Source organism: Trachemys scripta, chromosome 3 (genome assembly GCF_013100865.1).
Source record: "Trachemys scripta elegans isolate TJP31775 chromosome 3, CAS_Tse_1.0, whole genome shotgun sequence".
NCBI lineage: Eukaryota > Metazoa > Chordata > Testudines > Emydidae > Trachemys > Trachemys scripta.
In genome coordinates this window covers 76902248-76967402 of record NC_048300.1, presented here as the reverse complement: position 1 = coordinate 76967402, position 65155 = coordinate 76902248, and the positions used below count along the sequence as shown (strand labels likewise).

At 42.5% G+C, this 65155-nt stretch overlaps 1 protein-coding gene across 1 annotated transcript; it reads left to right on the top strand.

Moving 5' to 3' along the window:
* The first annotated feature begins 4755 nt into the window (after positions 1–4755).
* TSNAX (translin associated factor X) lies at positions 4756–44599 on the top strand. The gene is made up of 6 exons (XM_034765115.1): positions 4756–4920; positions 8919–9026; positions 12181–12295; positions 14779–14909; positions 39033–39160; positions 42754–44599. The coding sequence occupies exons 1-6, from the start codon at positions 4905–4907 to the stop codon at positions 43129–43131; spliced, it is 876 nt and encodes a 291-aa protein (XP_034621006.1). The 5' UTR covers positions 4756–4904; the 3' UTR covers positions 43132–44599.
* Positions 44600–65155: the final 20556 nt, after the last annotated feature.

Here is a 65155-nt window from a genome sequence, read left to right as displayed (position 1 = left end):
TCCCAAGGTTTTGAGAGCTTTGACTGCTAATCAGAAGGAGCTCCTGAACTTAAGGCAGCATGTCAGAGGGTTTTGGAGATCTTCATAGATGGGCAAGTCCGGGTTCATTATTGGGTGGTCATATTCTCATATTATTGCTGCTTCTCTTCAGAGGAATGGTGGTAAAATATGTAAAAATGACAGGGAGACAGATTATCAGTGCTGACTTCAGTACTCCAGTGAAAATTCTCATAGCAGTATTCAACTGCACATCAACAAGTTTTCTACTTGCCCATACTAGCCTGCAATATTCAGCTACTGAGAAGACAAGGGTGAAGGTAGCTATCCCCAAGATGTCAGCACTTGCTCTCCAACTGGTCCTGGCAAGTTACATAAGAACATACGAATGACCATACTGTGTCAGACCAATGGTCTGTGTAGCCCAATATCCTGTCTTCTGACTGTGTCCAGTGACAGATGGTTCAGAGGGGATGAGCAGACCAGGGCAATTACTGTGTGATCCATGACGTTGTCCAGTCCTAGCTTCTGGCAGTCAGAAGTTTATGGACACCCAGAGCATGGTGTTGCATCCCTGACCATCTTGGCTAATAGCCATTGATAGACTTATCCTCCATGAACTTAGCTAATTTTTTTTAACCCAGTTATACTTTTGGCCTTCACAACGTTCCCTAGCAACGAGTTCCGCAGGTTGACTGTGTACTGTGTGAAGAAGTTTATCCTTAGGCAGCAGATTTAAAACAAACATATTAATTTCATTGGGTGATCTCTGGTTCTTGTGTTATGTGAAGGGGTAACTAACACTTTTCTATTCACTTTCTCCACACCATTCATGATTTTATAGACCTTTATCATATCGCCCCTTTAGTAGTCTCTATTCTAAGATGAAGAGTCCTAGTCTTTTTAATCTGTCCTCATATGGAAGCTGTTCCAATCATTTTAGTTGCCCTTTTCTGTACTTTTTCCAATTCGAATATATTTTTGTATTAGATGGGGTGACCAGAACTGCATGCAGTGTTAAAGCTGTAGGGTGTACCGTGAATTTATATAGTGGTATTATAATATTATTTGTCTTATTTGTTGACTATATTATTGGTAGCCTTTAACTTGGCAGCAGTCTTTGCCAGATGTACATAAAAAAAACATAAGAATGGCCATATTGAGTCAGACCAAAGGTTCATCTAGCCCAGTATCCTGTCTTCCGACAGTGGGCAATGCCAGGTGCCTCAGAGAATGAACAGAACAAGCAATCATCCAGTGATCCATCTCCTGTCACCCATTCCAAGCTTCTGGCAAACAGAGGTTGGGGACGCCTCTGAGCGTTCGTTCTCTGTGAGGCTGTGATCTAGAACCACTCTAAGATAATTTGGAAAATTCTCATGTCTGAGTTTGGTATCACAGATGATATTCAGGCCAGGAGCGGCGAGTTGTATGGGCCCGTGGTGCCTGGGCTCCAGCAATATTCAGGGCCCGGGGACCCAGCTTCACCAATATTTGGGGCTGGGTCTCTCCCCCGGCCCTGTCTGCTGCCCCCACACGCCTTCCCTGCGTGTCCCCCGGCCCCCACTTGCTGTCCCCTTGCACCTCCCCCAGGCCCAGAGGTGTCCCTGCCTCTCCCCTGCAGCTCCCCACAACTCCGCTCTGCTGGTTCCCGGCATCAACTGCCGCCGCAGGGTCCTAGTGCCCCCCAACTAATAGTAGCAGGGCAGGCTGCCCTCATCCTGCCCTTCCACCTCGGCCCCTTCCCTTTTCCAGCAGGAGCCTCCACCAGCACAGGGCCCCCCCGCCCGCAGTCACCGCTCATGCCCCACTCTAGGTCAGGGGCAGCCCCATCCCCCACCCCCAGTGAGGCTACAGGGAGGCGCAGCAGCAGGGGAGGAGGTGCACATGTGATGGTAGCCCCCCCCCAGCATCCACCAGAGGGGAGGCGAGGGGGCTTCCTGGACCTGAGAGGGGCCCTAGGAGCACGTGCAGTGACAGTAGTGCAAGGTGAGTGTGCTTCTGGGGGAAGAGCGGGGTCCCTCCCCAGAGCTCACTGCTGCCAACGGGGAGAGTCCTCCTCTCTGGCCCCAGCCCCGGGGCAGCCTGTCTGCACCCCAAACTCCTCATCCCCAGCCCTGCCCTACCCCAGAGCCCACACCCCCAGCCAAAGCCCTCACCCCACCTGCACCCCAACCCTCTGCCCTAGCCCTGAGCCCCTCTCACACCCCAAACCCCTTATCCCTGGCCTCAGCCAGAGCCCTCATCCCCTGGCACCCTAACCCTCTGCCCCAGCTCTGAGCCCCCTCCTGCCTCATGAACCCCACAGCCCCACCCCACAGCCCTCACCCCAAACCTCGCCCTAGCCCTGAGCCCCCTCCCAAACCCGTCATCCCTAGCCACACCCCACAGCCCTCACCCCTGCACCCCCTCCCACACCCAACTCCCTCCCAGAGCTTGCACCCCCTTCCTCTGCACCCCTTCCAACCCCAAACTCCCTCCCAGAGCCTGCACCCCTCACCCCCTCATACACCCCCACCCAGAGCCTGCACCCAAACTCCATCCCAGAGTCTGCACCCCAGCCCTCTGCATTCCCTCCCAGAGCCTGCACCCAAACTCTCTCACAGAGCCTGCACTCCTCACCCCCTTCTGCAACCCCACCCCCGCCCCATCCCAGAGCCTGCACCCAAACTCTGTTCCAGAGCCTGCACTAGGGTTACCATACGTCTGTATTTTCCCGGACATGTCCGTCTTTTTAGTTCTTAAATTGCAGTCCAGGAGGAATTTTTAAATATCTAAAAACGTATGGGAAAATATGGACATATGGTAACCCTAGATGGGAGCTGTCGGAACCGCGGAGCGGGGCTTGCAGGCGCTGGCAGTGCACAGAAAGCCCTCCACCCCCCCCCCCGACCCCGAGAGACCTGCCAGGGGGTGAGGTGCGGAGTCCCGGCGGTGCTTACCTGGGGCGGCTCCCAGGAAGCATTCGGCAGGTCCCTCTGGCTCCTAGGGTAGGGTCGGGTCGGGTCAGGTGGGAGGGAGGGCTCTCTGCCCGTTGCTGGTGCCTGCAAGCCCCGCCCCTGCAGCTCTGATTGGGCAGGAGGGAGCTGCTGCAGCATGTGGAGACCCCCTCCGCCTCTGTGCCTAGGGGCCGCCCCACTGCAGGCTCCTGCTCTGCGGCTCCGGCAGCTCCCATTGGTGCTTTTCTCGGCCAATGGGAGCCACAGAGCTCACGCTTGTGGCGGGCGCAGCACATGGAGATCCCTTGGCTGCCCCTGATCCTAGGAGCCGAGGGACCTGTGGCAGGAGCGGTGAGTAGGCGAGCGGGGCGGGGTGAAGAGGTGAGCAGTGAGCCAGCAGCGGGTGGGAGGGGTGAGTAGGCGAGCGGGGGGTGGTGGTGGTGAAGAGGCGAGTGGCGAGGGAGCCAGTGGCTGGCTTGGCTGTCTGTGTAATGGGCGGGCAAGGAGGCAAGCGGCAGGCGGGGAGGGTGAAGAGGGGAGCGTCGAGCCAGTGGCAGATGGGGGGCGGTGAAGAGGTGAGCAGCGAGGGAGCCAGCAGCGGGCGGGAGGGTGAGGAGGCAGGCGGCTGGTGGGAAGGGTGAGAGGCGGGTGGCGAGCCAGCGGCAGGTGCGGGGGTGTGTGAAAAGGCCAGTGGCGGGCAGCGGGGGTTCAAGAGGCAAGCGGCGAAGGAGCCGGCAGCAGGTGGGTGGGTGGGGGTGAGGAGGCAAGTGGCGAGCAGGGGCAAGTGGGGGTTCTCGGGGCACGCATGGGGATTTCTGGCAGTGGAGTGAGGAGGTGAGTGGCAGGTGGGAGGAGGTGAGCGGTGGGTGAGGGACTGAGGAGGGACGCAGCAAGCCAGTGGCGGGCCAAGGGGTGAGGAGGGGTGCGATGGCAGGGCCGAGTGAGGAGGGGATGGGACCTGGTACAGAGTAGGGGCACAGTGTGGGAGAACCGGGGGTGGACTCTGGGTGGGGCCGACAACCCCCATGGAGTGTCCTCTTTTCTTGAGAAGTTGATCACTGGGGTCGCCTGCGGACGGGAGGTGCTGGGAGGGGGAGGAGAATCTTGGCTGTCAGTGGGTGCTAAGCACCCACTAATTTTTTTCAACTCGGGGCCTATGGGTTGGAGTAACCATGATCAATGGTACTCCAGTTTTCCAGATCTTCTGTGAGGATGTGATGCGTTTTACAACTCATGCATTTTCACTCTCACTTTCCCCTTTGTTTTTATATTTTTTTAGTCTGGTGGCACCTCTGAAAAAAAGAAAAGTATTTTTTGCAAAAGCAGATGAAAGGTTTTTAAAAAGGTGATTTAAAAAAATTTGGTAAAAGTGAAACATTTTAAAATTCGTGGGATTTTTTTTTAAGAACTAAAAGGTTGCAAAGGCGACAGGGCTGTCTTTATCCTGGAAGGAAAGACTTCCTGAGCTAGTTTCTGCTTAGAAAGGAAAATGCGAGGCTTGAATTTTGCGCTGCTGGCGTTTTGTCCAGGTAGTTCACCACGTTCACAGCAGAGAACTACATTTCCCATCATACACCGCTTTCATCGGGCCTTAGAGAGGGTCCTGCACGTGGGACTACTTTAGCCACCAACTGAGTGCCTGTTTGGAAACATGACTAGTTTCCATGGCCTAACCCTTTCGCAGACAGTAAGGCCGATTCTTTCCCTCTGCGACGACGTCTCCGCTCTGACCACTTCCCGCTTTATGACAGCACTTTGGGGTTGGCTCTCGCAAGTGGGGGCATGGTGTCAGGCGCCTGCGTTAGAGACCTGGCTGGGGGGTCCTGACGGAGCGGGGCTCACGGCGCGGCTAAGGTTGGGGCTAGCCTGGCAGCTCTCGAGACTCCCGGCGGCGACACGACAGCGGCGGCCCGGGCGCGCGCGTGAGAGAGGGGCGGGGCGTCGCCTCCCCCGTGGGCCGCAGGAAATATGAGCAGCAAAGAAGGTGACGCCGGGGTCGCGCTTGGCGGTAGCGCCAGAGGTTCCCCCGCCCCCGGGGTCACGCCGTAGCTGCTGTTCCCGGGGATGGGAAGGCCCCGGCGGGCCCCTCCCTTCCCCCGCTGCGCTGTGACTCCCTCCCGCGGGGCAGGCAACAGCCTGCGCCCCCCTCTGCTCCCCGGCCCGCGAAGGTCTCGCCCCCACCCCCCGGGTTCGCGCTGGCGGGAGGCGGGCGGCCAGTGTTTAGCAAAGGCCTCTTCCCGCTCAGCCCCTGCGGGCGTCTGGTTTCAGCAGAGCTGCACGGGAGAGAGCTAAGCGCTGTGGCCAGTGCCCGGAGCCCCGGGTCCCCATCCCGGCGCCTGGGCAGCCCACCAGGGCACAGCGCGGTGCGGGGCACCGGGCTGCCTCCCGCGAAAAAGAAGCGGCGAAACAGCTTGTTAAAGGGAGGAAACCTTCAGAGAGCGCAAAGAAGCAACTCGGGGGTACGAACACCTCCCCTGCCCTTTGCACTCACCTGCGCTGCTGCTGTGTAGACGCTTCCGCTCGGCCCGTCGCCTTTTGGTCTCTTTCATTCCCCAAGCTGAGGCCCCAGGGCTTGTCTGCCCGCGCCTGGCGCTGCTCTCCTGGTAGAGTTATAGCGGTGCAGCTCCCCAGCTGTGGCCACAGTTGTAAATGTGCTTATCCTATTAAAGCTAATGGGGGCACTAACCTAGAGTGGTGCATCTGCATCATGCCTAGGGGCCATACCTGCATAAATATGTCAGGAAAAAAATCCCACCCCCTAACTGTCGTAGTTATACCAATACAAAATCTGTGTTTAGACCAGGGCTTAGAAGAGGGTGGTGTTTGTGCTGGTGACTTAATTTTTCATAGTGCTGTGTGTCAGTATGCTTCCTGCCAGCTCCATTTTGGGCCAGGTATCCATACAAACCACTTCCATCACCTCCCTTCAACTGTGGAATGGAGTTAGAAGCTAAAAAAAACCCTTAAAATTCAATGAAATGTAATTTTTTAAAAAATATTCAGGTTGTGGGTTTACTTTGTGTGGTAGGTAGATTTAACCATCCCTTTTATGGATTGCCTGTGGTTTTCCTGTAGCTGGTGGTGGGTGATGTATCTGACATTCAGAGTAGAGCAGAGAGCTTCGATCCCTGTGTAACGGGTTTAGTCACAGAGACCTCCTTGGGACTGTCACCTGATGTGCGGAAATTACCTCTGAGCCCGTTTTCTCTGCCAGCTTGGGACTTCCAGAACCCTGTCTTGTTGAGACAGACACGCTAGCCTGCTGCAACACAGACCCAGGGTCTGGACCACACCCTCAAAACTGCAGGCTTTAAGTGAAAACTACTTAGCAGGTTACCTGCCTCCAGCATCCAGCTCCCAGTGGCATCCAAGCCCCAGATAAATCCGTTTTACTCTGTATAAAGCTTATGCAGGGTAAATTCATAAATTGTATGCCCTCTATAACACTGATCGAGAGATGCACAGCTGTTTGCTCCTCCAGGTATTAATCACTTACTCTGAGTTTATTAATAAACAAAATCAATTTTATTAAGTATAAAAAGTAGGATTTAAGTGGTTTCAAGTAAAAGCAGACAGAACAAAGTAAGTCACCAAGCAAAATAAAACAAAACACGCAAGTCTAAGCCTAATACATTAAGAAACTGATTACAGGTAATATCTCACCCTCAGATGTTCCAATAAGCTCCTTTCACAGACTAGACTTCTTCCTAGTCTGGGCCCAATCCTTTCCCCTGGTACAGTCCTTGTTAGTTGGGTGGTAAGCAGGAGCTTTCTCATGACTGGCAGCCTTTGTCCTGCCCCACCCCCTTTTATAGCATTGGCCCAAGGCGGGCATCTTTTGTCTCTCTGGGTCCCCACTCCTTCTCCTAAATGGAAAAGTACCAGATTTAAGATGGATTCCAGTATCATGTGACTTGGTCACATGTCCTGTGAGACCCCAGCCTCCATTCTTCCTGGGCTGGCCCACACGTACACAGGAAGGTTTGCAAGTAAAACAGAGCCATTTACAGTTCATTGATTCTGAAGCACCCTTAATAGCTTCCACTTAATATGTTTACATCAGTAATACAAGTTTATATCTTATTCTCCTAACTCCAAACATAGAAATAATACATGCAAACAAATAGGATGAACACACTCAATAGATTATAAGCTTTGTAATGCTACCTTACAAGAGACCTTTTGCATAAAGAATATTCCAGTTACATCATAATCACATTCATAAGCATATTTTCATAAAGCATATGGAGTGCAACCTCACACCCTGCACTGTTGTAAAGGTCATATATGTGATCTTTTCAACTGTTGGAGAAAAAACAGAACCCTGAATTAATTTTCTGACAGGGATGTGAAGAAAATATTGATTTTCAATTTCCTTGTTTTGAAAATAACTATGTCCACATTCTGGTTTTGGTTTGGGATAATAAACAGTTAACTGAAACATTTAAAATCCTGTGTGTAACTTAAAATTGCTTTCTTTTTGAAAAATGAAAATTAACAAGACTAGACGCATGTATAAAGTTAAGTAGGTATATAAGTGTTTGTAGGATCTGGGCCTCAATCATTTAAATATAAAAATGAATATTTCTTACAAAAAGGAGGTAGGGAAAAGGAGGTACAAGTTAAAATGAAGATCTAGCAATGTGTGTTGTGCAGTAAGTGAATCCTAAATTGTGCTTTGTCTAAAGCATAGATGGTGGGAAGACAAGAGGAGCACATAGCACAGGAGTGGAAGTTAGTAGGAAAATACAAGTTAGAAGAATGGGTTTTGAGGAGGGATTTGAAAGAGAAGAATGAGGACATTTGGTGTGTTGGAAGAGGTATGTGGGTCCAGCTCTAGGGAGCAGCCCATGGGAAAACATCACATAGATAAGTGAGAGGGGAGACAATAAGAGTGGCTAGAGTACAGGGAGCTGATATGGGAAGCAACAGATGAAATTAATACACTGAACAATAATTGCCTTCTTAAATTGCTCCTTCTATTCTCCAAAGACCAAAGTTCTGTGGTGAAAGAGGTACAGTGAGACAGTGGTAATAATTTTACAATGATATGGTTCCACTCATTCTAAAGGATTTCAAAACACTTTACAAGGTATGGAATCAATCCTGCAACCTGCTCAGTCTCATCATATTTAGTGGGTTAAAGGTTTCCGGGATCAGGCCTTATATATATGTGTGTGTATATCTATATCTAGCTCTAGCTCTATGTCTCTATATAATATATATACGGACGCTCCTCGAATTTTGCGTAAGTCGGTAACGTATACCCGACAGTTATGCCAAAAAAAACCCCAAAACCCCACCTCCTATTTCTAGCTTCCGGAACTTTTTCCATAAGTGCGGATTTGCGTAAATCGGGTTTGCGTAATCCCGGGGGGGCATCTGTACATATATCTGTGTGTGTGTGCGCATGTGCGTGCCTAATTTTATTTATATAGAGGGAGAGAGAGAGAGATCTCTAAAAGTGACGGGGATCTTTTGGTGCCCCATCATGCTTCAATTGAAATCAAGAGCAAGCTTGCTATTGATTTCAATGGAAGAATAATGGAGTCCATAATGTTTACACAAAGCAACCAAGACTTCAGTTTTTATGTCTCTTACAGTATTCTTTACAGTAAACTGGATAGAGTTGAATTATAGTTACCTTGGAAGGATGATGAATCCGGTGGCACCTTAAAGACTAACAGATTTATTTGGGCATAAGCTTTCATGGGTAAAAAGCCCCACTTCTTCAGATTAAAGCTTATGCCCAAATAAATCTGTTAGTCTTTAAGGTGCCACCGGACTCCTTGTTGTTTTTGTGGATACAGACTAACACGGCTACCCCTCTGATACTTGGAAGGATGGATATAAACTATTCAACATTGGATATGTTAAAAAACACTCCTGAAATGAATGCCATGACATCTGGTCAAGCTGTTATAAAACTGGTACTCAATAATATTTAAATCTCACATTTTTTTCTGTGTGTTCTATTTATAGGATCGGGTGGGTTCAGAAAACGAAAGCATGACAATTTCCCACATGGTCAAAGAAAAGATGAAAAAAACAATGTTAATTCGTCTTCATCTTTGATGGTGTCTTTTAAGTGTAAGTAAAAGTTGAAAGTCCAGATCATAGCAATGTATACAATAAAAGTTAGTGGAAATAAAATATTTAGTGATGGGGTAATATGGAGCTGTCTATAGGCAAAATTAAAATCAGTGAGACTCTCTAAATTTGGGATGTGATCTATCGCTTTCTAAGCCAGCAGAGTGCTGTGGTAGAGAAGATGGGGTCACTTTTTAGTTAGGGGAAGAGTGAGACAGAGCACTTCTTGCTGATCACTAGGAATATGATTCTGTCATGGATCTCCGTGACTTCTGAGGCAGTGCTGGAGCCTTGTCCACTGGAACACTGCTGCCGGAGCAGCTGGCCAGGCCCAGAGCAGTGGCCCCCAGAACAGCTCCTGCCACCCCCGTATTTTTAGTAGAAGTCAGGGACAGGTTGCAGGCTTCTGTGAATTTTTGTTTATTGCCTATGACCTATCCCTGACTTACTAAAAATACCCATGACAGAATCTTAACCTTGCTCATCACCTTTGAAAGGAGAGCTTTGCTGCTCACAACTGACAGTTGTAGTTATTTGAGACTAGGGCTTGTTTACACGCAGAAGTTTTTTAACTAGTTTAGTTGTTAAACTAGTGCAAACCCATGTGTAGACATTTATTTTGGTTTGAGTGTCTTATTTTGATTTAGCCTTAAACCTGTTCCTAATTTAAACTAAATCAAAATAAGCTTGGTTTAAACCAAAATAAACTATCCAACCTTTTTGTCATAATGATAGACTTAGAAATGCAACCCAATAATAGGGCTTGTACCTTTGTCACTGATTTTTCTTTATGACTCTTCTTTAAGTGATTACACAGCGCTTTGCACTAGTTCAACTGCTTTTAAAAAAATCACCTTAAATTCACCTTTCTTATGTAGACACACCTTAGTACACCTGCAAGGTGGGTTTTGTAGGGGAAACTGACTTGATTAAAGCACACTGATATGATCCAGACCCCTGGTTTAATATCTCAACAAGGTTGCTCCACTTTTCTTTTAAGGGTTGAGTACTGTGAAGAGGGAAGAATCCAAGGATAATTGTGTGGGGTCGGGGAGTCCTTGCAACATGAAAAAAAGCTAGGAAACAGAAATTGGTGTGTGTAAATAAAACAATGGAAAATAATTGATCTGATCAAAAAGTTAAACCCATATCTTGGCATGATTTAAAATTATCTATTGGTAGAAGACTAATATAACTAAGATAAATAAGCTTTTGTAAAGTGAAGACTTCATTATTTGGAGCACATAGCTGCTATTAGAAAAGGTTTCTACTGATTGTCAGTAATTGATATTGTTGTTTTTCCAAAACTAGATATTTTGTATGTCTGTAAACAAATAAAAATTAACTTTGTGGTGCAGCTGTAGCATGATTATTAATGGTATCCGGTGTTATATGAAAATGAGTGATTAGAATTCTTCAAAAATAAATTCACATGAATGAAACTTTATATTTTGTTAATCTTTGTGTGCACTGTTAATTGTCTGATATTAAGGACCTCTAGTTTATCATGCTTTAAACCGTTCCCTTCCCTGAGGCCCCTATAATACCACTATGCAGGCATTAGTATGAATCTATAAATAAGGCTATGGTGAGATTTGCATTTAAAGAAGAGCAACAATCCGATTTCACACTTTAATAATTGACTATAGGTCTTGTCTAGACTGGGAAAATGCATCCTGTTAGGAAATGTGTTGATTAACATTTTGTAACTAGCACAGTGTTCAAAATTATTTTTCTTTTAGTGTGAACAGAGACAGTTGTGTTTAGAAACATGCTAACTGGTCGAACCACAGAGTTGCATGTATGTTTACACCGCAGCTGGGAGTGTGCTTCCCAGCACGAGTCGGCACACATGCTCTTGGTCTACTCAAGCTAGCGTGTTAAAATAGTTGGGGTTGGCATAGGTGGCAGTTCAGACTCCCTCCCAGATCCCCCAGGGATGTACTCGGGTGACTAGCCTGAGCTGCTGACCATGCTACCACTGGCTACACTGCTATTTTTAGCACACTGATTTGAACAGAGCTAGCATATCTGTCTACTGCTGGGAGGCATGCTCCCAGCTGCATTGTAGATATACCCTTAATTAACTTGTTTTCTGATATGTTTTCTCAGTATAGACAAAAGCCTTCCTCTCCAAATTAGGCACAATAATATTCAGAGAACAATTGCATTTTCTGTGTAATATTTTTAGTAAAATATTTACTAACCCTTGCAGGGGGAACATTTAAAAATTCTCCCTTTTTTTAAAAAGATGCCCTGTTATCAGATTTCTATTACTTTGGAATTGATTAACTTTGCCCTTTTGTTGTCCATTATATTTAATAAACATTAATCCCAATGCTGACCCTACACTATCTAACTTCTCTCCAATCTGAAGAATAGCTGTTCATCATGAATTTGTTACATCGAAAGAGGCACATATATTAGTATGTTTGACTGCCCTCTGCGGGATTGAATGTATGTATATGGTGGCAAGTTAGAGAGAATGTAAGAGCCCTAATACAAATGAATTGAGGAGAACTGTCAGAAAAAAGAGAGAAAGTAGAAGGTAAGGAAGAACGAGCAACAAAAGAAAGAAAGTGAGAACTGTAAATTTTTTCTTGATCACAGTCAAAACATTTTGAATGTTTCACAGGTAACTAAAATCCTTTAGGAATCATCATTATTTCTAAACAAACTGTTCACATAGACTCATAATACAGACATAACATGTATTCCCGATGTGTCTACCCTCCAAAGAGTGAGCGTGACGGGAGGAGGTGTTGAGACATGAGTGGAAACAGAGATTAACTAGTACAAACCCATTATAAGGGAGTAGCAGCTAATTAGTCATATAAGTTATGATGAAGCTAAACCAAACAAAGTCCTCCATTGTGGCAGCAGGATCAGGCCATAAATTAGTATATTAGGAATAAAAATGACTTTCCTTACTGCTTTTAAAATGTATTATTTATTGTATTTTCCCTGCTGTAACCTATAGTAAAGCATTGTAATTGTGTGACCTTCTGTATATAAAAAAATCTAAAACAAATGTGAAATAATGGAAGATTAAATGTTTCTGTTACACAAATAGTGTAGGAATAGAATACTTAATATTATTGTACTAGACTACACATGAGAATTGTTTTTGTGATCATCTGCATTCTGTTCTTAGCATTTCAACTGGAGCTTGATACAAGACATGATAAATATGAGAGGCTTGTGAAACTTAGTCGTGATATAACTATTGAAAGTAAAAGGACTATATTCCTACTTCACAGGATTACTAGGTGAGTCACAATATTAATTCCCATTTCCATGCTGACCCAGAAACTTGCTATTGCCTTGCAGAGTTTTCTCTATCTATGAGTAACAGATGCAATATTCTGTTGAGCTAGACATCAAGGAAGATAAACATAGGCTCAGTTCATTTCCCACAAGCTGTTGTGTTTTATTTCCTCTAAAAGGATATGTAAGCCAGTTGGCGCGTGCACCAATCGGGAAATTAAAAGTAAGGACCAGTCTCTAATTCATGTCAAATCCATTTCCTTAGAGATGGCTTTATTAACATAAAGAATATTCCAAAACAAGGCCAGAGTAACACGGAACACTTGGTAACAGCCAACAGAGACCTTTCCAGCAAGCTGGGAGGGGAAAGAACACACCCTTCTAGGTAGCTGCCTTTGAAATAACTTGCCCATTTCTTTTATAGTCCCACCCCAGATCACCCATGTGATGAGCCAGGAACCTGGGTTCTACTCAGAACCCCATACATGCTGGAACTTAAGGAGTGTCTATATACATAGCTGTAGGGTGCCTTGCATTTTGTGCCCTGATCATTGGAAGCAGTAGGTGCTGTGGGAGAACAATGGAAAAAGTTGAGGCTTGCCACAGCCTATTGTATAAAAGATTTACCTGGAGAATTACATACGTAATTTCAGACACTGGGCTTTGTCTGTATTCGTCTTTTTTCCCTAAAATTTCCCACTGTTGTTATCACCAGTGCAGCTCCACAATGGTAGCAACAGTGTAAATGCCATTGTAGGTAAGATGCTGGCAGCTGCCGTTTTTTACCCTTGATGCTGTCCAGACTTGCTTGGAGCAGAGGTAAACAACATGGTGGTTTATCATTCTAGTGGCCACTAGAGCCTTTGCTGCACTAGCGCTGCCTCTGTTGCTGCACAAAGAATAGCAACGTTGGAACTTTCAGGGGGGGAGAAGGCTTGTGTGTGTAGACTCAGCATAAGCTTTTAGATTCCTTTGCATCATGGAATCCTGTTTTGTAGAAGTGTACTAATGGTGGTTTGCCATACTGTGTCTGTACTTCCCTTCCCCTCTCTGTCTTAACTATTCAGTACAGAGCCCAGTTTCAGAATTCTAACCATATTTAAACATTTGTTCATAACCAAACTACAGTAAAAGCTTTTTTTATCCGTCCTGTTGGGGGAATAGAGGGGTACTGGTAAGTGAAAAATTTCGGTTAACTGAGAGGGAGTTTGGGTGTGGGAGCGGTCTTGGGACAGGGGATTGGTGCGTGAGAAGGATTTTGGGGTTCTGGATCCAGGGGGTGCTCACCTCGGGCAGCTCCCTACAAGCGGTGACCTGTCCCTGCTGTTCCAAGGTGGAGACGCGACTGCCCCTGCCCCGCCCCAAGCGCTGGCTCTGCAGCTCCGATTGGCCAGGAACCGCGGCCATTGGGAGCTGCGGGGTTGGCGCCTGTGGGCAGAGGCTGTGTGCAGAGCTGCCTATCTGTGCCTCTGCCTAAAACAGCAGGGACAGGTCACCGCTTGTGGGGAGCTGCCTGAGGTGAGCACTCCCTGGATCCGGCAGCCCAAAACCCCTCTCGCGCCCCTGCCCCAAGCCCTCTCCTGCACCCAAACCCCCTCCCTGAGCCCACACCCCAACCACCAGCCCCGCACCCCTTCCCACACTCTGACCTCCTCATGGCCATTCTTCCGCCTAGAAGCAGCAGGGACATATCTCTGCTTCCGGGAGCCACGCGGAGCCAGGTAGGGAGCCTGCCAGCCCTGCATCAACCAGACTACAAACCAGACATTCTATGAAGATTAGAAATGCCAATTTATAGAGCTTTTTGGTTGGTAGAGGGCTGGATAACACAGCTTTTACTGTATCCGCTAAATCCACAAAATAGTAATTTAAAAAGAGATGTCGTAAACCTATAATACTGTGTACATCGTCCGGGCTTTTTAAGTATAATAGATGAACTGTCCTTTAAATGCTGTATATAAAATCTAATGTAACGATAGTTGTGGATCAGATACTGTAGAGGGTTCCTTAGTGGCATATTTCATAAATACTGCCTAAAAACATTTATAAAGTAGATCCTTGTGCTATGTTAATCTAATGTATTGCAAAATGCTGTGGATTTTGTGTATGGGAGAGAAATCTTCTGCAGATTTTTCTAGCTATTTTGCATATTTATTTTGAGCCTTGTCATGAGGTTCCTCATTACTTCTGCTTTAGTCATAGTTAAAGCTACAGCCTGAAATAAGCAGCATGCTATTCAGACTGGGTTTGAATGGTTGATTATCTTAAGGGCAATTCTTTTTTGAATCTGCAATGGAGAACAAAGGTACCTACTTACACTAGATCAGAAAGATTCATTTTAAATTTGGCTCATTCCAAAATATTTAATTTTGACTGCACTAATTAAACAGAGGGTGGTTAGTAGAAGATAAAGTATGTAATTGAACTTTTTTTGATGTTCTAACAGCTGTCACTTCGTAATTTTATTTGTATTTTGTGTTCACAGTGATCCCAATGGGGAGGAAATACTAAATGAATCTGAGGCCAAATTAGAAGCCGTCAGACAGAAAATTAAGCAAGTAGCACAAGAACTGATAGGAGAAGACATGTATCAGTTCCACAGAGCCATCTCTCCAGGTAAGTCTACATTCAAATAGGATGGGCGCACACATTAGGTGCAGGTCCATTACTTCAGCAGTAATGCATTTGCTTACACCAGGGCTGAATTTGGCTCACCCTTTGAACTTTAAAACATAGATTGTGATTTTCCTCCTTTTGAAGATTAAAAAACATGCTCTTGGTTATATTTCATAACACTCAAATATGTAAACACATTGTATAGATATGAATATCAAGCACAAACTGTACTGTGTGCAACCATTCTAACTCCCCTCCTCCCCAGTCTGTTTCAACTTCTCTGTGTAAATGACAGTCTTTTTATAAACAGTTTCAAAGGTCATCTTAACATTTCAGCTACACTGATGGAAGCAATATGTTGAGTTTCCCCACAGTATTTTTATATCCTCTCACATGCAAAACAACTGTATTTAGGCACTGTTTGTGGCAGTAGTGATCAACAGAAACTCTCCGGCTGTAAGCATCACTTGGTCTTTAGTAGATGCATCAGTACTGTTCCACTCCTGGGTTTCCAGTCAGTGCACTCAGTCTCTTTCTTTTCTGTTGTTCAGAGTGTCTGGCTCCTCCCTAGACTCAATTTCCCAAATATGTGTACCTTTTCTCAGGTGCTCTGCAGGCCTGCGGCCAATATGGAAGCACCTCACCACCAATCCAACCATCCTACATTTTTCCAACTGTATTTGGAACCTTTGGAATTCAGTGTCCTGCTGGCCTGCTAAAGAGGCCATTACCTCAAAGACTTTCTTTACCCCTCCCCCCCCCCCCCCCCCCCCCCCAAAAAAAAAAAAAAAAAAAAGAAAAGAAACTATTCCTGCTGTTTCAACCTGTCTATGGTTCGGCAAAAAACTGTGGACCCCCCATTTTTCATTTGGGTGCTTGTATTGGTACTCTTACTTGAAAGTGTTTTTTTGAGTACCTAAGTTCCAGTTTGCTCAACTAAATCAGCAGTTCTCAAACTTCAGCAACCCGAGGACTCCCATTTTGATTTAAAAGTTTTCAGGGACCCCAAGCCTCCCCGCTCAGCCCTAGGCCCCGCACACACTCTACCCCTTCCCCCAAGGCCCCACTTCACCTCTTCCTGCCCCCTGCTCACTCCATCCCCCCCTTCCTCTGTCGCTTGCTCTACCCTACCCTCACTCACTTTCACCAGGCTGGGGCAGGAGTTGGGGTGCAGGAAGGGGTGCGGGCTCCGGGAGGGAGTTTGGGTGCAGGAGGGGCTGAGGGGTGTGAGAAAGGGTGAGGGGTGTGGGCAGCGCTTACCTCAGGCAGCTCCCAAAAGCAATCAGCACATCTCTCTGGCAGCGGCTCCTAGGTAGGGGGTGGGGCAAAGGGTCTCTGCCCACTGCCCCTGCCTGCAGGCACCACCCCACAGCTCCCATTAGCCGCAATTCCCAGCGAATGGGAGCTGCAGAGTTGGTGCTTGGGGCGGGGGCAGCACGCAGAGACCCCCTGACACCTCCCCCACCCCTCTCCGGGCTGCGGGGATGTGCTGGCCGCTTCCAGGAGTGGTGCAGAGCCAGGGCAGGCAGGGAGCCTGATCAGCGGGGCCCGCGGACCACAGTTTGAGAAACACTAGTCTAAATCTATAATTGGGTATTCTAATTTAGGGACCCGGGTATCTACGTTTGCAAATTAGGCTCAGATTCTGCAGTTGGGGGTTACTTTGTGTTTTTTACTAAATCTATTGGGGATCATTGCACAAGTTAGAGTCCCTGACTACACCATTTTATATAACATGGGTAAACATGTTAATTGTGGCCTTGCCCAGCATCACACTCAACCGGCTCTGATGTTTCTCCAATTTCTAGGGCTAAAAAAACATTTCTCATTGTCATTAACACTTCCAGATATGTGCATTAGAAGAAATAACAGGCAGAAGTGGTAGAGAGAGAAGGAGAAATTTGCTGAGATTTATTTAAAAAAATAAAAAATCTGAGATACTAACTACCAGTGTATTTGCACAACCTGAATGTTACTAACATCAGTTGCAATGCCTATTTTATTGCATCTCACGAGAAAAATCAGCCATTATACTTCTGTCTCTAGGCTTCTTGCTTGACAAGCTTTTTTTAAAGAAAATCTTGAGTAATTAATCAATACGTCAGGGTTCCTGTTGTCATTCTTTACTCAGGCAAAACTCATCTTGACGTCAATGAGAATTTAGTTTGAGTAATGAGTGTTGAAAAGGTGCCCCTGAATGGCTATAGTAGTTAGCAAACAAAAATCCCTATAGTTATGGTTGTTATATTATTCCCCCAGTTTATGAAACTATCTATAAGGGATGTAACTTGCAGCATTCAAGTTAGGGCTGTGGATGCATACTTATTCATGAATTTACAGCTCATTTGTCAATGTAATTCCAAACTATGGTTACACTTAAAATTCGTCCTTAACTTGGATCATCTGCACTGTGACAGCCAGACATCAGCAGTACACCATATTGCAGTCTTTCACTGAGTCAGGACTGTCACTGTTTCTTTACCAGTTATATATTTGTTTTAGTCCAATTAAAAAGTGAACGTGACTTTTAGTAGAAACTACGCATTGTGTATGTTTGTGTATCTTCATGCCACTTGTAGTTTAGTGTTCTGTGGAGCCAGAGACGATTAATTAGTGTTAAGAAAGTTTATAAATTGCTCTGTAGTGTTGCAGAGTAAATGCTCAAAGAAATTGTGAACAGTGTGAGTTGACTGTATTGTGAATATTTTTGTTTTTATTTGAAATCTTTATTTGGCTATGTAAGTTGCCTTTGCGTTAAGGTAGTGCTTAATTCATCAGTGAATCTTTAAATGCAGTTCTCGGGGGGTTATGACCTGGTATCAAGTACGAACAGAACAGTTTGAGGCCTGATAGAAACACAAACTTTGCCAGTAGAACCTATGAAACTCTTAGACTCCTTTTGGCTCACATTCCAAGCCTTGTTATAATCCCACATAGCTGGTGGTGTGCACAGCATTTATAGGCTCTGCTCCATACTGCTGTCAGTATTCATTCTAGGTGTAAAAGGACTGAGAAATTTCACTGAGCTCAGAATACTGGAAACCCCATAGCAGAGGCTCAGAAAGCAAGTGAGAAAACCTGACACCCTCTGGGACTGGGAGAATGCTCTGGGGGGAGGGAGGGAAGTGAATTGGTGTAGTTCATTTTAAAGAGACATCATCGCCAACTTGAAAAATCACATTTTTGTATGAAATGTCTGTAAACTTGCTATAATTACAAGTAGCACCTAAAGTCACTGTAACTGAAAGACAGGAATGAAAGTGGCAATTGACTATTGATTATTGTGCTTTAAATAATGTCATTCCAGTGACAGCACCCATGATAAAGCAACAGAGGGTCCTGTGGCACCTTTGAGACTAACAGAAGTATTGGGAGCATAAGCTTTCGTTAGTCTCAAAGGTGCCACAGGACCCTCTGTTGCTTTTTACAGATTCAGACTAACACGGCTACCCCTCTGATACTTGACACCCATGATAGTTTAATATTAAGATGTAATGGCAGGGGGCCAAGTGCTTTCTGTTCTGGATATATCAAAGGGGTTCTGGGCTATCCCTTTTCATCCTGAGTGTTGGTATAAATTTGCGTTCATGTTCCAGGGAGAACAGTTTATTGGATGAGGGTTCCTGAAGGGTACCATAATGCCAGAGTATTTTTCATGGACATGTGACAGAAGTGTTGGACAAGGTACAATGGAATGTAAATGTCACTGAATATGTAGATGACCTATTAATACATATGCAGAATTTTAAACACCACCTAGTAGTCTTGGATGAGGTGTTGATGGTATCAGGCAGGGCTAAAGATTAATGAAAGAAGTGCCCAGCTAGCACAGAATTCTGTAAATTTGTTAAGTATCATCTTTGATGCCAGGGGTATAAATCCAGTGGAGAGTGAAGCTGCCTAACTGATGTTACCTGTCTAAGATATTAAGGTACAAGCTAGCGGTGGGGCATCAGCTGTGGCATACGGTCTGATATATGAAGGAGAAACACTGATGTATGAAGGATTCTCCTTCCTGAAGAATGTGGATGGAATCTTGTTTATTTAGAAGGTGGTATATGAGAGAATGAGAGACAAAATCAAGAATCAGGACAGATGTGGTTTGTCGATAGATCCTCTTATTTTTAAAGGGGAAACCTAAAATGGGATTTGCCTTAATAGACCCAAAATCAGAAAGCAAAATTCAATATGCTGTATGTGGTACTCAATCTGCACGATATGCATAGTTAGCAATGTTTGCCTTAGGATTGGAAGAAACCCCAATTATACAGAAAGTCATTTTATTCACTCCTAGATTGGGTCTGTCAAGCCCTGGTAACCTGGCTTCATCGCTGGGAGACCCAGGACATGACCTCCACCAATGGGAAACCTCTAAAACATAACCTCATTATTGCAGTATATCGTCCACTTAGCCAAGCAAAGGGAAAATAAGCAAAGAAAATCAAGGTAAGAGCTCACAAGAAAGGTAATGGAGCAGCTTATTGGACTAGCATGGCTAACTAATTAGCTAAGTAGGCAGCATGGAGAAACCGTTTTGGGGGAAAACCTAAAGAAGAGGGCCAGGTACAGGCAGTAGTTAACCTCAAGGTGGAGCTTACAGATCATGGCCTGGTATAGTTACAAGAAACCAGTGAGGAAGTAAAACAGATTAAAGAGGCTATCTTGAGGGTAGGAGAGTTTAATAAAACAGAAGTGGAAGTGACTAAAGAAGTCTTAATCTTGATGAAAACTGGAGAAAATTGGGAATGGGTAATACCTGAATTACGTAGGATTAATTTTATGGTACTGGTTCACAATAAAGGAGGACATCAGGGAATCAATAAAACTAAGGAACTTATCAGATGAGATGGTAGTTAAATCAAGGCCGGAATGTAGAGCAGTATGTTAACTGTTTTCTTTGTGCAGCAGTGAATGCAGATAGAAAGGTAAAGAACTCCTGATTATCTTAAAGGCCATCGGGGCCACCACCTGTGATTCACATGGACTCTCACCCAATGACATGATTACAGGGTGGGCAGTGAGATTACCAAAAATCTGGTTTAGTCCAGTTCCTTATGAGCTTCAGCCCCTGGTTCTAACAGATAAGTGGGTTGAAAATCTAGCAAAGACCATGGTGTCAGTTCATCGAAATGTAGCATTCAGTCTGGGGGATACTAAGAAGAGAATGGATAAATATTTTAATAGAACTCAGCAGACAATGGAGTAGCAAGTAGAAGATTCAGTAGCAGTAAAAAGAGGAGATCATTCTATTACTGCAGGCTGGGAAGGGCCATATCACATCATAAAGCTAGTCCAACAGTTTATATAGTATATCTAGGTAAGGGGAAGAATTCTGAACGGTGGTTCCACAGTAGTCTATTTAAAAGATTTGTAGGGAAATAACTAACTTATTTTCTAGAAAGGCAAGTGGTTTTAGTATCTTTAGCCTAGGTGTGATCCTTACACTGATGTGGAACATCCCAAGACCTTGGACCAAGAACCCAAACTCATTGGCTTGGATGTGGAGACAAACTGCAGTGGTAGGAGATGGAAGCAAAATGTCGGTCCAGTCCCAGCTAGCTTTCCCAAGGGGCTAAAACATTAGTTTTGGCTGTTAGGTGTCTTTAAGAAATGCAAAGGATGGAGCTTTAGTAGAAGAACATGAACATTGGTTTGGGTGGTTGTGGAATAGGATCATAGTGAATGCTTCTGAAAGTCTTCCATAATGCCACCTAGTGGATGGGCAGCTGCCTGGAAAGGGTGGTTGAACTTCATAGTAGGTGAAGATGTAGCAGGAAATTATACATGTTGGTTTTTTACAGGTAGGAAAATAGCCTATTGTAGAGGACCTGTTGTTATACTGATACTAAAAGTTCCAAGGGTTACTACTCTGGGCACCGTAATCATCAGTGCCAAGTAATGGTGAGGAGCAGGTGCTGAGAGGATGATGTGTTAAGATAATAGAAGCACAACCTCTACACAGTTTAAAGCCAGTGGCCAGCAAACTGTTCTAACCAACTTTCAATGGTAAATCTATACATGGAAAATTCCCCAATGGAATTTGACTATCATGTATACATATTCAAATTGTTCCCAATTTATAGCCACTCAGCAAGATCTGTTCCAGGATGGTCAAATCAAATCCTGGGACCAGTAGAATGACATAATCCACACAGAAGGGCTAGAGATGTAGGAACAGTTTTAGGAGGAATAGGCCCAGGAGTAGATGTATTGAATACTATGAATTTAGAAGTAATTAGGAATAAATTGATTAGCATCACTAAGGATGTGGGACAAGCCCTGTCGAATCAAGCAGGAATGGATCAAGAATTTCAAATATTACACCATCAGGTGTTAGAAACAATGGCACCATTGACAAATCTAATTATGGGTAAGTTACGATCACTGGTAGATGTTCAGAGGGGTTTTAATGAAGATGAATCTTGAGATCTAGCATGCTGGGAAGGAGAATACTTGTGCAGGAAATAATTAAGGAAGTCACAATATCAGTAAAGCTGAGTGCATTACCTGCAGTGTTAAGTAATTGGATGCAGGATCAGGTTTCCAATTATGCTTGGTAACATCAAGTATGGTGATCAATTTTAACACGTGGGTGTGTGTGCACCCATTGTCGTGCCAGCCTTGATCCTGCATAACAGTACTGTATCCAGTAGTCAGTGTGGGAAAATTGATGAGTAAGTTAATCCTGCACTCCACATAAAGGCCTCAGTGGTTATTTTATAACAACTCAGGCCAATGGCAACCAGTGGCTTTATCCTTACACCAGCAGCCACTGACCCAAGAATATTGGATTCATTAGGAAGTGTGCGGTAGAGGGAATATGGCCAGATGGAACTAACATCTTTTACCTTGGAGAAGGGAATGTGTTTTCATTCTCTTGTAGGTATAGTGACTTTGGATGGAGAAGAGTGCCTGATAGATCCAGGTGTTGTGTTAATACCATTGAAGTTGATTCCAGTATCACCACCCTTCGGGTAGATGACATCTACTTTTGAGTACCTTCCATCATGTATGAGAATGAAAAAGTGGACTTAAAATTGAATATCCACTTACAGCCGATTGATTTGCCACCATCTACTAGACAGTTGCAGCAACTGCTGGACTTTTCTGAAATTGCAAGACAGACTTCTTAGGAGAAGAAAGAAAAAAAATTGCAAATTAAAGTAACTCATGAGGTCGGACAGTTGAAAGCTGTTGCACAGATAATTGAAAAGGAAGGACAAGTTAGCTGGTGGAAAATTTTCTTAGGATGGTTACCCACAGGAATGGGAATGCTAAATTTCATGTTACATTCAATTGTACTGTTTGGTTCATAAGTTTTAGTTATGATTGGAAGGATAATGCTTGGTTGCTGGATATGATGTATGTACGTAAAATATCATGTTTAAGGGAAGAGGTAGCCATGAGGCAAGCACTCCCTTCTAGAGATTGAACTATGATGGGCACCATGTCTTTGATGGTCCCTCACAAGCATGCCACCTGGCAGTGATGCCGGATGGCATGTCATGGCTCCATAGATTTCTGATTCAGAGAGGTGACATTTGACTTAGTCCTGGACATCAAGGTGGGGAGTGTAGCAGGAGCAGAAAGAATTCTCTTTTGTCCCCTTCTCTGGAACACCTTGGGCGAAACCGACCTTGCTGCTTGCAGAACTGAGTATTAACTTTGAGAACATGTGACTTGCTCTGCCATGCTGATTGTTGAATTGAGTGTTAACAGTGTGTTTACCTACGCTGCCACATTCATTATAGAACTGAATGTTCTTGATTATAGTTTTTCTTTTCTTTACTTTCTCTCAAGTGGTCAGGAAAGGATTAACAAATATTTTAGAAGTTGCTCTAGTTGATTGTTGCTAGTTTGAATGTAACATTAAAGCTTGGCGCTGGGGAGGAAACCTCTCACTGCAGCTGTCGTAGGAAAGTTATAAATAAGTAAGGGGGGAGCTGAGTGAGGTTGAGGAAGAAAGGTCCAGACGATGAATCCATTTCAGCACACTGAGCTCCCCAATCATTGTAAGGTGAGACTTGCATTGATTGTCATGGATAGGTAGCTTATAGTTAAGGAAATGACTGTATGATTGCCCTTTGCTGTTATATAAAGTTTTGAAAAAAGACTCAGGCCATGTCTACACTTACAAGCTTACAGCAGCCGCTGTAAGAGTGCTTGTGTAGCTGTATTATGCTGACAGGAGAGCTCTCTCATAAACATCATAAAACCAGCTCAACGAGTGGTGGTAGCTATGTCAGTGGGAGAGCGTCTCCCACAACATAGCGCTGTGCACACCAGCGCTTATGCTGGCAAAACTTACATCACTCAGATTGTTTTTTTCACACCCCTGAGTGACAAAAGTTTTGCCGACATAAGTGCTAGTGTAGACATGGCCCTAGACTTTATGTAGTCAGCCTATGCATGACCACAGGTTAAACTCTGGGTGAGTTGGTAATACCCCTCTTACCACCTTGTTCACAGGGACTTCCACTCTCCATTCAGGAGTAGGGGTGGCAAAGAGAAAAAGTATTGGCTCATGGACCGATGGAAATGTGGTGAGTTTCTATGGATGATAGTGCTGATGTTGGTATCTAAGGGAATGGCATACTGTCAGGAATATGCAGGAAATCAGGAGGTGAATGAAGTGTGGTTAAGCAACAATACTATTGGGATAGAAGAGACCAGTTTTCCCTCCTAAAATTTATCATGAATAACCATAATTGTAAAGAAGAGTCATAAAGAAAAATCAGTGACAAAGGTACAAGCCTTATTATTGGGTTGCATTTCTAAGTCTATCATTATGACAAAAAGGTTGGATAGTTTATTTTAAAAAAACTAAAGGCTAGATTAGTTACAGTGGAGCTTGTAAACTTGCTAGATGTTTCATGAAAGTTATAATATCCAGGAAGCCTTTACATACCTCCTAGAGTTTTAACCTTGACCTTTTAATAACTTTAAAATTTTCCACTACAAGTTAGTATTTAAAAAAAAAGCTCTTTGCACTTGTTGTTGTTGAGGACTAGTACAAAAAACACAAGCAAAGTTTTTGGACCAAAACATTTTTGAATTAAGCATGAATTGACAAAAGAATTTTTAAAAAAGACAGTGTCCCATATCTCAAAAACAGCTTGTCCAATTAACCTCACGCTTCCTAAAAATATTCTCCTCTGGCTAGAAATCAAACATGAGACATCCTCTCGCTCCCCACCCTACTTCTCCCAGAAAGAATAAGGAGGGGTCATAACTGGATTTGTAATGGAAACCATCTTAACCACTTTAATTATAGAGTCATGACTCTAGCTGCATAATAAAGCTGGCTGATATGTATTTTATTTGGTATAATAACTGTTAGTCTATAAATAGAACAGTGCTAGATGCTTGGGAATATTATTTGCCACTTTAATTGTTAAATGTTTTTTTTGGGATTACTCCAAACAGTTGTTCTTTTGACTTGAAGATAAAACAATTCTGGCAGAGCACTAAAGGAGTTCCATGCTTTCCCTCATTAAGAATAGTGCTAACGGCACGCAGGATGTTTCCCTAAAGGATACTTGTATGAGCTCAAACACTGAGTATAGCACTAATAATTGAACAACAAAAACTAATGCCTGTTTTCTACACTTCTCTTAACAGTACAGATTATCCCAAGGGATGATTAAACAAGCAAACAGAGATACTGAAATAACGAGTCCTTTTTTTAATATACAACTCTTAATTTGTTATGTTGTGAATGTTCCGCTTTGTTGATATTTTGAAAATGTTAACATTTGGAATATAGAATTCCTGCCCCTTCTCTCAATTTGTAATATATACCAAATATATCCTGTGAGGAAATGTGTAAAGTTTCTTTAAAATTTTATCAGGAAGTCAGTCAGGAGAAGGACTGGGAAAGATTCTAGCCATAAGCTCTATAGTGAAGCAGAGAAGTTAGCTTTTCATGATGACTGTTTTGCCTATTCTAATAAATTAATACTGTTACACGGTCAGTAATGTACATCAAATGCACAAACTTAAGCACCCAAAAACGCCTGCTTTATAAATAATAAATTTTTATATTTGTGGAAATATTTCAAAGTATATTCTGAGACTAATTTGCATAAATGTAATAATTCCATTATGCTCAAAAGATGAGAAGCACTTAACAAGCTTTACCTCCTTAGGCAACTGAAAGCAAATATTGAGGTAAATTAGGGTAGCCATGCATTTGATAGACATTCGTACTGCATGTAGTTAGGACTTGTGGGTGGTGGAGGAGCAAATGCAGTGTTTCGTAAGGACCCAATTCTAGATATTTGTCTAAACATTAACCAGTTGGGGCCTGATTCTGATCTCTGATACATCCATGAAAGTCAAGGGACTTGTAAGATCTACAGGACAGGGATGGTCTCTTCTGCAGGATGCCTAGAACAGAGGGCCCCTAATATGTTTGGAACCTCTCTGCCCTACTATAATACAAATTAATAATAATGAGTGTAGGTAGGGCCTTGTCTAGCTGAGCTTTTCCATTGCATTATGGCTGGTATGCCTTTACTGGTAATAGCAGTGGTAGGAACTCTTGCAAAGGAGATCATGAGTTACTATCAGTGTTTTACCACCATGTCTACACTTTCTCTCAATAGGATTAGATGACATTGTTATAAAAAAGTCAGCATCTTGTCTTGACTGGCGCTCCCGTGGTTGCTGTGCGTGGTGGAGCTGCAGTGATGGGTGCAGCCGTGGAATTACTTATGAAAAATCTCGGTGTTGACACAGCCTAAGAACACAGAATTTCTCCTCTCTAGGCACTGCCTATACTAGAAAAAGAAGTACATTGTGACATTTAGTTGTGGCCAAACACAGGGAGCTCATATGAGTTCTGTCCCTTCTCTGCTGTGGTTCCTGACCATAGTGCAGCAGCTAACCCAGGGGTCAGCAACCTTTCAGAAGTGCTGTGCCGAGTCTTCATGTATTCACTCTCATTTAAGGTTTCGCGTGCCAGTAATACATTTTAACATTTATAGAAGGTCTCTTTCTATAAATCTATAATATTTAACTAAAGTGTTGTTGTATGTAAAGTAAATAAGGTTTTTAAAATGTTTAAGAAGCTTCATTAAAAATTAAATTAAAATGCGGAGCCGCCCGGACTGGTGGCCAGGAGCCGGGCAGCGTGAGTGCCACTGAAAATCAGCTCGCATGCCGCCTTCGGCACCCATGCCATTGGTTGCCTACCCCTGAGCTAACCAGTCACTTTGTTGCTACTGCTCAGTATGACCACTAGAGGGATTGGTGAGGCTGGCTCCGGGCACCCCTCCATGGAATAAAGGAGTCTGTGCACCTCCTTAGTTTTGGCCTCAGATTTTTAGGTAGTGTAAGATTGGTCATAGAACAGTGAATGTGACATCACATCTGATATCCCATCCTCAGCATAGGCCTAGTGAATACTTTCACCCCCATCTGCCATGCTACGATGTACTTGACCAGTTATGCAATGCTGTACAAAGGGGGAAATTCCTTCTTCACTCCTGTATTGATCAGCTAATGCCCAATGGGATTTGATTACTCCTGTTAGCATATCACAAGTGGGTAAGCTTAGCATTTGATTACCCCCCAGCTCAGGAAACCTTAACACTTGTTTACCACAATTTTTATTGGTCATAGTTTTCCAGTCCCCTTTAAAAATTCATCTAGAATATTTGACTTGTTGAATTCAACAGAATGACTAAATTGTGTCACAAAAGTCAATGCAAATGAATAGAATTGATCATGGAACATCTATCAGAGATGCTTCAAGTAGGAGCAAAACACAGGTACAAGGCCACAGGTGTATAAAATTGTCACTAAGTATGAGCTTTTGTTAGTTGCCTCTTTTATCTTTGAAATTTTGTCTTTAAATTAGCTGTAAGACCAGTGCTGTCTTCATTTCTTTAGTTCAGCCTTGCAGTGTGTATGAAAGCCTGTAAGCAGAGCAGAATTGTGACTCAGTTATACAATAGTGGAAAGGATGCTATAGAGGCTGTTAAAAACTCAATAGATTTTTCACCTGGTTATTTCAATGCTGAATTTATACCTTGTACTTTAGTTAACAACAAACATGGCTGCATCATTGTGTCTTCATATAGTTGGGGAGAAAAATTAGAGTCTTCACTCAAGGTGCCATTCTATTTTGGTAACTTTTAAATAAAGGTTTTTGGATAAAATAAGCAAATATATAAACAAAATGCCAACAAAGTACTAGAACATGCAGATATGAGCATTTTAGTACCTCAAATAAACTACTGCAGCATATATAGCAGAATCTATCCTTAAAAAAAAAGAGGGTGGGTTGGGGAAGAGAAGTGGGAGGAAGGGAACACAGAGGAATTATAATTCTTGATGGTGAGAAAGCATTATGTTAACTAGCAGAGCACCCCTCAGGAGCATACCATAATCACACTCAACATATTTGGGTCTTGTCTATATGAGACATTTTCAGTGGTTTAACTAATTATATGATATTACACCAGTGTACTTAAACCAGTGCAAAAGGCTCTGTTGATATGCTTATTTCAGTTTAGTTTGTCACTTAAGAATCTGTTTAAATGGAGATAAACATTTCTTAAACTGCATTAAGATTGTTTATGCAGGTTTGCACTGGTTTAACTAAATCGGTTCAAAAGCTGATTTGAGTAAATCTAGATGGAGCAGCTTGCCTACGTAGACATGGCATAAGTTGTATTCTCCTAAAAGTTGTTTCAAGACTCCAAAAGCTGTATAACTCAAATTGGCGTACTGACTCAGTCTTTGAAGAGTTGCTACAGTGAATCAAAACAGTAGCAAATAAAATATTAAAGGCCTCTATGAAGATTTTGGTTTAATGCTCTGTTTGGACATGTTAGTTGTCTCCATTGTGCAAGGGTCAGTGTTTAGTATTACCAGAGCTCTTTTTTTTAAAAGCTGTTCTCACAACAGGATATCCAAGTCACTGGTGTCTGAGGAAAGCTGGCTCTAGATTCAGCTTTTTTTCGGTAGGCAGTTATAAAATTAACCTTTGACTTCACTCCATCCCCAAATATGTGAACCTTAGGACACTCCCACAGCAAATAAGCAGCTGGTGGATAGTTTTACAGAACTTTAAGCTTTCGTATAATCAACTTCAGTTTCTAGCACTTATCACTGGAAACAGAACTTTGTTAATGTGAATCTAATAAAAGCTATTTTCCTGAGTCTGCAGAAAACCTGAATTGAAACAAAGCCTGAGAAGGGTGAACTGCCATATTAATCTTAATAGGGGGTCAACTCTGAAATCTAATGATCACATTTAAACTAGGGCTGCTGATTAATCACAGTTAACTCATGCGATTAACTCAAAAATTAATCAGGATTAAAATTTTTTTATCAAGATTAATTGGTTTTAAGCGCACTGTTAAACAATAGAATACCAATTAAAATTTATTAAATATTTTGGATATTTTCTCCATTTTATATGTCTTATTCTGTGTTGCAATTGAAATCAAAGTGTATATTTTTTATTATAAATCTTTGCACTGTAAAAATGATAACCAAAAGAGTGTTTTTCAGTTCCTCATATAAGTATTGTAGAGCAATCTCTGTCGTGAAAGTGCCACTTACAAATGTAGATTTTTTTTGTTACATAACTGCACTCAAACAAAACAATGTAAAACTTCAGAGCCTATAAGTCCACTCAGTCCTACTTCAGTCAATCTCTAAGAGAAACAAGTTTGTTTACATTTACAGGAAATAATGCTGCCCTCTTCTTATTTACAATGTCACCAGAAAGTGAGAACGCTTGACAGTTGTGTAGCCGGCATTGCAAGATATTTACATGCCAGATATGCTAGACATTCATATGCCCCTTCATGCTTTGGCCACCATTCCAGAGGAGATGCTTCCATGTTGATGACGCTTGTTTAAAAAAAGTGTGTTAAATTTGTGACTGAACTCCTTGGGGGAGAATTGTATGTCTCCTGCTCTGTTTACTCGTATTCTGCCATATATTTCATGTTATAGCAGTCTTGGATGATGACCCAGCACATGTTGTTCATTTTAAGAACACTTTCACTGCAGATTTGACAAAATGCAAAGAAAGTACCAATGTGAGATTTCTAAAGATTAGCTACAGCACTCGACCCAAGGTTTAAGAATCTGAAGTGCCTTCCAAAATTTGAGAGGGATGAGGTGTGGATGCTTTCACAGGTCTTAAAAGAGCAACACTCTGATGCAGAAACTACAAAACCCAAACCACCAAAAAAAAAAATCAACCTTCTGCTGGTGGCATCTGACTCAGATAATAAAAATTAACATGCATCAGTCTGCACTGCTTTGGATTGTTATCAAGCAGAACCAGTCATCAGAATGGACGCATGTCCCCTGGAATGGTGGTTGAAGCATGAAGGGACATAGGAATCTTTAGCACATCTGGCACATAAATATCTTGTGACGCTGGCTACAACAATGCCATGAGAATGCCTGTTCTCACTTTCAGGTGTAAACAAGAAGCGGGCAGCATTATCTCCCGCAATTGTAAACAAACTGGTTTGGCTGAACAAGAAGTAGGACTGAGTGGACTTGCAGGCTCTAAAATTGTACATTGTTTTATTTTTGAATGCAGTTTTTTTGAACATAATTCTGTCTTTGTAAGTTCAACTTTCATGATAAAGAGATTGCACTACAGTACTTGTATTAGGGGAATTGAAAAATATTTTTTTTACAGTGTAAATACTTGTAATCTGAGCATTGTACACTTTGTATTCTGTGTTGTAATTGAAATCAATATATTTGAAAATGTATAAAATTTTAAAAATATTTAAATAAATGGTATTCTATTGTTTAACATTGCGATTAATCGAGATTAATTTTTTAATCATGCGATTAATTTTTGTAATCACTTGACAGCCCTAATTTAAACATTAATGCATTTGACTGTTTTAACTGCTGTTTGTGTTAATAGAAACATCCAGTTAATTGTCTGATCTGGTTGGATATTCCAGGAGTTTTTTAATTTTGTCATCCTGGGGACGAGCTTACAAGAGAAATCCTCTGATTGACCAACATCAACCCATTAATTTGCCATTGCTTTATCAGTGTTTAATTTTGAAGATCAGGAAAGGCACCCCACTCTGCTGGTGGCGAACACTGGTGTATTCCAATTTTTTGAAAGGATGTTCCACAGGAGTCCAGTTACAGGTTTTAAATGATAGGGATGAGGGGGTAGCTTAGTGGCCTAAACATCAGATTAATCTTTCTAGACCAATACCTATACTGTCTGCAGGTTCAAATCCTAACAGACAAATTTCACATGACTCACTCATTTACCCTTGAGCGATGCCCTGCCTTCCCCCTCCCATCCTGCAGCACTGCTGATAGCTCATTCCAGTTGAAGTGCAAGGAGTGAACAGGATTTCCCCTGCTGTTCTTTCTGTGGCCACTGTGTGGTGGCAGTAAGCCACAGTACAGTATTTCCTATTGCTGCATTCAGTGCCCTGCGTCCTGCTGCACAATGTAGGAGGGAATCAGCACTGTCTCGTTTAGCCATCGCCCAGCAGTGGCAGTATTAAGAGATTAAGAGTGGGGAGAAGAGGAAGACAATGAGAAAGAGAATGGAAGGAAGTGTGGGAAGAAAGAATGAAAACAAGACTGAGGGGGAATAGGAACAGACAATATGCAGGAAGAGAGAAAATAGACCCATTATTGCCAACCCTGAGAGCTCAAGAGTTATGAGTTACTGGCTGAAAGCATGAGATTATAAAAATGTTCTACATTCAAAATTTACACTTAAAGTTTAATTGGCTATGTTTTTTGGTCTCCTGTTTTTTAATCTTAAGGAGGTAGCCTCTAAGCCCCAATTTGGGTGCAATCATTTCAAGCTGAAATTTCAGTATGCATATGCAGAAATGTGAATCCCCACCACACCTCAACAGTCAGAGGGAGTTTCCATTTACCTACTCTAATCCCTCTGATTGGGCAGCTGCAATTCTGTCATTGTCCATCCCCTTCCCATAGCACTGGTCTGTCTCCTTCACAGCTCCTTCCCTTAATTTCCAATCTCTCTCCTCAGCCTCCTGGCCCCATCTTCCTTTCTGCTGCTCACAAATTCCTACTTCTTCTGTGTAATTCTCTGGCAACATTTTATGTAGTTGTAGTTTCCAGCTATACTAGTAATGTTGAGATGACTGTCTGTTTTAGGGGGCATGCCCTAGTTGCTCCAGCTTTAAGATGAAATGAACCTTGAAAGAAAATTAGCACCAACAGTAATGCAAACTGAAAATTTGGCTGTTTGTTTAGATTTCAGTGGGGAGTGACAAGAAGTGTGCTGCTAAAATCTGTTGTTGGATTTGTTCTCTGAATTGGGTCACTGTAAGAACTTGCTTGAAAATCTTTCTGCTGAATATTTCTACTGAATGTATTAGAACTGTGTGCAGAAGATCTGTCTGCTAGAAAAAAATTACTCAATCTTTCAGTTTTCAAAATACACGAGAACGTTAGCATAGCTCATTACTGCCGTTTGTTGCATTTCTCAAGTAGGATAACTGATGGTGATGGAAGATTAAATGAACCATTGTTAACATACAGTAAATGTAATAAAACATGCCAAAACCTCTTCAGTTCTGGTACACTGTATTTGTAGAAAGTGCTACTAGAAATAATTATAGAGATCTTTAATTGGACTTCTCCATGTGGGTACAGGGAAAACAAAATAAATTACATAAAAGCAGCCTTATAAACTACTCTGTTACTGGCAGCACAATCCATAAATAATCCTATTTTGGAATAAATCCAAACAAGAGCAGAAGGGGAAAGGTATTGTTGGATGGAATAGTGAAATGGGATGGAATTTTTCACCTTGGGGATTATTTGCTGAGAGTAGCGGATGTCCTTCCATTAAGCTAAAACATAATATATTTAAACATCCTTTTACCTGCATATAAAAACATATTATTTCAAGATCATGGGTCATTTAAATGTCATCTTTGAACTACTTTTGGCAGACAGGAGACTTTTAAAAAGCCTTATAACAGGGGTTCTCAAACTTCATTGCACCGCGACCCCCATCCGACAACAAAAATTACTACATTACCCCAGGAGGGGGGGACCAAAGCCTGAGCCCTGCCGCCCGGGCAGGGGAGCCAAAGCCCAAGCCTCACCAGCCAGGGCGAAAGCCCTCAGGCTCTGGCTTTGGCCCTGGATGATGCGGCTTGGGCTTCGGCCCCAAGTCCCATCAAGTTTAACGCCAGCCCTGGCAACTACATTAAAATGGAGTCACGACCCACTCTGGGGTCCTGACCCACAGTTTGAGAACCGCTGCCTTATACTATACTAATCAAGTTTGATTATTTTTATGGAATAAATAGCAAAGTAATCATTACCAGGGAACCCAGAAATGCTATTGGAAATGGAAACAGCTCCAAATATGTGAGTAATTTGAGCTACCAAATAAACTAGACATATTTGGAAGACAGTAATATACAGGACATTATGTAAGCATAAATCTTATAATTCTGAAAGAAGGGGACTTAACCAAAATCATGGAAGGGTTGAATGAAAGTAAATGGCAAACCAGATGTTTTTGTTTAATGCTTCTGTGCGAAAGTTAGTGAAAGTGAAACAGTTAGGCGGTGTGAGAAGTGGGAGTTGAGAGGTATGTGGGGATGATCAGAATGTAGGACAAAGTAAAGGAAAGAGAAACAGGATGTGTGTGGGAGCAGGAGGTAGAAATTGAAGAAGGAAAGAGGAAGCTGTGGATGAGAGAATTTAGGGAATGGGGTGGTGTGATCAAGGGAATGATGAATAGGGAATTTGGGAGCTCACTTGATCTCTTTTGGCAGAAGTACAGTAACTTCTCACTTAACGTTGTAGTTATGTTCCTGAAAAATGCAACTTTAAGTGAAACAATGTTAAACGAATCCAATTGTCCCATAAGATTTAATGTAAATGCGGGAGGTTAGGTTCCAAGGAAATTTTTTTGGGGCAGACAAAAGGCATTATACTGTATACTGTACAGTACTGTACTGTGGTTGGGAAGTGCCCCTGACTTACCCCACACAGGCACAGCCCGCTGCAGGCAAGGATGCTAGGAAGCACCTTTGCAGCAGCAGCGGCAGCTTCCCCGGAGAACAGGCTCAGATTTTGCCAGGAATGCTCCAGGCTCATCTCTTCCTGTCCCTGCTCCACTCCAGGCCCACCTCTTCCCACCCCTACTCCATCTCCTCTCCAGAGCACGCCACATAACCCCCCCCCACACACACAAGTCCTAAGTGCCGCCAAACAGCTGTTTGGCGGTACTTAGGACTTTCTGGGAGGGTGGGGGAAGAGCGGAGACGCAGCGCTTCCCCGCTTCTGCCCCTCCCTCCCAGAAAGTCCTAAGCCCGAAGTGCTGGGAGGGAGGGGGAGGAGCAGGGAAGCCCTTCATCTCCACTCCTCCCCCTCCCTCCCAGAAAGTCCTAAGCGCCGCCAGCTGTTTGGCGGTGGGGGAAGTGCTGGGAGGGAGGGGGAGGAGGCGAAGAAGCAGAACTTGTGCAATGCTCCCTTGTAAAGTCGCTGCTCTTCCACAGAATCTTACAAGCAGGCAGCCAAATGACGTTATAAGGGAGCGTTGCACAACTTTAAACGAGCATGTTCTCTAATTGAACAGGGACGTAACATTGAAACAATGTTAAGTGGGACAACGTTAAATGAGGAGTTACTGTAGTCGGTCAGGTCCCTGATCCTTCGTTCCCAGTTGATTGTCCAGTCCGAAGACACCAGAAATGTGCTCTGGCAGAGGTTCCCATGTGTAATGCTGCTATATGTGGTAGCTCTCTGCTTAAAAACAGAATTAGAGAAAATGTCATAATGAATTGTTGGTCACATAATACTGCATCATAACGGAGTACAAGATGAGCCTGGGAAAAGATAAGTGGTGAAATCCAACAGTTTCTAGAACTTATAGGTTAATAAAACTTTTGGGGGATTCTGATTGAGCACATTCTTTTTAGCAGCCTTTTACACTCATGCTCAAAATGCTTTATCTCCATTGTAGATTTTTAGGTGTAGCCTTAGATTGGGGGAGAAAAAGCTAGAACAATCACAGGGGGCATAATCAGAGGCAGCCTCAAATGGCTCCTCACCAGTGAAGAGCATTTTAAGGTGGCTTCTGAACACTGAACCTATTTTCCTTACCCTGCCAGAGTCATAAAAAAGGCATAAAAAGGATACAGTTGTTCTGAAATATCCTTGTAGGTCACCTTTAAGCCCTTTATTACGGCTATAGTATGACAGGCCTTCTATAGGCTGATGTTCCCCGCCCAAACCCTCTCTCTGTCACCCTCTCAATCACATTGAACAGCACCACCATTTTCCCTGTTGCTTATATCCATATTCTTGGCTTTTTTTGACTCAGACCTTTCCTTTGATCCAGGCTGTATCTTCCTATACAACATCTCTAGGAGTGAAATCCTGGTCATGCTGAAATCAATGGCAAAACTCCCATCAACTTCTGTGGGGCCAAGATTTCCCCCCAAGATCGAATCTTTCCTCACTGCCCACACTGCCAAAACTCTTGTCTAAGCCCATATCATCTTGTGCCTTGAATACAGCAGTCTCTCCTCTCTGGCCTCCTACAAGTGTATTCAAAATGCAGCTGCTAAGATAATTTTCCTGGCATGTTGCTGTGATTGTCACCCTGCTTTTTTAACTCTCTCCTTTGGCTTTTTATCTTCCAACATGTCAAGTACAAACTTCTCGTCTGCATTGTCAAAGTTCTTCACATTTTAGCCCCACCATGCCTATCCGTTCTGTTACCTTATTACAGTGGCTGTCAACCTTTCCAGACTACTGTACCCCTTTCAAGAGTCTGATTTGTCTTAAATACCCTAAGTTTCACCTCACTTAAAAACTACTTGCTTACAAAATCAGACATAAAAATACAAAAATGTCAGCACACTGACTGAAAAATTGCTTACTTTCTCCTTTTTACAACTATAAAATAAATCAATTGGAATATAAATATAGAATCATAGAATCATAGAATATCAGAGTTGGAAGGGACCTCAAGAGGTCATCTAGTCCAACCCCCTGCTCAAAGCAGGACCAATTCCCAGCTAAATCATCCCAGCCAGGGCTTTGTCAAGCCGGGCCTTAAAAACCTCCAAGGAAGGAGACTCCACCACCTCCCTAGGTAACGCATTCCAGTGTTTCACCACCCTCCTAGTGAAATAGTTTTTCCTGATATCCAACCTGGACCTCCCAAATGTATTGTACATACATTTCAATGTATAATATATAGAGCAGTATAAACAAATCATTGTATGAAATTTTAGTTTGTTCTGACTTTGGTAGTCCTTTTTATGTAGCCTTTTAGAATACTAGGCAAATATCTAGATCAGTTGACATACCCCCTGGAAGATCTCTGCATACCCTCAGGGAGAATGACTGCCTTAAACTCTACCAACCATGCCAGCCTCAATTGCCTGCTTATGGGCACTTCCCACATACTTTCCCCAATTCAGCCCCTTACAAAGAAGGGCAGAACTCCCAGTCCAAATCTGTAAAGCTACCAAGACTTGATCTTCCTTCAAGACCCTCCTTAAATCTCACCTCTTCTGTAATACATACAGAAAACTGCCATCTGGTAACTGCTAAGCAGGTAGTGAGTTGTGTTTACTACAATTCACTACAAATTATATACACAGCTAATCTGTGCTAAAACAATATACTATTGGAAGGTTTCAGAGTAGCAGCCGTGTTAGTCTGTATCCACAAAAAGAACAGGAGTACTTGTGGCACCTTAGAGACTAACAAATTTATTAGAGCATATCTTTTCTTTTCCTGCTTGTCCCCACTTACTTGTTCGTTTTATCTACCTGTAATGTCTTGCTTTTTTAAGTTGTAAGCTCTTTGGGACACGGTCTATGACTTATATCCCATATGTTGCTAGAGAACAAAGCCCCCACCTGGTGGTACTGCAATATAAATGATTAATATTAAAAGATCCTCGGGACAGGTGTGAATTTCACCCAAACTACAGGATGTAAGGAATGAATCAGTTAATTGCTGTGATATATCTTGATTTTAGTAGGGTTTTTGACAGTCATGCATGACATTCTCAAACTAGGGAAATGGTCTAGATGAAATTACTACAAGGTGGATGCAAAACTGATTGAACAACCTGTGATGTGGTACAGCTCGCCACTGCGGCACCCCCTGCTGGCTGTCCTGGGGTTCAGCTCTGCTAGCCAGTGCGCCCTCTTCTAGTGGTGTCTCACCACTGTCACTCCCAGGAACACAGCATCCTCTTCATGTCACAGCCCTCCAGCTGTGCCGCACTCTGTGTTCCCCCTTCCTGGGGACCTGCAGTCAGCTGTCCAGCCACTTCCCTCAGCAGCAACTGCAGCTCAATGTCTGGCCACTTCCTCAGTGGCAAGGGGGGGAGGGGAGTGGACCCAGGCCCACTCACTACTCTGGATGCTGGCCCAGGGACCCTGTAGATGGCCACCACTTGTTGCATCCCCTCTAGCTCCTTAGTAGAGCTCCCTGACCCAATTCCCCACAGCCCCAGCACCCTCTGTGTCATTGCCAGGACCTCAGCCTGCAGATCCCTGCAGCTCACCAGGAGCTGCCTTTTGCTCCCTCAATCTCTGCCTGCAGTACTGCTCTATCCAGGGTGCTTGCTGCCTTCAGCCTGCAAGGCAGCCAGTCCTCCTCCCTCTTCAAGCTCCAGGGAGTAACTGAAGGTATTTTGTCCTGCAGCTCTTCTTATATGGGCCTGCCGGGCCCTGATTGGCTGTTCCTCTCAGCCCTTCTCTGATTGGCTGCCTCCTGCGCAGCCTCCCAAGGGCTCTGTTAACCCCTTGGAGCGCAGTGTGTGGCAGGCGCCCTATCACACACCCTCTCCCTTAAGACCGACTGCCCTGGTTGGTGGAGGTTACCTCCACTGCTGCCCCCACAACTGTGCTTGCAGGGTGTCGGTCTGCTGTCTCAGCTTCTCCACTAGGAGGAGCAACTTGTCATTCTCCTCCCTGGTGTCCCTAAATTTCCTTATGTGTGCCTCTGCGCTGTCTTGTGCAAGGCCAGCTCAGTGACTTTCAGCCTCTCCCATAGCCTTGGCCCTTGCTCTGCTGGCTATCCCAGTACCCCCTTCTCCCAGGGTCTGAATTCCCAGCTCCCTTCAATTGGTCTCTGTATAAGTCCCCACATCCTGCAGCTGGATGTCTAAGGGACTCTTCCTTCTCTTCTGTTTCTCCTTTCTCTCCTGCTCGGCCCCTTTGGCCTTCTCCACCATCTTGGTGCACCCCCACTGGGTATCTGGCACCTCCTTCTGTTCCTTTCTATCTCTCTTGCTCTTCTGCTGGCTCGGGTCCCCTTTCTCATCCCCAAATGGGATGCTGCCATTCCCTGGGCTCCTGTTCTGTCTGTGAGGGCACTTCCTCTTCACATGCCCTGATTCCCCACAGGCAAAACAAGCATCCCCCCTTCCTTTTCTCTTCAGAGGTCAGGGACTGGGGGTTTCCCTGCTCTCTTTCCCTTTGGGATAGACTTCTCCTCTTTCCAATAGGGCACGCTCTCTTGAAGGGTCCCCTCTGCCCACAGGCGTAACACTGCCCTGCTTGGCCTGCTGGCCTGACCCTGGGACCTGGCTTCTTGCCCCAGGCTCTCTGGCCCCGATCACCTCCTGGAGGGTCTTGAGCAAATAACGCTGCTCTTCCATTAGTTGCCTCAGGCATTCCTGCAAGTATCTCTGTGCCTCCCACTGATGCTGCTGGTTTTCCAGGATCTACCTCACCAGGGCCTGAATCCCTCTTGGTTGCTCTTCAACCCCCTTTATTGGAAGCGGCAACTCTGAAGTCTGGGAAGGTACACCTGCCTTCTGCCAAAAAGGTCTCTGTACATGGCAGCTCCATAGTTCCTTTACCCCCGCAAGTATCCCTTAAATAGTCTTTCAAACTCCTCTTCTAACAAGGGCAACTGTCAAACAGTCTCTGAGTCTCTCACTCAGTCCCCTTCCCTCAGGGGCAACCAAATGCCCACATTCTCCACCATATGTGATGTGGTGTGACTCACCACTGCGGCGCCCCATTCTGGCTGTCCCAGGGATTGGCTCTGCTAGCCGGTGCACCCTTGCGTCTCGCTACTGTCACTTCTGATCCAGGGACCCATGTCACTCCCAGGATTGCAGCATCCTCTTCATGACACAGCCCTCCGGCTGTGCCACACTCTGTGCTCCCCTTGTGATTTTTAAGACCAGAGTAGATATGTGATGAATGGTCTGGGTATACTTGGTCCTGCCTCAGCATGGGGGATGGACTCGATGATCCTTTGGGGTCCCTTACAGTCCTGCATTTTTATGATTCTGTGATTTCCTACAAAAGATGATGTGGGAGTCTTGGGCTTCAATCAATACTTTCCAGTAATAACTAGATGGAATAATGCAAATTCACATTTCTTCATTGTTATTTGGAGAGCAAAAATCAAATTGTCATGCAGCTCTTGGTCCCCACACTATGCACCATGGCTCTGTACTTCACTTAGTCAATTTCACCACAGGTTGTGTTGGAGGAAAGAACAGCTAGAAAGACTCAAGGAGAGAGAAAAATTACCTGGAAAATTGGTCTTTTAGCCATTGTGTGTATTCACTCATCAAAAATACTCAATAGTGGAGATTTTGCTTGAATAAAGAGTGCAGTGTCAGTCTTAACATTCCTGCAAATGCTGCTGTTAACGGAAACTATTTTTTTCCTGAGCCTTTCAACTGTGCTATTCATTTCTTTTTCTATCAGAGAAATAGTCTGTTAAAACAAGTTTCTTAATACCCCACTGTAAGGAGCTGCTGTTTAGTGAGAACAGGCCCGAGAGGTCAGTGGGAACAGTATCATGCTTTATATTACGATTACAAAAGCATCTGGATGGAAAAGAGGATCTATGCATAATGTACCCTTCTGAATAAAATACGCTGAAAATGCATATCAGCCATGATGTTGGTTTAATGTCTTGGTTTGTATATGGGGGAAGCATATTAGGTTAATAAAATTATGTATTCAGCTCCCATTTCTGTCTTTTGCACCATTTTCACTTTCCTTTTGCAGGTGACCTTGAAAATAATCTCTTCTAAAATATTTCTGTAATTGTAAGCATGGATCTCTGTTGAGAAGTTTCATTAGTTTGACTGTTTTGCTATTCCTACAGGGCTTCAGGAATATGTAGAGGCAGTGTCTTTCCAATATTTCATCAAAACACGATCACTAATTAGTGTTAAGGAGATCAACAAACAGCTAATATTTACAGTGGAAGACAAAGAAGAAGAAACAAACACGGTAAGAATTGTTTTGTTATTCATGGACCAGGCTGAGCCCTTTTCATTGGGAAAAGGGGCCAGTATATTAGCATACCATTTGATAATTCTGGAGGAACTATTCTAAATTTTGTATTGCATATTGCCTATATGATTATATCCAGCAGGCACTCAGATATCATACTGATAGGGGTAGCATAAGAACCTAAATAGAAGAAGCAAATGAATGTAAGGGGTACAGTAACTTCAACTGATTCAGTCCCATTGCTCAACAATGAGCTAATTACAGGAGCCAACAGCAGAGAGTGATGAGAAGAAGGGTGTTGTCCTCTGTCACAGTTTTATCAACTTGCAATTTTTTCACTATAACCAGCTAGTATTAAAATACGTGTTCTGTGTCCTAGCAAGGTCACTGATATCTCACTTAGAATTAATCTTGAACTTCCCACCGCGCAACAGACTTGCTTTCCTTCCTTTCCTATGCCTAATACAGCATCTTCCATTTCTTGCCCTTCCTCTCTGCCCTGCCCATCCCTAAATAGAACATTTTGTATATGGCCAAAATACAGCCTGGCCATCTTTTTTACGCAGCCTTTGGATGAACATTCTATTTTTAAAATTTATATTCGGGTGTAAAGTGGATCGATGTGTGGAATGCATAAGGTCACTTTAATTGCTGTTCTAATGAGACATTTTGCAGTCTTTAAAGAGAAAAATCTCAAATGACACTGAATGAAGATGCATGGAGATGTCCACACTGGATGGTCATACTGGTGGTCATCAGCATCAATTATTTAAAAACAAAGAAACAGCTGCAATTCCTCCCCAAAATTTTTGAAAAAAGAATAAAGTCTTAAATAAGCTATGATGCGATATTAGCATTGCCTCCAGAAAGTGACTGAACAGGTTTGTTCGGAGACAAAAGTTAGTTGGTCAAAGGAAATGATCATTATTAGACTATAAAAGCTAAACTCTGGTGTCTACAGCCAGTTGTGAAACCAGGCTTATAGTATTGTTTTTTTCTTCTGTAACAGGGGTAACAGTGCACACATTTTTCCATGGGCTTGACTTGATTTAATTTTTGGATGAATGACCAGCTGTTGAGGTCATGAATGAAACTCCAGTAGATACATTCATATCTCTAAGGGCTTCACTATGGGGAGATCGACGCTGCTGCAATCGATGCAGCAGGGGTCAATTTAATGGGTCTAATAAAGACCCACTAAATCAACCGCAGAGCGCTCTCGGGTCGACCCCAGTACTCCAGCTTCCCGAGAAGATTAAGGTAAGTCGACAGGAGAGCATCTCCCGTCGATGCAGCGCAGTGAAGACACCAGGGTAAGTCGACCTAAGCTACATCGACCCCAGCTATGTTATTCACGTAGCTGGAGTAGCATAACTTAGGTTGACTTACCCCCTAGCGAAGACAAGCCCTAAGAGTGCTCATAGAAATTAAACAGTGTAACAGGTCACTGCGTATACGTAGGACAAGAAAAGGTTTTATGAGATCCTGAAAATTAAGGACCATTGTTGTGTAACTCCCCAGGAAGAGCTCCATAGCAAAGTAATAGGTATGTATTGTGTTACGAATATACTAGTAAAAACGGTCAGTGCCATTCAGAGGTATCCCTTATGCCACTGCTAGTTGAGCAATTGCAGAGAAATTGGAACCACTGTTAGGAGATCCAAAGTACTCTTGTACTGTAATGTCAGCTGGACACAAAGAGATTCAGTGTTGCAGTCAGGTTGTTCAGACTTGAGAAGTAAATCCCTTCCCACTGGCACTGTAGGCATGCTACACTCTTCCTCTAGCTACAGGAAGAGAAACCTCTGCCACCACCTGAGCCCTTGGCTCCCTCTGTGGCTGTAGTGCTTGCCATTATGGATCCTCTTGCCCTTGCCTTCCATCTCCAATGTCTGTGTGTGTGTGAGAGAGTTTCAGAATGTCTCTCTGTGTTTCCCCCTCTTTTCAGCTCATCTTTCAAAAGCCACAAAGGAAAAAAGTCTCAGCCATTATGTTACTTTAGTTTCCAGATGAAAGTGTATTTTGCATTTTGCACATACCTTTGCCCACAATTGTTGCTGAAATTTCATGGTGACAGTGATACTTCAGCAGCCCAAAATGCCAAAAATGTTGGAGAAATTTCCTGGAAAAATGTTTGCCACTTTAACACAACATTACTAAGTCCTAATTGTACTCAGAAGTCTGTGTGTTATGTAAGGTGCAAGTATCTTTATCAATAAATATTCTTTCCCCTGAAAGAAATGCTGTAAATATAATATAAGGTGTCTTTAGATTGCTAGCCTTTTGAGTTGAACACTCAAGCAGGCAGCTGCATAACATTTCCAGGCAGCTGGAATTCAACTCTAGGTATAGTATTAAGCAAATGTCTCTAGAGAAAAGCAAACGTCTTGAAGACAGATGTTCAAGGGCTGCCTTTACTGAGCAATTTGAAACCATGATGTCCTAACATTTTAATACATTTAAGAATGGTCAGGCTTCAAATACTACCACTAACTGCAACAAGTGTTTTGTCCCATTTGAACTGTTGACAAGGGCGACTGGGAGTTCTACATGGAGGAGCACAGCACCAGTTCTGCTGCTACAGATTACTCATGGAAAATCATTTTATTAGAAGAAATTGTGTTGTAAATCATGCTTTTTCATAGTTCTCCTCTTATATTCCTTACTACTAAGGATATTTGCAAGGAAACCAGATCTTTATTTGAGTTCATCTGCTCCTGCTGAAGGCAGAACCCTCTGTGACCTACTCATTTTCACAACAAATTGTGATGTCATAAATATAGGATTTATGACTTCGGGTGGAGAAAAAGTAGCTGCAGCAGATGAACTCTTAAGAACAAAAAATCAGTTTTTCATATACCATGATGTCTTGGGGATATAGAATGTGGGAAGAGATATACAGAAATTATATGATTTAGGAGCAGAATTGTTTCTTGATAAAACAATATTTCAAGTACTCCATGAGGTATTGGTTAATTTTAATAAGATTGTAGAGTAATGGATCTGGGGAAAATTCCAGAGAAACACGTCCATTTATTCTTGAGTCCTGCTTTTTATGGTAACTATATTTTGAAATACTGGATTGTGTTACAAAATGGTATGATTTATTTTTCCTAACCCTGGCTCTTACATTTCCTAACCCCGCACTAGCATTGGCAGGTCAGTTAGGGCCAATTATTTTAAATCTGGTGGCCTGAGGTCTGTGCACAAAAATGTAAATACAAGTAAACATATATGCAGAGACAAATTTGGTAACGATGTGTACAGATATAGATGGTAGATATAGGGCCTGGATCGCTGTCTTCAGTGTTTAAAAATGTTTGTTAATGCATTTGCCACTGTTTTCTCATCTGTGAAATGTAGAAGATACATACACCTGTAAAGTACAAAAGTAAGGGTTAATGAATTTTATAAAGTGCTTTTGAAGCCTAACCTGCTATTATATAGAAATACTGTGTAGTTTAATTTTACTGAACGTTTTTTAGTTGTTGTTGGTCTACAGTTATGCCAGTTAAGCCAATGTGTGTTTAAACTGGTGCAAACCACCATTTCTTCACTTTTCAATATTCTATGTTGTGTTTTGTCCTCAGCCCTCCTCCAATCCACATGATGAGCAGCTGTGCACTTGGAGCCTGAAGGTAACACCTGTCGATTACCTGCTGGGTGTGGCTGATCTAACTGGAGAGCTCATGCGGATGTGTATTAACAGTGTTGGAAACGGTGATATAGACACCCCATTTGAACTGAGCCAGTTTTTACGTCAGATTTATGATGGTTTTTCCTATATTGGCAACACTGGACCCTATGAAGTGTCTAAGAAACTATATACCTTGAAGCAGAGTCTGGCCAAAGTAGAGAACGCCTGCTATACATTAAAAGTGAGGGGTTCTGAAATCCCAAAGCACATGTTGGCTGATGTATTCTCCACCAAAGCAGAAATGATTGACCGAGAAGAGGGTCTTTCCTAAAACAGTGAGACAATCATGGCCCTGAAGGGCCCTAGGCTGTACAGTTGGAAGCTTGTTAATATTTTGGATTTGTTTTCAGTAGACCCTCATCATGACTTGTATGTAGGGATGTTTTTAGTTTTACTTAGCAGAGCAAGATTATTTGCAAAGGTAACTTGTAACCAAAAAAACCCCTTAACATAATGTGTAAGTGCCCACAGAGGAGAGATTCCAATATTTGTTCAATCTCCTGCTTTCCTCTACTCTATGTGCTGTCATAATGGCTAAATGTCAATGCTACACTCAGTGCTGGTGTCTTTCAGTGAAGTGGACTCACTTCAAACTGCCTGGGCCACTGCAACAGTTTTCAGCGATCACATGATGCTCAGAGCAGGTTGTGAATAATTAAATTTTGTGATTCTGATTTACCCACAATTTCTCTTGGGCCCCACACCTTAATGTAGCCTGTGTCTGTGTACCCCCCATGTCAGAATAGGGGGTGGCCAAAGGCCTGGAGAAGCAGTAGCCTCGTGGTTTAATCAGAGCAAAACAAACCCAGCATCCTAGCATCTAAACCTACCCTGGTCTTTGATGCATTAAATTATTGGGATCAGAATGTTTTCATAGGCCCATTTGAGCATACTTCTCTGATGCTGGATCTCCACATTGTTTAATTTGTATCTGCTTAATTCAAATGTTTATCTCACTGGAGCTGAAATTGAAACAGAGCCAAAGGTGCTATGTAACCTGTAGTTTGGTCTGACTACTATTTTTGAACGTGAAACTGAAACTAACAGTTTTCTGCTCATTGATAAAACTCATAATACCTGGTTAATATTACTGTATACTGGCCATTTCAGGGCTCACAGCTTTATTTTAGCTCTGCCTTGTTGCCTTACTGTTTTGGCATTATTTGGAAAATCCTTTAAAACACTGAATTTATTGTTTTAAATTTAAAGAATAAAAGCTTTAACTGATGCAGAATCTTAGTTTGCTGAATAGACCCCTTCCTGGACAAGTGCAGAAACGTAGCCAAACAAGTTTATCATGGATTCAGCAGTAGGACAGACTTGTTGCGCAATGCTGGTTGCATGCTTGTCACCTAAGAGGATACAGGGTTAAGACAGTGGGTAGAATTCTGCCCTCCACTATATTTGTGGAACCCCAAGGGACTCCAGTGGAGTTGAACTGGTGTTAGCGAAGAAAGAATTTGGTTCAGTGTGTTAAGTGAGATGTGACTTATTCCTTTGAAATGTGTTGCCTTGTGTATTTTAATACTATTATGAAATAGAAATTGCAATAAAAATAAGGCAGATGTGCAAATTCCCTGCATTTATTTGGCATTCTTGAGCTCATTGGCAGATAATCTGAATTCTCACTTGTGTCCAAAGTTGTGAAAGCCCCTTGAAACTGTATATTATGCTGGGGAGAAACAGCAGATAAAATAATACGCTCTTAAAAAAAAAAAAAAAAAAAAAAAAAAAAAAAAGCTACTCCAGGAAATAGGCCCCTCAAGCACAAATGAAAATACTGCATGTTTTTTATTTCCACTTCCATATGATGTAGTACTGCCAATATTTTTCCCGTTAGCATGGTATGTCCTAGTTAACTGGGGTCATCTGATATATGACCAGAACAGCAGTTACTTACAGTGTTTATCACAGGTTTTCCCATTGTTTCCATGTAAAGAAATATTTGGTGAGTTGAAAAAAGGAGTGTTTTTCCAATTGTTTAATACCTTTTAAAGTGCTTTTTTTTTTTAAACAATAAAATCATTAAAAAGCTATTGTGAATGAGTGGTAGTTCGTTTACCTATCAGTCTTATTTGAGAATACTTGACTAGTAATAGGTGAGTGCATTCCATTCTTACAGTTCAGGACTCTATTCAAAGGTCTGACTCATTCCCCATACTGTACTTGTACCTCATGATTGGCATTCACCAATACATGATCTCATCATTGTTTCTCCCCCATTATTTAAAAAATAATAATGCAGCTATGACTGCTCATGGGCCTTGCACGTGCATAATCAAATGTAGAGCTCTTAAAGAAGTTGACAGTCTGATGGCAAGACAAGTTTATTCCTGGGATGAATAGAGAACAGTACCAAGGGGCTGTGCCTGTTGTACCTACAGCCTGATTTTTCAGGTGTGCTGAGCACCTAGAGCTTCAGTTCAAGCTGGTGAGAGTATGGTACTCTGCATTTTGGGAAGAGGGAACTTACATCTCTCAGAAAACTTGCAGTAAGATGTACTTGTCTGAAGCAAAACCATGAAGAGATAACTGCTAGAGGCACCATGAGATATTAACAGAAGTCTCTTCTGTCTGTTCTGGCAGCTATCAGGTAGGAGTTAAAAATTCCATGGCTCTTTTTAAACACACAATGAAATGAACCCGGCTGCCCTGGCAGTGTTTCCCTCTTTCAGGAAAATAGATTCTAAAGCCCAACCTGCTGCATTTGCCATTGATGAGCACATAATGGCTACTGTATTTCACAAAACAGCCGCTGCACTAGTACTGTCTCTCATTGCTTTTAAAGCACTTTGGAAACCTTTGAATACGAAAGGAGCAATTCTTCTCTTTTCAGTCTCTTAAGAACAGTTACACATTCTGCCTAATATACATTGGGTTTAACAATTTTGAGATGGGAATAAACTTTCGACATGGCTACAGAAGATATTTAATTTTTGTAAATGACGTCAGGCATGATTTTTAAGCCTCTTAGGGGCCCTCTGGTCCAGCAAATCAAATCCATGAGTAATCATTAGTAGGAACAAAGTGTGTGTGGTATATTAAAGCACCATGAGAGATGGGAAATAGCTAATGGTTTGCAAACCTCTTGCTCAAGGAAATATTTCCCCCAAAAAAACAATTGGACTGTAGTTGTTTGAAAGGTGACATTTATCAACCATACAAGCTGCTAAACAAGCAATGGCAGTTTTCCCATTTTTTATCCTATTACTCTGTGGAGCCACTGATATGCTTCGTATTGAGCCAGAACAAGGTGACGTCATAGCAGATGTTTCATAAAGGCTGCCTTGGGTGCTAAAATCATCTGCCTTTTTAAAATCCTCTTTCTCAAGAGAAGTGAATTTTCTTTTTGAGTTCACATTTGTACATAAACTACTCATTTGCAATAGGGAAAAGAAACCCATCATATTTTAGCTTTCCTTAACTGCCAGTGAAGTTATGCAAGAGAACAGCTCCCTGTTGACAGAACATGTAATATTATTTCGACTTACTGTCTTGGTTATTTCGGTTTTGCACAAGGTTTACCATAATCACACACATACATTTTAAACTTGGTATCTATACAGTCCCCAAAATGTATATAGTGCCATATGGAATATAGAGCAGATGTGGCCTTTGCTCCAAGCAGTTCACAACCTAAGATTAGACCAAACAGAGCAAGGAAGATGGTAAGTAGAAGGGAGGAGATGGAGAGGAAGGGAAGATGAGGTTTATATCAAAAGAAAGTGGTTGCTTGGTTTAGTGCTTGCCTGATTCTGAAAAGAAGCTTTAAAGTTTTTCAACATTTAAATAATTATAGTAATTGTTCTGTTGTTGAGATGGAGAAGAGAGTCACAAAAGGGGAGAATGAGAAGGTGTTTGTGTGAGGAAAGTGAAGTGGAGTGTAAAGGGAGATGAAGGCAGGAGGGCTGTGGGGGAGGGTAGCCAAGGATGAAGATATCAGGGTGAGGTGCAAAATAAGCTAGATGCATCTGGTGATGTGAGGTGAGACCATGGGAGGGTTGTGCGGGTCAGGAGTGACTTGCAGAAAGTTAGACAAATCATTTGAAACCAGATTTTGTTAAGAAACAGATTTTTAAGGGAATCAATTGAAAAAAAAGTGCTGCAAAAAAGGAAAAGGGTGATGTCAAGGCTGAATCCCCACTCTTGTCACTCCGAGTGCAGAAGGTGGGGGCCCACAAGGATTTTAAAAATTAATACTTGCCACTCCAGTAGGGTGACCAGATGTCTCGATTTTATAGGGACAGTCCCGATTTTTGGTTCTTTTTTTTATATAGGCTCCTATTACCCCCCACCCCCGTCCTGATTTTTCACATTTGCTGTCTGGTCACCCTGCACTCCAGGCTTGTATTAAACTCCCAAGGTTACAGCTTCTCTCTGACCTTGGCTTGGTAAATGCTGTCACCATCCTAATGCAAAAAACCCTCCTTTGAATCCAGGAAGGAGCACTTGAGAATTCCTCCCTGTGGGGTACCCTCAAGCCCTTTCACCACCCCTCCAGGGAAGAGCTGAGAGAAAAAACAAAGGAGATGACCTGTGGCTATCAGCTAATCAAGCAACATGCACAAACCTCAGGACACCAAAAATCCAATCCTATTCTTAAAAAAAAATAAAATTTTATTAAAACAAAAAGAAAGAAAATACATCTGGAACTTAGGCATTTGCTAGATTTTAAAAGAGCAATTCCAAAAATTAAGCACCCAAACTAGCTTTCTTGGTGGTCAGCTTAAAGGTTACATGCATACAAAAGTATCGGGTTAGCACAGAGGAGATCCACAAGCCAAAATAAGAAATAAACCTGATAGCGTCTAACTAAACATTCTATATCCAAAGTATGCCTTCTAGGTATGGAAAATACTTTTTCATACCTGGTTCAAACCTTACACAGCATTTCTGCTTGTAGCATTGCTGCTCCGGGTCGCTGTAACCCAGAGAACAACAGAAAAAGGGAAATTTCTTTTACCATTTTAAAAAGTTCTAGCCTTCCCATTGGCTCTTTTGGTCAGGTGCCTACTTTTTTTCCTTTACCTGGGGGACTTTTTAACCCTTTACAGATAAAGCAAGTAAAGAACAGCTACCAAGAGGGATTTTACAGCTAACTGGCTGGCTGGGTGTCCATCAAAGGGAGCTCCCCCTCCCCTTTATTTATCACAGGTGATTTCCCCCTCCCCCCATCCTTATGCCTAAAGTTAGGCTTCTAAATGAAGAGAGCCTGGTTTCACAAGGTGCTGACGTCCTACTGGAGTAAATATGAATTGCACATATGGAGCAGCAGCGCTTGCAAGATTACACCTCTGCCAAAAATTAACAAAACTTACTTTTCTGTTTTTATTTACACACACAGCCAGGGGCAGGAAAATGATCCCAATTCACAATTTTTAGTAAGTACAAAGAGAACATTTTACATCCACCTGTATTTTGGCAGCCACAATCTTTGTTGTGAATCACAAGCTTGTTACATACCAAAATTAATATGGTTACCGCTGCTGCTGTTTCTCTCTTGTTTCCCCCTTTTCATTTGGCTCCCTCATTCTTTTTCTGACTCTTCCTGTTTCTTAACTTCTTTGTTTCTCAGGCTCTGGCCAGCAGGTGGGAAGAAGCTGCACCATCCTCCTGAGCCATTGGCTACGATGGTCCCATGAGTTAGTCATTTCCATCCTAGCTGACACCCTTGGTGAAACAGCTCAGTGCAGGAGCATGTCTATTCCAGCTGCCAGAAGCAGAGATCTGTTGGGCTCTGAATGCAGGTTGGTTTTGCTCATGACTCCGTTTTGAGAAACGCTGCTGAAACTGGTGGGTCTGGGTGGGCTTCTATTTAGTTCAATGTGCCTGTCTGCATACTTCTATTACAACCATTGCACCATGTGACAGTGGGTGTCTGGATGGGTTGATAGGGCTCACGGTTGCATCTGTAGACAAGCAATCCTTGGTTATTTTTAGGTTTGTAATCTTCACAAGCCAAAGTAAAGTTTGGGAAGCAGGGACCATGTTTCTAGTTTAGGAGAGAGTCATTCAGGATCACCATTTTCCACCAGTTTACTTTCTTTTTACCCCACTTAACAAAACTTTTAAAGGGCTGTTTATGGAACCTAGCAGAGGAGGAGTACTGGCCAGTACTGATGTCATGTGTCTTCTCCCAGCTCCTCCCATAGGCTTGCAGGCTGACACTTTGGTGCTATTGTGCCTTGCCTCTGCTGTCTGCAATCTGAACTCTGAGCCCCTGCTATTAGATTTAGATTTCTAAAACCAGCTTCTAATATATTTTTACTGTAATTACCTTCAAGGGTTTCCCCTTTATAATCACACTCACCCCTCATTATTTAAATAAAGGGGTTTCTGTCATGTAGGGTCTGGGTCTGCCCTTCATTGCCAAACAAGATCAGACAGCTCAACAAGCCCAATGTCCTATGTTGGCCGCCTTGGCCTTGCTTAGCTTATGACATAGGCACCAACTGCGTGAGTGCTCAAGGGCTCAAGCACCCACCGGAAAAAAAGTGGGTGCTCAGCACCCACCAGCCACAGCTGTTTGGCAGCTCTGCCGATCAGCTCTTTGGTGACTTGGGGAGGCACTTGAGGGAGGGCAGGAAGCAGTGAGCAATGGGCGGGGTGGGAACCTTGGGGGAGGGGGCAGAGCAGGATTGGAAAGAGGTAGAGTGAGGGTAGGACTCGGGGAAGGGGCGGAGCGGGGGCAGAGTTGGGATGGAGCACCCTCAGGGGAAAATAAAAGGCAGCGCTTATGGCTTATGGTATCTGGTTGGACCATGCTCCCATTTATTCACTTGTCCCACAGCTCTTCGCTTTTCTTTCCACTCTTCCCTGTAGGCATGATACTCCCTCCTAGTGCACATGGCCACTACCTTTTCCATGTAATCCTTCCTCTAGACCCACTTCTACCAGGATGCCAGAGGACATTGCCAACAGAAATCCAGCTGGGGATAGTTGATAATTTTTAAAACCAAACTAAATGCCTTTGATTGTATGTTGTATCTCATTCACTATTTGTTGATTCAATATTTTAATTATTGACTTAGATAATGGAATGGTGAATACACCTATAAAATTTGTGGATGACTCCAAGCTGGGAGGGGTTTCTAGCACTTTGGAGGACAGGATTAGAATTCAATGTGATCTTGAGAAATTGGAGAATTGGTCTGAAATCAATAAGATGAAATTCAATAAAGACAACTGCAAAGTACTATGCTCAGGAAAGAAAAATCAAAACACAACTACAAAATGGGGAATAACTGGCTAGGGAGGTAGTATTGCAGAAAAGAGTCTGGGGGTTATAATGGGTCACAAATTGAACATGAGCCAACAATGTGATGCAGTTGTGAGAAAGGCAAATATCATTCTGGGGTGTATTAACAGGAGTGTTGTATGTAAGAACTGAGAGGTAATTGTCCCAATTACTCAGCGCTAGTGGGGCCTCCGCTGACGCATTGTATCCCATTTTGAGCACAACACTTTAAGAAAGATGTGAACACGTTGGAGAGAGTCCAGAGGAGAGTAACAAAAATGATAAAAGGTTTAGAAAACATGACCTATAAGGAAAGGTTGAAAAAACTGGGCATGTTTAGAGAAGGATGAAGCGGGACATAACCCTTCAAATATGTCAAAAGTTGTTATAAAGAGGATGGAGATCAATTGTTCTCCATGTCCATCAAGGACAGGACAAGAAGTAATTGGCTTAATTTGCAGCAAGGGAGATTTAGGTTAAATATTAGGAAAAGTTTTCTAATTCATAGAGATAGTTAGGCACTGGAATAGGTTACACAGGGAGGTTGGGGAGGTCATCGGTCTATCACTGAAGGTTTATAAGAACAAGTTAGGTGTAGGTATACTTAGGCTGTCTACACTACGCACCTTACAGCAGCACAGCTGGGCCCCTACAGCCATGCCGCTGTAGGGTCTGTAGTGTAGCCGCTCTTTGTCACCCAGACAGAGCTCTCCTGCTGACAAAATAAAACCACCCCCAATGAGGGGTGGTAGCTTTGTTGTGGGGAGAGAATTTCCTGTCAAGAAAGCGCTGTCCACACTAGCGCTTTTCGTCGGTAAAACTTGTGTTGGTCAGGATGTGTTTTTTCACACCCCTTACCAACAAAAGTTTTATCAACGAAAGTGCAGTGTAGACATAGCCTCAATCCTGCCTCAGCATGGGGGATGGATTAGATAGCCTCTTGAGGGCCCTCCCAGCCCTACATTCTATGATTCTGAAAATTGGACTAACTGTGGTGTTAGCTCAAAGGTACTGGACATCAGTTTACTAATTGTGCTGGGGATGCAAAGAGCAGGATGACCTTTCACTTCTATTATTCTGTTTTTATAATGATCTGCATTACAGCTGTGCCTTTAAGCCCCAACCAATGTGCTAGGTGCTCTACAGACACATAGGGAGAGACAATTCTTGCTCCAAAGAGTTTGCAGTCTAAATATACAAGACAGACAAAATAGAAGGGGAAAGAGAGGCATAGAGATAGATGAAGTGACTTGTCCAAGGTCCCACAGCAGGCAGAGCCAGGTCTCCCAACACTAGACCACACTGCCCCTAATCTTGAAATACTTTGTACACACACGCCACCAGTATGTATACAGGAACCAGCTAAGATCCCTTTGTCAATATATCAAAATGTAAATAGTATTTGTATGCACCTTTTACCTAAAATATTAACAAGCAAAATTCAAAAGGCAAGTATAGCACTGTTCATTTAAAGTATTTACAGAGAATTTCAAACCAGCTTTAAAAAGTTATTCTTGTATCCACTTTTTTTTGCGCTACATATTTTCCCAGCTTGTCTTCCCTGTTTTAATCTGTGTCTGTATTTGTGCTGAAATGGATACACAGTGAAAATAATCAGAGAGATACATCACTTTAACAGAACCCATATGAAACCTCTCCTGTGAGTCCCCCAACAGCATAACACATTCCATTCATAACATGTAGCATGAGCAATCAGACAGGTCAATGCTACCATCTTGTGGTATGAAATATTTTCTCTTTCCCACCCCCCATGCTTTCTCTTCCTTAAGGATTCCAATTCTGCTTCTGCCCCTTGTGGCTATAACTTGATACACTTGTTGTCTATTATGTTTCTCTATATATGTGTAGCAAAAGATGAGCTTGAATGTGAGGTGAAAGAATGATTATTTTAGGAACTGGGACTCCGGCATCTCATATATAATAAATATTGCTTAATGGGTGTGGAGTTTAATAAAGGAATTGCTAAGTAAGTTAGACCCCATTTATTGTTGTTTATATCTATGACAATAGCTCCTCAATCCCCCCAACTGGGGATGAAGGTCCAATTGTGCTCAGCATGGTACTCACACAGGGTAAGAATTTTCAAAAGTGCCAGAGTTACTTAGGAGAACAAGCCACTGAGGAGCACAAGTCTCTGTCCCTGAGAACTTTCAATTTATATTTACAACAACATAACAGATGCTATTTAATTACCTTAAAAAATGTGGGGTACAATTTGCGTGAAAGACATACAAAATTTGCATTGTATTGGAAGGGAGCTCTTTTTTAGTTATGCTAGGAGAGCTACTACTGTGGCTGTAGCATTAAAGAGGGGGGGAGAGAGTAAAGGATGAATGTTGATGATAAATTAACTAAAAATGTTTAAATCCAATTTAACAAATCCTGTACTCTAGACTACTGGTATTGGTCAAAAAAGCTGCAGAACATCTGGCAGTAAGCATTTACAAGTGAGTATTGTTTTAGCTGTTGATGCTCTATACCATTGTATTCAGGCCATTTTTGGTAAAACAAGGTGGTACAGCTCTGTGAATTATGTACAGAGAAAATATTTTACCTGTTGTTCTGCTATCTGCAATGTCCATGAAGAGCTTAATTTTTAGGACTTGACCCTGAAAACACTTAAGTGAGCAGTCTTTGCTTGCATGACGCCATTTGAAGTCACTGCTTTCATACATAAGGATTACACATACTAATAAGTGTTTGCAGAATTGAGCCCTGCATTATCTTAATTTACATGATGAGAATGTTACCTGTACAAGAAGAGTTTATGAGCCTTTTTGGGTGTTGAGCTTTAGGTATAAAATCAAAGGCCTTTGTGTATCTGTGTTTAAATCAAACAAGTGGGGGAAAACCTCAGAGATACTACAGGTTTTTTTTTAGAGATACTACAGTGATGGGTGCTACAGGCAATCCTAAGATTGAACCTATATGTAACTTACAAATCACAAGACTTCACATCTACATATAAAATAGGTTGGTAAAACATATAGTCTCACTCCCTTAGTGAAATATGATAATGAATTATTTAAGCACAGACAACTCTACCCTTCCAGGCAAACATTCAGCTTCAGGATTCTTACAATTGTTTTTAGGAGTCTCACTACGTCATGATCAAACTGTTATTCCCCTCCCCACCCCAACAGTGTTCTGTAGCCTGAGGAGACTCCAATCAAAATGCTTCAGTCTCCTTCAGTCACTTGTATCAGAGGGGTATCCGTGTTAGTCTGAATCTGTAAAAAGCAACAGAGGGTCCTGTGGCACCTTTAAGACTAACAGAAGTTAGTCTTAAAGGTGCCACGGGACCCTCTGCTTCAGTCACTTGGAATCACTTATTCATACCAAAGGGATATATTTTAAACTAAGCCATTGCTTTTCTACCTTCACAGGCAGTGGAAAATGGGTTGGGTTTGTGCAGTTATGCAGCTGTTGTGGTCTCTCTAAAATTAAAGTCAGAACAGGGAGGTATTGCATTGATGGGTGTCAATTCCTCTGCTCAGCACCTGCTTCCGTTCTTCTCCTCACAGTTCTGCTTCCACTTTCTTCCTGCCTCCTGCACCCCATATATCCTCTAGCCTCTCTTGGTAGCAGGGCATCCTTAACATGCAAGCAGCCAGGGGCAACACACACATTTTTCAAAAAAGTATTTTAGTTCATCTTTAAAGGAGGTAAGAAATTATTCTACCTTAGATAATGTAACCCAGAGTTATTATCTGGATAACCCCAGTGGAAGAACACTTATATCAGTCACTGATGAGGTTAAATACACATTGAAAGTGCTGGAAATATCACTGGGAAGATGTATTTCTTTGTAGAGGTGGTCAAAAAGTTGCTTATGAGGCACATCCCTAAATAAGATGTATTAAAGTACTGGAACGTCATTTAAGCCATTGTCCTATGGGCACAACCCTGCAAAGGCTGAGTGGCCCCTGCAAGCTGAGCTCCATGTTAGCTGAAGTTGTTCAGTACCACACAGCACCAGGCCCTCAGTCACAGCTAATCCATCCAAGTAGTTGTACTGTGTTCATCACTGTCAGATCTGAGCCCCTTTTAGCCTTCTGTAGCTTCAATGGGGCCAGACACCGCTCTGTAATACAAAATGCTTTTTGGATTATTGTTGCAGAACGAGATGCTGGCCTTATTGGAGACCAGGTTACATTGCCTTGGGGAGAGATCAGTTTTGAGAGATGTTTTCCAGACTGTTTCTGCCTCAAAACAACTTAACAAAGACTGGGATTTTCTCTGGGGCCAACGGAAGTTTGACATCCAACTCCCATTGTATTTAAACATGAAGTGGCGTGCTCAAGCCCATATAAGCCTTTTTGAAACCCCCTGCCAAAGTTCCAGGTGGTATCTCCAACGCACTAATAAAGCTGAAAGCAATAGTCCTCCAATGACACAAACTCTTATTAGAGTCATTAGGAGTTTGCTTGAGTACAGACTTGCAGGGATTGGCTCTGAGTTTTTTAGTTCTTATGTGCAACAGGAAAGCAGTGAGTGGGGTTCTATGAATTGTAGACAAGCACATGTAAGTATCTGACATACTGATGTTCAGCTAGTAATAAGGAAAGTTGTAAGACTCCTGAAGAGTAACAGAAAAATGAGGTGATAAAAACTACACACATAACCCTTTCTGCTAAGACAGCTTTTTAGGGGATGCCTGCAGTGCACACTAAGTCTGGGTCTGGAGCACACATGGAGTTGGAGCTTATGCCTGGCTTCCATGGAGAGATGCCTTCCTACAGAAGCGATGCATGGGGGGGTCACATGCCCCCCCAGATTTGCTGCTTGGTTTGTACACAGCATGCTCACATGAACAGAGCATGCTCAATAACACTGCTGAAGCTGGTTGCTCTCACTCTGACCCCCCACTATTGGCAGGCATGGGTCGTCTCTACCTTCCTACCACCTTGTGTCATCTCTAGCCGGGATGCTGTCTCTGTGCCATTTCTTGATGCAATACTGTCTCCATATCATCTCTCATAATAATGTTCCCTATAAGCCATTTATCACTGCACTGTTGTCTCTGTCTGTGATGCTGAGTCTGGGTCCTCAGACCCTAACCCACCAACAGAGATTTCAGTTCTATAGGTGCTGTGTAGGGGCATGTTGCTGCTGCCTCTGTGATATCTATTGTCACTCAGGACAAAGAAAGACAGTTCTATTGTATTTTTGTCACACAATAAGGATTATAACATTTCATTACCTGTACCCACAAAATTTAAATGAATCTTAACCAAAATGACCAAGTTGTTCACACTGGGATGATGGGAACAATATACACATAAGGTCTGGCCCATTCCACCTCTTCCTCCAGTTCACCATTAGATGGCAGCAGAGAGCGCCTTCCCCAGAGCTCCGGAGTTGCCACAGGCAAGGAGTAATTTTCTATCCTGTTGTGCCCAAAACTGGAAGATAAATATCACTATGGAAATTCAATACAAAGTAAGCTTTTCAACTGAAATGACTAGGTTTTCTAGCATTGAAAGGAACACAGAGGTCACATATCAGTAAAACAATATCCTATAAAATCCTTCTTCAGACTTCCCTGAGCCTCTTCCATGAAAACAATTAGTGGATACTCTAGATTTGAATGCTATGACTCACTCCCACAATTCAGTTAAGTTTTATGATCATGCAATTGCTTGATTTAGTGAAGGGAAATAGGCAATTGTGAGAATTTCCTGCCTTTTCTTTTTTGCCTCTTTGTAATTTTTCTGTACATTATACCACAGGCACATATGATTGCAGCAGGGACTTCCAGATGCTATGGGGAGAGCTCACTCTTCACGCAGCCTTTATTCAAAAAAACTTTGTCCAACAGCAAATGTATTTCAAAATATTTGTCAGTGCTCTGTAGTCCAGCTGTTGGCACAATACCATTTTTTATTAAAATTATTAAACAATCAATCTGTAACCACCTAGAGAATAATAAGCTTATAAGGAATAGTCAGCATACAATTGTCAAGAACAAATCATGCCAAACCAACATAATTTCCTTCTTTGATAGAGTTATTGGCCTAGTGGATGGGGTTGTGGGGGAAGCAGTAGATGTGATCTAGCTTGATTTTAGTAAGGTTTTTGACACAGCCTCACATGACATTCTCATAAGCAAACTAGGGAAACGTGGTCTAGATTAAATTACTATACTTAAAGAGTAGTTATCAATGATTTGCTGTCAAACTGGGAGGGTGTATCTAGTAGGGATCTGCAGGTGTCTGTCCTGGGTCTAGTACTATTCAATATTTTCATTAATGACTTGGATAATGGAATAGAGGTTATGCTTATAAAATTTGTGGCTGACACCAAACTGGAAGGAGTTGCCAGCACTTTGGAGCACAGGATTCGAATTCAAAAGAACCTTGACAAATTGGAGAATTGGTCTGAAATCAACAAGAAGACATTCAATAAGGACAAGTGCAAAATACCTCACTCAGGAAGGAAAAATCAAACACACAACTACAAAATGGGGAATAACCAGCTATGTGGTATTACTGCTGAAAAGGATCTGGGGGTTATAGTGATCACAAACTGAATATGAGTCAACAATGTGATGCAGTTGTAAAAAAGGCTAATATGATTCTAGGCTATATTAACAGGAGTGTCACATGTACCATGTGGGAGGTAACTGTCCCACTTGGTTGGAACTGGTGAGATCTCAGCTGGAGTACTGTGGCCAGTTGTGGGTGCACCACTTAAGGAAAGATGTGGACAAATTGGAGAGAGTCCAAAGGAGAGCAACAAAAATTATAATTGGTTTAGAAAACCTGACCTATGAGGAAAGATTTTAAAAAATGGTCATATTTAGTTTTGAGAAAAGAAGACTGGGGAGGGGGCAGGCAGGGGAGGCTGGTAACAGTCTTCAAATATGTTAAGGGCTGTTATAAAGATGAAGGTGATCAATTGATCCCCATGTCTCCTGAAGGTAGGGCAAGAATTAATTATCTTAATCTGCAGGAAGGGAGATTTAGGGGAGATATTTGGAAAATCTTTCTAACTATAATGGTAGTTAAGTTCTGGAATGGGGAAGTTCTGGAATCCCCATCACTGGAGGTTTTTAAGAACAGGTTGGGCAAACCCCTCTCAGAGATGTTCTAAGTTTACTTGGTCTTTCCTCAATGCAGGGTGCTGGTCTGGATGACCTTCAGTGTACCTTCCAGCTCTACATTTCTCTGATTCATAATTTTCTTAATAATAGTTGCATTGCAGGTTGGCCTCAGGGAAGTAATATTTCCACATAGGTATCTTGAATGTATTGATTTTTTGCATAGACAACCTGTGCCTGCTGACAGTGTGGGGGGGCACAACCCCAGAAAAGCTCGAATCATACTCCCACATCCTCCAGACAGTCCTCCACATTCTGGGAAATGGGCCCCCACTTCCAGGAAAGCTGCAGCCCCTCCCTGCAGCTCCCAGCTGTTCCTCTCCCTCTTCCACTAGAATTAAAGCAGCAGCACCTCTGAGCAGCTCTCAGCTGTTCCTCCGCTCCTGCCTCTGCCTCTCCCAGTTCCTGCCCTGCACAGCTGGATGGCTCAGCTGCTGTGCAGGGAGGTGGCCTGGTCGCACCGTGTGACCCCACATGCCCTCCCTGCCCTCATAAGTTGCCTCTGCTTTTTTGCATATTTGTAAATCTCCATTAAAGGCAATGACACCCCCGCACTAAAACAATTTAAAAATTGTTAATATTCACCACAATATTACACGTTAACTCCATCTAACTTTACAAACCACTTGCAAGATTTTAATAGTAAATATTTTGCTGAGTGGTAAAATCTATAATTATTAAGGGGCTGTAATGTTTTATGTAGCTTTCTCTAACTTCCCCAGTATACTGCTAATAAAATAAACACTTAAGTCTTGAAACAATGCAAGATTCCAGTGACACTGGAAAACTGAGACGTTTTTTGGTGGTGTATGTGCCGGGGTGTTCATCTGTTCCAGCAGAAAAATCTCAAAAAGATTGGCAACTAATCATGTCCTAAAAAGGAATTTAAAAAATGTAAATTAGAAATTCTGTATGTACATACTTTGTCATTTGGACTGCAGCTTCCCTATTTGTTCTGCTAACAGCTGCACAGCACGTTCAATTTGCAGGGATGTTCCTTTCTCCTTACACTGACTCCTGGCCAACTGATTCTCTTCTGGTGTCACTACAAAAGGCAGACAAGTTTGAAGTGTATTAGGAGTGGAGATGAATGAATAATTTATTTTTTGATTTGGTAGCAGTTCAGAAAAAGATTTAAGCAAATCTGAATATTTCTGAATTTTCAGTGCATCGATAAAATCTGTTTCAGGTCTGCTCTAGAGTGGGGATTCAAATCTGGGGCTCCCCTGCCCACATGAGTGTCCTAACTGCTGGGCTAAAGATTATAAAAGTGAGAGGGAAGCATCAGCACTGGGTCACCACTACTGCCTCCTCTTCTGGCTGGTTTGTGAATGGCTGGAACTATTGGTGTCAAGTTCGCTAATAGTTTTGAATTGACCCAAACTGTTTTTCATCATATAAACTACTTGTCCAAAAAAGTTTGCCCAACTCTAACCAGGAGTGAACTGGAACAGTAAGCCTATATCTAAAGTAACCTGCTCATCCATGGGATCTTCCAGGTCTGATGGGAGACCTAGAGTTCTACTGATCATTAATGGGAAATCCCACCCTGTTTCACAGGAAAGGTGGAGGAGATGGCTTCTCCTGACAAGCAGCAGTTGCCCCTTCATAAGATTATGTGGAGGGAGAAATTGAAGGTTTTGGTGCAAGTCACCGTGTTGCTCAGCTATCCCCTTTTGCCTTCTCTTTGCCTCTTCCCTATTCCCAGACATTTGGGTTTTTTTTTCTAACCTCTTCTCCATTTTCCTTTCTCTCTCTCCCTTTCCTCTAATGACTCATCTCTTTTCTTTCATTTCCCACCTTTCCTCTTTTGACTTTGTCCTTCCATTGCTCTTCCTTCATCCTTTCCTGTCTCACCATATACTCCCTCTTCTGCTTTTCTTCTCCCTTTTGTATGCAGGTACATTTTCACAAGGGCTGAGGCATGGCTTCCCTGTTCATCGGTGCAGTTTGTAGCAGCACATTTGGTGCCATCTTTTGGCAATGGCAAAATTAACCGGGGGCACAAATCTGAGAATTTGCCCACTATTCAATACAATGTAATGAGGGTGCAAACTGCACTTGAAAAAGAGAGGCTGCCCTTCTGAAATGTACTCTGTAATATCTTTTCCCCACCCCACAATCCTCAGACTCCATGCTACAGACCTGAGAATCTGAAACCATTTTGTTCTTCTTTCATAAGCCAACTAGATATCTTTGTTCCTGTTCCTTTTAAAGACATATATATAAAGGAATGAGGAAATAAGAGTGTAAAGGGGGAAGCAATACTTTCATTTTTTAGAAGTTGACAGCACACTTCTCGACAGTTCTAATGGCCTTCATTTGATTTAGAAGACTATTTTGCAGAGGCCAGCTTTAATATTTTGAATGGTCCCATCCCATGTTTAACGTTTTAAGCAGCATATAGTTGAGAAATGTGGCCCTGTCAAGACCCATGTATTCCGTCTCGCTGGGATCCTTCTGTTTTCTGTGATAGCATCCAGAGAAAAATCCATGTGATAATTAAATTATAATAAACCTGATAACATTGCTATACCTGGACATCAGATTGTATACTGAATATGTTGGCATGTTTGTATGTTTCAAAGGCATGTGCAAAGTCTGGGTTTAGCCTATTTTACAGGCTGAGGGCAAAATCCTAGCCCCATTGAACTCAATGAGAGTTCTGCCATTAGCTTCAGTGAGGTCAGGATTCTATCCTGAAACAGGAGCCGAGTTTGCCCTGGTTATTGGTTTAGCAATGGAACAAACTGCAGCAGGTCATAGAATTCATTCCTGCCCTGGGTTTGTTTTGTTTTGTTCTCTTCCTTCCTTTGACTGTTCCTTTTCCCTTAAGATGTTGCCAAGTGAACGTGTTGCTTATGAGAGGTGCTGGGACAGGCACATCAGGCTAGGAACGGCTGTGCATATTTTCCTCACACTGCTTTGCCTCTTCTCTTTTCTGGAGGGCTTTTCTCCAGGGGGAGGAGGGCAGTTCAGTTTCCAGCCCCTGCCCACTTTCGGAATAACTCTTTAGGGTATTTTCTATTCTTGTGAAGGTTTTATTACAGAGATCAGGATTTTGCATCACACAAAAGTGAAGTTACTTGGCATTGTATCTAACCAAGATGAATATTTTGGCAGCAATCACTACAACCTTCTCCCCACATCCCCACAATTGCTGTTCTATGTGCAGCTGGCTGTTTGGTGTTGCTGATCAATATTTTATTTGCCTGTTGAGTAAAGTGTAGGCCTTGGGCCACTGGCCAATTTCTAATGCTGACAAGTGGTAGGAAAAGTAATTCATTCAGATGGAATATAAGTCTTTTAGAGGTGTTTGTACTTTCTGAATGGAAAGTAATCCCTTATTATGGATTTGGCTTAGATTAGTTTAGAGAGAACAATACTCTCGGCCTATTATTTTACCACCAATGCATTAAAGTAGGTCCATAAATACAGGCAACAGAATTAGAACATTATTGTAAAAAGAACAGGAGTACTTGTGGCACCTTAGGGCTGGTCCACACTAACCCCCCAGTTCGAACTAAGATACACAACTTCAGCTATGTGAATAACATAGCTGAAGTCGAAATACCTTAGTCCGAACTACAAGGTACTTACTGCGGGTCCACACGCGGCAGGCAGGCTCCCCCGTCAACTCCGCGTACTCCTCTCGCGGAGCAGGAGTACCGGCGTCGACAGCGAGCACTTCCGGGATCGATTGCTTACCGCCGAACCCGGAGGTAAGTATAGACGTACCCTTAGAGACTAACAAATTTATTGGAGCATAAGCTTTCGTGGGCTACAGCCCACTTCTTCGGATGCTGTAGCCCACGAAAGCTTATGCTCAAATAAATTTGTTAGTCTCTAAGGTGCCACAAGTACTCCTGTTCTTTTTGCGGATACAGACTAACACAGCTGCTACTCTGAAACCTAACATTATTGTAGTAGGAGATAACAATACACCATACACAAGAGTACATCATATCTTCAGTTAGAAATCCAACAAGTCCAGCAGGCAGACTTCCATGTATTATCTCACAATAATTACCCATAGCCAGCAGATAGTTTGTACTGCCTAAGACACGTTATTTATATTTTATATTTAGCCTAAAACTGTAATAACATCCTCTGGCAATGGCATTATCTGATGGTGTCTGAAATTGATCTCACTTCCTATTTCCAGGCCTTAACAAATGACAATCTTTGTGTCGTCTGATGTTATTTCCTGAGTCTGAGATTAAAATGAGAGGTTTTTTAAATTCATCTAGCTGAGTTTTTTGAAGTAAAGATCTATTTTAGACAATTATATTTCCCAGAATTGTTTAAGTGTGGTTTCTATCACCAACCAGAATGTTTCCTTGAAAATTCTAATCATATAGCCAGCAGCATTACTGCCAGCAGAGTAGTAATACAGGGTTGGCTACTGGCTTAGCCTATAGGCAGTCAGAGAAATGTTTATGCCTGGTCAACGAGCAAGGACTTGTGAAGCTCTGCTCACCAAATGTAATTTATTTTTTTCTATTGACTAAGACATGTAGATTCCTGTCATTTTACTCTCTGGCTCCCTTCCCTCCCCCACCCCGCTCCAGTTGTCAGATGACAAACTACATTGGGGTGTAGGGAAGGCAGCAATTAGAAATAAAAACAACATCAGGGAAAAATCTATGGCTGGCAGGGCTAAGGACAGTAAAAAGGATTTAAAGTATATTAAGAACAAAAGAAATTCTAATAGTAGTATAGGCCCATCACTTGATGTAGATGGTAAGATTGTTAATAACGATGCAGAAAATCAGAAGTGTTCAATAAATATTTCTGTTCTGTATTTGGAAAAAGCAGGATGATGTGTTCGTATCCCCTGAGGATGATGAAGTACTTTCCCCTCCATTGGTAACAAAGGAGGATGTTAAACATCCACTAGGGATAAACATTTTTAAATGAGCAGGCCTGTATAACTTGCACTTAAGAGTGCTAAAACAGTAGACTGAGGAGGTCTTTGGGCTGCTGATGTTAATTTTGGAATACATTTTGGAATACCAGGGAAATACCAGAAGACTGGAAGAAGTGCTACCATTGTGTTAGTGTTCAGAAAGGGCAAGCAGGATGACCTGGGTAACTATAGGCCAATAAGACTGACATCAATCCTGGGCAAAATAATGGAAAAGATGATACAGGATTCAACTGATAAAGAATTAAAGGATAGGAATTAATGAATAATGAATACCAGTCATCATTGTTTTATGGAAAATATGTCTTCTTAAATAAACCTGATTTTATTCTTTGAGATTAAAAGTTTGGTTGATAAAGGTAACTATGCAGCTGTAATATACTTAAACTTTTGTAAGGTGTTTGACTTAGTACTGCATGACATTCTGTCTAAAAAAATTAGTGCTATGCAATATCAATAAAGCATATGTTAAACAGATTAAGAACTGTCTAAATGACAAATCTCAAATGGGATGTTTCTAATGGGGTTCCGCAGAGATCAGTAGTAGACCTGATACTATTCAACATTTTCATCAATGACCTGGAAGTAAAGTTAAAAGTCACTGCTGATAAAATTTGTGGATGATGCAAAGATTGGCAGAGTGGTAACGATGAGGATGGGGAAGATATACAGAGCAATCTGGATTGCTTGGTAAACTGGGCCTATTCAAACAAAATACCTTTTAATACAGCCAAATGCCAAGTTATACATCTAGAAACAAGGAATTCAGACTGTATTCTGGAAAGCAGTGACTCTGAAAAAGCTTTAGGAGTCAGAGTGGACAAGCAACTCAACGTGAGTTCCCCCTGCGAAGGCAAGGATAAAAAGGGCTAATGTGAACCGCAGATGTATAAATAGAGGAGAAAGGAGATAATTTTTACCGTTGTATCCAGTATTGGTGAGACAGATATTGGAATACTATGTCAAGTTCTGGTGTCCATATTTTGGAAAGGATGTTGGAGAACTGAAGAGGGTGCAGAAAAGAGCCACAAAAATAATGTAAGGGGTGGAAAAAATGTCTTCCAGTAAGAGACTTAAAACACTCAAACTGTTTAGCTATTCAAAACGAATGATGAACAGGTGACTCGATCATTGTCTATAACTACCTAGATAAGGGAACAAATATTTGATAATGGGCTCTTCAGTCTAGCAGACAAAGGTATAACAAGGTCCAAATATTGGAAGTTGAAGCGAGACAAATTCAGATGGAAAATAAGGTGTACATTTTTAACAATGAGCATAGTTCATTTATCTAAGGTTGTGGTGGATTCGCCATCACTGGCAATTATTAAATCAAGATTGGATTTTTTTTTAAAGATCTGCTCTAATTCAAACAGGAATTATTTGGGGAAAATTCTATGGCCTGTGTTATACAGGAGGTCACTCTGGCTTATCACAGTTGCCCTTGGGCCCTGGAAGCTATGAAAGAAGACTGAGAGGTGTCTTGATTACGGTGTGTAAGTGCCTTCATGTGAAGAAAATATCAGATAGATTAAAGAGCCATTTACTATCAGAAAGCGACATAACCAGACCTAATGGCTAGAAGCTGAAGCCAGACAAATTCAAATGAGAAACTAGGCACAGTTTTTTAACAGTGAAGGTGATTAAACCATTGGCCCAAACTATCAAGGGATGGGGTGGATTTTCCATATCTTGCTGTCTGGATAACAAGGCTGGATGCATTTCTGGAAGACATGTTTTAGCCAAACAACTTATTGGGCTCAATACAGGGGTAACTGGGTGAAATTAGGTGATATACACGAGATCAGACTAGATGCCCTGGCTGGGATGATTTAGTTGGGAATTGGTCCTGCTTTGAGCAGGGGGTTGGACTAGATGACCTCCTGAGGTCCCTTCCAACCCTGATATTCTATGATTCTATGATCTAATGATCCCTTGTGGCCTTAAACTGTATGAATCAATTCATTAAACTAGAGTTAAAGTTCAATGCATAGCAATATCCTAAGAGTAAAAACCACACAGGGATCTTGTAATTATCTCCCAAACAAGGGTTACAAACCCAGGGATTTCAGAATCACAGTTAAATTTAGAAGAAACAAAAACTTTTTAAGGCATGGAAGTACACAGTTAGGGCAGGGCCGCCCAGAGGATTCAGGGGGCCTGGGGCAAAGCAATTTTGGGGGCCCCTTCCATAAAAAAAGTTGCAATACTATAGAATATGATATTCTCGTGGGGACCCCTGTGGGGCCCGGGGCAAATTGCCCCACTTGCCCGCCCCCTTTCCCGGGCAGCCCTGAGTTAGGGCACCCAAACAGCCCTAGCTCTGCCCTGTAGTGACACTGTGCAATAACCACACAATTATGTTTAGTGCATAACAGTTTTTAGTCCCAGATTAGATTAAACTGTTTTTTTAAAAATACATGATTAATTCCAATTTTTTGCCTTGCGGTGTCACTATGGGTCAGAGTTACGGCTGGTTGCCTGCCTTAATTGTGCACTTTCAGACCTTCATGTTTGGATTTCTTTTAATCATAACTCTGAATTTCCTAATATTGTGAGATTTGCAATAAATTTGGGACAGTTGGCACCAGTGATTTTCCTCTTCCCCCCCCCCCCATTTGTTTTTGTTATGCATTTGACAGTATTCTGGTTAATGATCAGTTGAACTTCCTGTCCCAACATCACTTTCTTGCACTGTCCTGGGGAACATTCACGTGCGTGCTCTTCCCCAGGCTTTGCAAGAGGGTATTTATCAGCAAAACTGAAATGAAGAGCCAGCCAAGCAGATGTGTATACGGACAGGCAGGAAGTGTGGAGGAGAGGTGGCCCCAAGAACGGTCGCTGGTGTTATTCTCTCATCCACAAAAAATATCTCTATTAACATCAGCAGGGGAACAGAAAAACCCCTTATAACTCTGTCACAGGGTGCTATTTCAGTTACCCCGGGTTGTGCTGCTTAACTTGTTTCTGTCATCTCACTGTCATAAACACACCTGAGCTGTTTTCCT

Bases quoted from the DNA above. Each gene is read 5' to 3' on its own strand.
- TSNAX (XM_034765115.1), top strand. The intron at 9,027-12,180 runs GTAAGTAAAAGT...TTCTGTTCTTAG, and splicing joins TTTGATGGTGTCTTTTAAGT to CATTTCAACTGGAGCTTGAT. The intron at 14,910-39,032 runs GTAAGTCTACAT...CTATTCCTACAG, and splicing joins CCACAGAGCCATCTCTCCAG to GGCTTCAGGAATATGTAGAG.